The sequence below is a fragment of the Telopea speciosissima genome, chromosome 2 (assembly GCF_018873765.1).
Source record: "Telopea speciosissima isolate NSW1024214 ecotype Mountain lineage chromosome 2, Tspe_v1, whole genome shotgun sequence".
NCBI lineage: Eukaryota > Viridiplantae > Streptophyta > Magnoliopsida > Proteales > Proteaceae > Telopea > Telopea speciosissima.
In genome coordinates, this window is record NC_057917.1 from 19,422,092 (window position 1) to 19,494,180 (window position 72,089).

At 41.4% G+C, this 72,089-nt stretch overlaps 3 protein-coding genes across 4 annotated transcripts; all 3 read right to left on the minus strand.

The window, feature by feature from the left end:
- Positions 1-10,220: 10,220 nt before the first annotated feature.
- LOC122650529 lies at positions 10,221-11,539 on the minus strand. Its single transcript, XM_043843933.1, has 2 exons — positions 11,517-11,539; positions 10,221-10,902 (listed from the first exon to the last, which is right to left on the minus strand). Exons 1-2 carry the CDS (start codon positions 11,537-11,539, stop codon positions 10,221-10,223), a joined length of 705 nt encoding a protein of 234 aa, XP_043699868.1.
- Positions 11,533-34,689, minus strand: LOC122651786 (fructose-bisphosphate aldolase 1, cytoplasmic-like). Of its 2 annotated transcripts, XM_043845321.1 has the most exons (3): positions 34,679-34,689; positions 15,437-15,482; positions 11,533-12,643 (listed from the first exon to the last, which is right to left on the minus strand). In XM_043845321.1, exons 2-3 carry the CDS (start codon positions 15,462-15,464, stop codon positions 11,595-11,597), a joined length of 1,077 nt encoding a protein of 358 aa, XP_043701256.1. In that variant the 5' UTR covers positions 15,465-15,482; positions 34,679-34,689; the 3' UTR covers positions 11,533-11,594. The 2 variants fall into 2 exon arrangements, with proteins under 2 accessions (XP_043701256.1, XP_043701255.1); XM_043845320.1 differs by lacking the exon at positions 34,679-34,689 and having other exon boundaries at positions 15,437-15,546.
- Positions 34,690-57,782: 23,093 nt separating this feature from the next.
- Positions 57,783-58,964, minus strand: LOC122650042. The gene is made up of 2 exons (XM_043843339.1): positions 58,844-58,964; positions 57,783-58,706 (listed from the first exon to the last, which is right to left on the minus strand). Exon 2 carries the CDS (start codon positions 58,702-58,704, stop codon positions 57,811-57,813), a length of 894 nt encoding a protein of 297 aa, XP_043699274.1. The 5' UTR covers positions 58,705-58,706; positions 58,844-58,964; the 3' UTR covers positions 57,783-57,810.
- Positions 58,965-72,089: the final 13,125 nt, after the last annotated feature.

Here is a 72,089-nt window from a genome sequence, read left to right on the forward strand (position 1 = left end):
AAAGTCCGAAGGAGCAGATCATCTTCATTTGGCATTTCTAACCATTTACATCGTGCCGCAAAATTGCTATAGATCAGATCCAAGAATTAGGATGTAACCTTGTATAGGATCTGTTGTGTGTTGGTGGCGACATCCATTATGTCTACTACTTGGTAATAGACACTCATGCTCCATCAGTTGAAATCTCTTCCAGATACGGACCAATTTCCTCTAGGATCTTCTGGTGACCCCATTTCTTCATCATTTCCTTCTTCATTGTCGCTTTCTGAGAGGACAGGCTGGATGAGATCGGTGGGATCGATATGATCGTCATCGACCCCAATGCTATTTATCCACCCGTTCGCCTTTATGGGGAGCCCATCGCGAGAAGGCTCCAAGCAGATTTCTCCCTTAGCGAAATTCATCGACTCACCATATACTCTGATGCATTCAAATTCTTCTTTCTCTTATGTACCATCTTCTATGTCTCCTGCGATCTGAATGAGGAAGACTTCTTCGGGTAAGAATTGTCCAATGGCCAATACTGACACAACCTTAAGTAATTCAGGCATCACCTTCTTTATGTCTTCCTCGCTTTCCTCACTATCATCAAAAGACTTTTGCTTTGGTGCCAAATGATCAACTTCAAGTGCTGTGAATCCATACTTTTGCAAAGGTACGCCTGGGTCGATACCGTCCAGACCCTTTTCTAAGAAATGTAACTTTCGGAGCTGTCTATTAGACGTCATGCCTTTCCCTTGGACACACACTTGTCCTCCTTCCCGGATGCTACCGTTGCAGTTTATTCTAGCACAATGAGCATAGATTCGCATCCACTGGGCCCTTTTCTTTCGAGCTTTCTTACTCCTTGACAAATACCATTCTTCTTCTTGGAAATGCCTCCTCCTTTCCTGGGGTTGGATCAAAATGGTGGGATCCAATGAAAGTCTCTCTTCTTGAATCATGTTTACCGATCCTGTCGATGATTTCGGAGAGTAAGATCCCTTTAGTAAAGGTTGTGGCACTTTCTTTAATGAGAGAAAAGGTTCCACTTGCCTGCTGTCTGGAGACCTTGGGTGGTAAAATGGGGAGTCAGGTCGGAATACTTCTTGAGAGACCTCTTGCCTAATCTGACGCTCTCTCTTTCCTTTCTTTGATGCAAAAAGGGCCCTATAGATGCATGCATCCATCAACTTTGTTCTCCTTCCTACAGGCCTAATCAAGAGACTGGAATCCTCAGGCTCTGACTCTTCCTGTAACCTATTCACCCCATGAGCCGGTAATGGATTTGCAGTCACATTTAGCTGTGCCTTATTTGAAGCTCAATCTTCCCAGCATCTATCATGTCTTGGATGGCATGCTTGAGGTGTATGCACTTGTCCGTTTGATGCCCCTTTTGGTCATGATAGTGACAGTACAGATTAGGCTTGTACCATGTTGGTAGATTAGCCATGTCCACATGTCGAGGTGGGACCATGTTGATCATTCATTCTCTTTTAAGCTTGGTGAATAGCACAGTCGGTGTCATCCCCCCAAAATTGAAAACCCTTTTGGGAGGTTCTGGTTCTACCTGGATCATAAGTGTGGGGCAGTGGCAGAAACCATTTGTACTTCAGCTGCTTGGCGACTGGGTCTTGCTGCGTTTACCCCTTTTGGCTTTGAAACCTTTCTCCCGGAGTAAGACCCGTTCGTCTCCCTGGTTACCCCTTGCACTTGCTTTTCTTTGAAGATCTTATCCTCAATCTTCTTTCCAATGGGCATGAGGGCGTCAATAGTTTTTATGTGTTGATAATACAACTTATCATGATACTCCCCGTTCAAATTCTCGAGCAGAATCTCCACCTGTTCTTCTTCAGTAAGACAATTCCATATCTTTGCAACCTTTTCTCGAAACCTCGCGATGAAGTTCAAGAATTCCTCACTTGACTCTTGCCTCAGGGTTTTTAGCTTTCTTCTGGTAATGTCCATCTCAGTATTGTAAGAGTACTGTTTAGTAAAAGCTTTCATCTCAGAGTACCATTTTTTAGTCTGAGCTTGGTCTAACTGAATTAACCATCTCAGAGCGGATCCAGCCAAAGAATAAAGAAAGGCCTGTCCCATCTTGTTTTCTGTAAGTTCCCAAGATTTGGCTACCGTAGCAAAAATCTTGAGATGGGCTTTCGGATCTCCTGAACCATCAAACTTGTCTAGCTTCCACTTAAAGTCATCGGGTATTCTTCCTTCGGGAAAAAAAACCAGCTCCTCTTCGACTTTCTCTTTGCCGTTGTCTTTAACTACGACCTCCAGTTTCTCAACATTTTCTCTCAACTTCTTCTCCCTCACAGTTTTGGGAGGATCGGGTGATAAACTTGCCACAACATCGTCCAATATTTCTCGAACCAAGAATGACTTGCTAGGTGGACATGCAAAAAAGACAGCCCAATTCAAGATTCTTCCTGATATCTCCTGAGATAACACAAGATGCTCACTTTTTGAGGGACTAGTAGGATTCCAGTTCAGGGGAATATCCTTCCCCATGTTCTTTTCTTTTTCAAGGGACTATCGCGGGACTGCGGCGTTCCTATTTTGGTTAGCACCTTGTGTTAGAGCAAGATCAATCATTAATGACTCTTAAATTGGACCTCAAACACGCTAAACGAAAGTTAGTTTATGTCGCACCCCTATCATGTTTAGTCTATTTTCCTACATGATGCATGACATAGGTGGGCTTTTAGGACAGAAAAGGTCACTCATGACAGAATCTATATACCTGCCACTTACACAAGTCATGGGTACATGATCCTTTTAATATACCTGGAGAGTAGATCACATGATCCCAGAACAACCATGCTAGTGCCTTGTTTGAGTGGCTGAAGCACTCCACAGCACACTAGTGGTCCTCCTCGTCGGTGATTACTAATCTCGTAAAGTACATATCAAGAGCTATAATTTTGCCACAAATTACCCATGACTACACATGGGGTCCAACGGCTAACTAACATGGCTAATGTGTTCTCATGTTATGTGTGTGTGTGTGCAGGAAAGTAGTGTAGGAAGCAATTATCATCGAATCTTAGAGTACTTAATATGGTGTACCTCACCTCCCTGGGGGTAGAGGTACGACAGGGAGTACCCTCGCTATCTGATTTCACTTCAAATACTATGCATGATGCAGTTAGTACAATTCAGAAGTCAACCACACGTTTTCACACAGAAACAGAGAGAACATTCTTGCATTTATTGGTTGCATCTATTTTTCGAAAGCTTGACCACGGATGGGCATTTTATTGCCCACGTACCTCCCCAGCAGAGTTGCCACTGTAAGTACCACGGTCCTCGAGGGTCGAATTTTCACCACCCTGCCTTAGGCCGATAGGGATTTGCATCCGATTGTTGGTGATAGCTTAATGTGGGGATGGGGGTCATATGCTTCATAAGGATGGAGTCGCGACCAAGGATTAGGGTCTAGGACCCGATTAAGTAGCCCTATCCTGCGGGAGTGGACATGGGTTATGAGATTCCGTATGGTCTAGCCAGAGATCGGGTAAGGGGTCAGGTTACAAGTATGGGAAAGTGTTAGGCACCCATCTTGTTCGATCGAATCGGTCTTTCCATTCTAGATATTGAATATCGAATATTCTCTCCTCATAAAGTATGCTTAAAACGGTTATACTGGGAACATCTTAATGACAATATATATACTAAAACAGGAAAACACAAAAGACTACATTGCAACGATGAAAAATATAACGATTATACCTTCACGCGAGAATTCCTTGAGTATCAGAGGTCTCCTGGCTCAAGTGGAGACGGATGAGCGTATCGTTGCCAATTTTTCAGACAGAGTCCCGACTTGATGAGGATGCTCTTTGTTATCCATACATGAACAGACTAACGACTATGAAAAGGGATTCTCGTTACCCGTATGTAGACGGAGTAATGGCTAGGTTAGGATGGGGGCGCTCATCGCTCAAGTGGGATAATCGAAGGATCTATCCATTTGTTGGGAAAAATTGCTCACAATGACTCGAAATGGTCTAAAAAAGGGGAAGGGGGGTGGACAATCGACTTGGAAGGTCTCCTTTGTATATCTCTCCTCTTTTTAGAGGCATGCGGGGCCCTCCTATTTATAGGGGTGTCCCACAGATCACGGTGCCGTGGATGACAACCACGACGCCGTGTGATGTTCGTCCTTTTTCACAGTGCTGTGGTAAATCATCACAGCACCGTTGATCATCTTCCACGGCGCCATGGTGAATTACCATAGCGCCATACTTTGTGGGCCCTCAGAGTCTGGTTTGAGCCTACTTAAGTTTGGGCTGTTCAGGGGGGTATGGGCACGACGTTTTCCATCCGTATCCTGCCGTCATCATTGCCAAGGGCGGTGGCAAAATTTCAGTGTCTACACCCTTCTTTTTTATATATCATTAAACTTTGTTTCTCATAATTTCGGATTCTAATATCAAAACTGCAAAGTGAAGAATTGGCCTTGAATTCTGGTGTGTCTTATGATGATGCAAACTCGACAATTCGTGAACGTGATCGCAGTCAGGGAAGGGGGGCACCTTGCAACGCCCCTCTCCAACTTCTTAATGTTACTGAATGTAAACCAATTACTTTAATTTTTATATTAATATAAAGCTCCCCTTTAGTTTTATCCATAAAAAAAAAAAACTTAGGGGATTGAATAAATCTTTTCAAAATAAAAAATAATAGATGTAAAACAAAAACTTTTCTTTTACCAAAAAAAATAAAAAAAACAAAACCTTTTTTTTTTAATCAAATGTAAAACAAATTTTAAACCTACTTATCTTATCTTGTAATTTCTATTATTATCTACTGAATTTTAGAAATTTTCCCTTTTAAAAAGCATGTGCAGAGGGCAGAGGGAGTTTGCCCTGCACCCACAAATTCTATAAAAAAATGACGTCTGTGCCTCCATGGGTGTGACCCGAGGGCGAGCACCCATGCTTGTGAACTTCTCGGTGGCTAAAAACTGAGAGCGAGTCCCAACTGATGCGAGTCAATAACTGCTGGCTTTCTCTTTTACTTACTTCCCCTTCTACTATTTTTTTTTTTTTTTTTGGGTCAAAAGAAAATTCATTGATCTAAAATTCGTGTTACAACCGAGGATTCTTGATTACAAAGATCGTGGATCCAGGGAGTGGAATTGGGCCAGACCGTCTCACACGAACAAGACAGGGCCCTCCGGGCTAAGGAGTCAGCAAGGCTGTTAATCTCCTTAGGAATGTGGTTCATCGAACACCTTTCAAAAAGAGAAACCAGATAGTGGATGTCATGTATGACTGGGGACACTTCAATTGGGCTATTCTTTGATGGGTCATGGATAAGAAGAATCAGTTCTCTATTATCCAACTCAACAATGACTCTGTCGAAGCAATCTCCAAGGGCTAGGAGGATGGCTCTTCGCAAAGCTAAAGCTTCCCCAACCAAGATATTCTGGAAATGAGCTGGCGACGACACGGCTAGCACGCTTTCCCCCGGGTGATTACGAATGATGAAACCCAAACCGCCAATATTACCTCCAGGCTTCAACAACACATTGCAATTGATTTTAAACCAACCCTGCTGAGGGGGCTTCCAGCAGCCTGGGCTCTCGTTTCCTGCTCGAGGAGCAGGCGGGGCAGTAGGCTTCTGCACCACTTGGTTGAATTCAATAAAAGCTTTTTGTGCTGCTTCAATCACTTCCCCTGGGGACCAAGCTTTCCTTTTAAAAATGATGTCGTTTCTCGCAGCCCATATCTGCCAAGTTATGAACGAACACAAGCTAATAGTCTCTTGCGCCAATTTTTTGTTTCCCTGGTGGATGGCGTTCCACGCCTGAATCCATTGGTGGACTTTAGGTTCTTCCAACCGAGGCACACTATAGGGGAGGGAGGATCCAAACCAAACTGCACAAGAGACATCACAGTCTAGAAGAATGTGGTCAACAGTTTCCACTGCTGCTCCACATCACTGGCAAGATAAGTCCACAGGGATATGCCTTTGGTGAAGAGCCTCAGCCGATGCTATGCCTTGGGCGTAAGCCCTCCACAAGAAGTTTCTTATTTTCGGTAGAGTTGGGCATGCCCAGATGTTCTTCCAGACTGAGTCATGAGCTTGGTTCCAAGCTTGTCGAGTTGTAGACGATGAAGCTCTCTCCTGCTGTGATTGAAAATTCTCATCGGATAGCAAGCGATACGCCGATTTCACCGAGAAAGAGTCGTTCTTTGAAGCTGCCCAAAACTGAGAATCTTCTTGGGGAAATATATTGAGTTGAATTTTTAGAATTTCCTCCTTGTCCAAAGGGTAGAAAACTTCAGAGATTAATTCCCTCTTCCAAGTTCGGTTGTCATGGTCTATAAGGTCAAAAACAAAGCATAAATCACACCCATCTGATTTAGGATGTGTTACCTTATAACCTTTCATCGTGGGTATCCACCGGTCCTCCCAAATCCGAATGCTAGAGCCTGTTCCCACTTTCCAACATAGACCTGAACAGATAACTCTTCTCCCTTCCAATAGGCTTCTCCATGCCCAAGAGGGCTGATGCCCTACCTTAGCTTCCATAAAGCTAGTATCCTTGAAATAGATGCTCTTAATGAGTAAAGCCCACAGAGATTCCAATTGAGTCCATAGGCGCCATGCAACCTTAGAGAGGAGAGCAGAACTTTGAAGGGCGGGGTCGCGAAATCCTAATTTGCCTTTGTCTTTAGGGTGACAGAGCCGGGCCCAAGATATCCAATGAATTTTGGATTGTTGATCTTTCTTGCCCCAAAAGAAATCAGCAGCTTTCCTCCTTAACTCAGTATGTATGGACACTGGGATCTTAAAGTGAGAGCTCGAGAAATTTGGCATAGAGAAAGCCACCGCTTTTAGCATCACTTCACATCCAGCATGGGAAAGGAGTTGGTGTTTCCAACTTTGGAATTTCTTCCCAACGTTCTCTTTGAGCTCCTGGAAAGCTTGGGCATTTGAAACCCCAAATTCCGTTGGTAAACCAAAGTATTTGGCTGGGCCATCACCATAAGGTATTTTGAGGACTCGATAGAACCACCTCTTAAACTTTTGGTGGGTATTGGCACTGAAAGTGAGAGAGGGCTTTTTGAGATTGATCGCTTGCCCACTTGCCTTGCAGTACAGATCTAGGCAAGCTTTGAGGTGGCAGACTTTCTCCAATTTGAGCTCTGAGAATAATAGGCAATCATCGACGAACATCAAGTGGGAGATAGAAGGCCCTCAATTGCGAACTTTGATACCGTGGAGAAGGCCGAACCCTTCAGCCTTAATGATTAGGGAGGAGAGAGCTTGTGAGCATAGGATAAAAATCGCCGGTGAGAGGGGATCGCCTTGCCGGATTCCTCTTGTCAGGTTGATGGATCCTTTGACTGTGCCGTTGACAAGGAGGTTATATTTAGCTGACAAAATGCAAGCCATAACCATGGACACCCATCTGCCACTGAAGCCCAATTTAGTAAGCACATTTTCAATATAACACCACTCCAACCGATCATAGGCTTTCTTCATATCGAGTTTGAGAGCTACAAACTTTTTTCGCCCTTTTTTCCACTTCTTCAAGTAGTTGAAGATCTCATGTGCTATGAGAATATTATCTGATATGAGTCTTGAAGGAATGAACGCTGATTGGTTGGGAGCAATAATATGGTCCAACACCCCTTAAAGCCGAGACGCCATGATTTTAGTAACCACTTTAAAGGCCACATCATACAAACTTATAGGTCGCAGTTGATCAACCGAATCCGAGGATGGGACTTTAGGAATGAGGCAAATAAGGGTGTTGTTCAACTCTGCGGGCATATTGCCTGTTCTAAAAAACTCAGTCATAAAGTCAAACAAGTCAGCACTAACTGAGTCCCAGTGTTTTTGGTAAAAAACTAGGGGGAGCCCATCTAGGCCTGGGCTTTTCAACGGGCCCATTGAGAAGGCCGCTTTATGGACTTCATCAAGAGTTGGTTCAATGCAAAGGAGATTATTGAGGTTACTTGAGACCACTGGGTCCAATTGATTTATAACAAATTGAAAAGCGTCTTGATCAACTAACTCTGAGGAAAAAAGTTGACTAAAATGCTCTTTAATAAGGTCATAAACTTCAGAATCATAATTTGTCCACTCACCCTAGGCTCTCTTAAGCTTGAAGATTTTGTTTGAGATACGCCTTTGGATCGTCGTAGCATGGAAGAAACCCGTATTACGATCACCGCTCTTCAACCAATCAATCCGAGACTTCTGGCCCCACAGGTCTTCTTCTTTCTCAAATTCTTTAGCTAGTGCCTCTGAGACTTTGTTGATCTTATCTTGAGAGAAATCAGATTGACTTGAATCCTGCAAATAGTCCAGCTCCTTCTTGAGAGAACTTATGTTGTTTTGGACATGCCCGAACACTTCTCTATTCCACCTCTGAAAGACCTCCTTACAGTTCTTCGCTCTTCTGTGCACTTGTAAAGTAGCCGATCCACACGTTGGACTATGCTAGGCTTTAGTCACTGTAGCTTTGCATTGTGGATGTCTTAGCCACATCGCCTCAAACCGAAAGGGTTTAGGACCTTTGGCTCTCCCACCATTTGTATCGACTACGATTGGGTTGTGGTTAGAGCCTATGGCTGGTCTTACGAAGACAACTGCATTTTCAAATCTCCTCCACGATGCATTTGCTAGAGCTCGATCCAGGCGAATGCGAATATTGGCGTGGTTATATCTTCTGTTATTCCACGTGAATTTAGGGCCAACAAACTCCAAGTCTAGGAGATTACAGTTATCCATCATATTCTGAAAATTTCTGCAGTCGTATGAGGACTTAACACTTCCACCAACTTTTTCAAACCAACCAAGATGGGAGTTGAAGTCACCCACACAGAGCCAGGCCTCGGTTCTCGATGCTCCCAGATTGGTCACTTTATCCCAGACTGCTTGACGGTTCGCTCGGATCGGATCACCGTAAATACAAGTCAGCAAAAACGGTTCCTCTTGATTAGCAGAAACCATGCAATCCACCATACGGTTATCAAAGTATGAAACTTGAACATTTACACTTGAGTGCCAGCAGATGGCTAAACCCCCTGCGGTGCCCACGGGCTCGACAGTGAAGTTCGAATGTAACTTGAGACTTTTACAGATGCGGGAAAGCTTGGTGTTGTTGCAGCACGACTCCGTAAGAAAAATAATGTCCGGTCTATCATTCTTGGAGAGGTTCCGTAGAGAGCGAATTGTCAAGGAGCTCCCCAATCCTTGACAATTCCAGCTCAACACCTTCATATCTGCCCGTGGGGCTGATATCCCCCATCCGCCACGGGGTCCTGCAATAAAAAATGCTCACCATCTGGTTGTGCTGCTTCGATCTCCATATTAGTTTCAGCATTTTGTTTAGTCCTTCGTGCTCTCTTTGCTTTGGCTCTGGTTTGAAACGGCTCATCCAATGACACAGTAGGATTTGTTTTGGTTGGGACCTATCTTGGTTCATGGTTGGTAGGGGTGATCAGCTTCTTTGGTGCCTGGGTGATTTGTTTTGCTAGAGTCTGGGTGATTTGCTCAGGTTGTATACTGGGAAGGGCTGGTGGGGACACCTATTGCAGTTGGTTTGGGAATGCTTGTGGGGACAACTGTTGTTGGTGGGGGTTCAAAAAGGTGTTGATTTGCATTTTCTGGTTTGTCTGGTTTAGCAAAGGCTGCAAAGTGAGGTATGGGTCAATGGCAAGGTCCTGGTAAGGGTTAGAAATGGAGCACACTGAAAGTTGGGGTAAAAGGCTGAGGAGAGCTTGAGTGAGGTCAGGTCTCTTGGTAAGGTGGTCCTGGAGATAGGCTATTTGAGTAGCTGGAGTTGGGTTGTTGTTGTGATTTGGTAGGTATTGGGAAAAAGTTGGGTGTAGAAAGGCGTGCACAGGGAGATTTGGTATGATGGAAGGGAACAAGTTTTGGCCAAGTAATTGCGTGGGGTGTGATGGAGGGGCTATAATGGGGTCATTAGTGTTAGGCTGGGTGTCATTTATGGGTGTAGGATAAAGGTTCTGGCAATTCAGAAACTGCCAATCAACAGGGTAATCGCTGGCAGTGATACCTGGGCTGACAGCTCTGCTGATGGTGCTGACAGTACGGGGATTCTGTCTGGGGCACGCCTGATTTCCTGCTTCGCTTGGGGTCATGTTCCTGCTCTCTCTCTGCGGTCTATCATCTCTTCCGACGCCGGACGTCAGAGTTGCTCCAGTACCTTCCCCTGCCGGTGTCTGCTCCAACTCTTCAACACTCAATCACGCAGCCTGTTCTATCACTCGAGGTGGAGGAGTGATTCCTCTAATGTCAGTTCCAGCTCTGCCTCGTGGGAGTTGCTTACATCTTGAGCCCGCTAAGCAACCATGAACCTGACAGTGGTTTTGCTCTTCCGAGAACCATAAGATACACCTATTCTCCTCGTGTCCAATGGTACCGCAGTAGTAGCAGTACAATGGCATACGCTCATATTTGACTTGGATTTTGAACTGCGAACCATTTTTCCTTTGCAGAGTAAGGTGGTCTTTTAGAGGTTTCAAGATGTTGACACTCGTTCGGACACGAAGGAATCGGATTCTTTCACCAAACTGGTTACCATCGATAATCATTGCCTTGGATGAGTGGCCAATCTTGGAACCCAGTTGCAGTTCTAGCTTCAGGTCTTGTAGCTCCAGCGGGACTCCATGGATCTGAATCCAGAACGCCACCCTGTCGAAGTTCCACTTCTCCTCGTTATTCCATTGTTCCAAAACTATAAGGTCACCAGCCACCGCCCATGGTCCCTCCGTGAGGACGTTTACAATATCCAACTCATGTTGAAGTGGAATGTGAAGGTTCTTTCCTTGACGGGGAATGCCTCGACTTTTCCTTTCGTGTTCCAGGCACGCAGAAGTGCTTCGGTAACCGCTTGAGGCCGGAACCCCTTGCCTTTCAGGATATATCCTACAAGGGTTAGATCCCAAGAGTGGTTGAGACGGGTTTCTGTGTCATCGTCTAGAGCAAAGAAATCATCGTCTGAGTCACTATCTTGGTGGATGGTAGGTGTGGGTGTGGAGCCATTTGAGGTTGAAGCTGCTGTGTGCGGGGTGGCGGTTAGCGCAGGTGGTAGATTTGGGAGTAGATGAGTTGGGTGGAGTGGTGGGATATCGCTCATGATTGGGTTATGAAGACGGCAGATGCTTTCTAGAGGAAAAGACAGTGGGAATGAGGAGCAGTGGTACTGGGGAACGATGCTTGGGGAATAGGGAAGAGGGTCCCTTTAAAAGAAATCAGGGGGGTTTGCTCACCATGACGGTGGAAAGAACAAATCGAACTTCCTACTCCAATATCCCCCCCCTTCTGCTATTTGGGGACAGGTTCTTGGTGGAGATATTTTACCCGTATCACAACATATTACTTGCTATCAACAATTCTACTAAAGGCACACGCTATCAGAAGCCTAAAGGAAAAGAAAAACCCCAAAGAGTTCCAACTGAAGGGACAAACACAGATTCAAACTGGCAACACCCTACAGACTTGGTTCATCACTCTCCTAACTAGGGAATTAAGCAACTTACAAAGAGGAATTGATGCTCCCCATTTCCTCTTTCCTATTTTATAATATCATAAAAATAGCAAGACGACCCAAAACTTCATCAGTACTTGTAGTCCTTGACATGGAGACTCTCAGAGACACCTTCTCCATCACCAGCATCACCCTTGTAGACACCAAGGGTAGCTTCTGAGTTTGCCTTGCACCTCTTCAGGAAGGCAGCCCGTGCTTTGTCGACTTTCTCCTTTTTTCCTTGCCATGTCTTCAGTGTACTCTGCTGCAGAGCACGTCCAAAGGAGAATGATAGAGTCCATGGTTTCTTACCCGGAAGCTTATTCATGGCGTTGAGGTTCAAAGTTGCCTCTTCCTCACTCTGTCCACCAGACAAGAACACTACAGCAGGGACTGCAGGAGGCACAGTTCGCTGCAAGGCCCGCACTGTGTACTCTGCCACCACCTCTGAAGCTACCTTCTTGGCCTCTGATCCAGGGGTCACCATGTTGGGCTTCAACAGAGTCCCCTCTAGCAGGACATGGTGGTCATTCAGTGCCTTGTAGACCGCTGCAAGTACACGTTCAGTTACATCCGCACACTTGTCAATGTCATGAGCACCGTCGACGAGGATCTCTGGCTCAACAATTGGAACCAGGCCATTCTCTTGGCAGATAATAGCATAGCGTGCCAAACCATTGGCATTCTCATTGATGGCTAGTTGAGACGGTTCAGTAAGACCAATCTTGAGCACAGCACGCCATTTGGCAAACCGGGCACCGGCTTCATAGTACTGCTGGCAGCGCTGAGCAAGTCCATCAAGTCCCTGTGTGGTGGTCTCACCATTGGTGCCATAAAGCTCAACTGTACCCTTGTCAACCTTAATGCCAGGAAGAACTCCACCTTCCTTCAAGACTTCGACGAAAGGCTTACCATCAGCGGTTTTCTGGTAGAGGGTCTCCTCAAAGAGGATTACACCACTGAGATATTGTAGAGCACCAGGACAGCAGAAGAGAAGTTCACGAAGTGCCTGCCTGTTAGCCTCAACATTCTCAACGTTGATGCTAACTAGACGCTTGCCAATTGTCCCAGTGGATTCATCAGCAGCGAGGATACCTTTTCCAGGTGTGCCAATGTAGGCAGCATTGGCAATGAGATCATCTGCAACAAAGGAAAGGATGATCGTTAATTGTTTGGAAATATTTCATCAATTCACAGTGGCTACTACAATGACTCAGATCAGCAATATGGGGAATTAAACCCAAAAAACAGAGTAAACGTTTCTGTCAGAAGTCAGGTTGAAGGAAAGGAAAAATGAAGAGGAGAATTAGCAAACGGAGAACGAAGGCATGGCCCAAATTGCAAATTACATGAACAAATATGGATTTTGAGAGAAAATTTTATTTTTCTTAAAAGTAAAAGATTTGTATAACGTCAACTTAATTTCAAAATTGAATGCTGGCACCCCTCATAAGACTCAGATTACTGTAGCATCACCCATGTAAAATGTCTGATATGCCCCTTCCCCTCCTATTTTTATTGTTTTCCCATAATGCCCCTCCACCAAGGCATGAAATTGCACTGTCCATGTAGCAAACCCTCTCCTTTTTCTCAATTACTAGTTTGATTCATGGATTCCGGCTCAGCTCCTCGTACAAGGAGCAAGGAGTCCCTCCTTGGACTTTCCCTAGTGGACACATATCCTTCACAGAACCGAAAACCAATTTTTACTGTTTCTGAATTTTTTATTTTTTTTTTCAATAAAAAAAAAAGGGAAGTATGAGACCCACACCCTTCTTCTTCTTCTACCTCCTAAGGAAGGAACACCACCGCCCCAACCCCTCTTCTTCCTCCCAACCCATTTGCAATCCAGCCCACCCCAAAATGTCACTCTCATGCTCTGTTCCGCCTCTTAACCCCACACCCACCCCTCCTTGCATCCCTGCCCCCGAATCCCCACCCCTTGCAACCCCGCCACACCCACACCCGATTCGATGCCATATGGAGAAAGGGTTTTGCGGAAAAATGGTACATGGTAAAATGCCATGTTGAATAGTAATTGTGTAACTTGGTGCATTGACAAGGAACCTTGACCAGTCCTGCTACTATCAACTTAATGCTATTTCCCTCTATAAAACAGTGAAGCATTTCCCTCCAATGGAGGTTACCCTGGAGAACTCAGATTACCACATTTTTGTTTTCCCATGATGTGGTTAGTGGTTATTTAACAGCTTGGTCCATCATACTTTTTATTTTATGAAGACTAGTTCGTCATATTGCTTTCTAATATTTCTTCCCATAACCTTTTGAAACAGATAAATTTCCAACATGATAGATCTCCTGATTTAGAGAGATGTGGTTGATTTTTTAGCTTCAATTTGGTTAGGGGGTGGAACAAGGGGTGAGGGTGGGATTTAGGGGTGGAACAATGGGCGATGATAGGGATTCAGGAGCGCGTTGCTGGGAGGGGCGGGTGTGGGGTTAGGAGGTAGAACAGAGGGTGAGTATGGGATTCGGGAGCAAGTTGCAGGGAGGGGTGGGTGTGGGTTAGGGGGCAGAACAGAGGATTGGGGTGGGATTCAGGGGTAGAGTTGCCGGGGTGGGTGGGATGGGGTTGCAGATGTATTGGGACAAAGAAGAGAGGTTGGGGTGGTGGTGCACCTTCGTCCTTCTGCAAAGAAGAAGAAGATGGGTGTGGTCCCATTTGTTTTGTTAAAAAAAATAATAATAATCAGAAACCGTAAAAATCGATATTCGAAGCATGGATCGTGTCTTTGTACAAGTACCGTCCGAGTCCCTTCAGGGCCACTCAAATGGAATCCACTGTGGGACCCACAGGAGGAGTGGATTCCATATGAGTAGCCCAAGACCGGATGCTGTCCTTGTACACGTACCGTCCAAGGGCCTCCACGACCACACACAATGGAATCCACTCCTTCAGTCAATCCTGCAGTGGATTCCATGTGAAAGGCCCTGGAGGACCTTGGACGGTACTTGTACACCGACAGGATCCACGCTCCCCTAGAGGGCCTTAGACGGTATTGTACAAGGACACGATCCCATCTCCCCGTACGAGGAGCTGAGCCGGAGTGATTTATGTCAAGAGAAAGAAGACAGCTAATACTAGTTACCAATAAACACATAAACCCTTTTCCAGGCACTCATGGGGATTAATAAAGTGAGACTCAAATACCGGCTAAAACAAGGGAAGGACCTAGAAGGTTACCCTCAGCCCCAGAAAAAAAAAAAAATTCCAATTCATCATTTTCGACTTAGTAGGATATGAAATACTCCAGGACACCATCACTCTGTTTCTTTGATCTTCATTTCCTACAGAGACGAGTTCAGAAAATCGTATAGAGATTCGGACTTGCATGGTTAATTGGCTATCTCCTTCGTGCTTGGTTTTCAATAGCAGAAACCATACACCGAAGACAAACAGAAAGGAGAAAACTAAAACGATCGCTTCAAATTTCTCTCTAACTCATTCAAACAATCAATCGAACAATTGATAGATAAATACAAATAATATTATAAAGATAACTAGCCCACTCAGAACAAAGAAAATACAAATAGAAACCAAAGCATTTATCGAATAAATTAAAAAATAATGACAAATAAGAACCTACATAAGAGAATAACATGTTGGATAATAGATCTCAAACGATCAAGTATATACGAGTATTATAACATATCAGACCAGATCAGCTAAGAAGAACAAAATTGTCTGATCTAACAAGTACTAACCAGATGAATTCACGTAAGAAATAACTCACGAAACAACATCGATAAAAGATACCACAAACAAGTTCTTAGGGGCTAAAAGTAGAACAAAATCAGATCCAACACTAATACAGAGGCAGAATCAGAAGAAAAAAAATCCCAATCTAATCCAAAAGCAAAACTAGAAAACAAAAAAGAAGGAAAGACGAGTAGAGAAACGGAGCACATTACCATGGTACTTTCCCTTGTAGCAAGACATGTTTGAGATGTGTAAGCTAATAGAAAATTTCTTTTCCTGCAATAAAAGATGGCAGAGAGAAAGAGGAGAATAGGAATTAGTGGTAAATTTAAGTGTTCACAGGCAGAAAAGGTGTATTAAAAGAGGATTCGGCGCCGGTGGTAGCTAAGGAAATTTTTTTTTCAAAACTTCCATTTTAAAGCGCAGAAAAGACGAGAAGGATAGAGATAAGGCATCGTTATTATCGCTAAGGAAGATACCAGAACACGCGCCTTTAAGGAGTTTCCTTAACGTACGGTCAGGATTCTATTACTGAGGCAAGCTGTAGCATCTAGGGAAAAACTTCGTTGTACGGAAAACATCCAAGCCGTACGTTATGTGGAACGCTCTTCCTGCTGCTCCTCTCAGGTTCCTAAAAATGGCTTTCCGCGTTTGCGTCTCGCTGCGGCGACTATGACGGCGTTTATAATAAGGTGGTTTCGACCTTCTACACAGTATTCCGTACTGGTACGTAACTGGGCCAAATTTTTGGGCTGGATTTTAGTTCTATTAGCTCGTCTGGGCTCTGTTCTAAGAATAAATGGGCTACATCACTTATGAGTGCATATAAAAAAATCATAGACATGGAATTTTTCTAAATGAAAATTAACAAAAAGAACAGATGTTCAATTGTTCTGTGAATGGAAAGCTTTCGATAAATTGGAACACAAACAAGAGACATTGAATTTGAAAATTTTCAAATTCATATATTTAATTCTTGGGTGAAGCATTCTCTGTGGGGGAGTGCAGTGACCATGCGTATCAGATAGCTAATGAGAGTGTGTGTTGGTATCTCAGGGGAGGGATTTCTATCTTTCATGGGAGTGGACTGGTCTAGGTTTTGTACCAAATATGACCTCGGATGGAGCGTACTAGAGGGTAAGGATCAACGTACCTAATCCCATTTAGCTGATATTCTCTTGATTTGTTGGGTTGTGCTCTTTTCTATTATTTTCACCTTTCATTTTCTTTTTTATCTTCCATATTTCGTATGTCATTTTTCATTTTTCATTTCTCATCTCATCCCCCTTTCCTCTTTTTGGTTAGACCTCAAATTTTCCTTATCTTGTTTTGTTTGAATCCATGTAGATGTTGAGTTGTTGTTATTGTATGGGGGCGGGCAAGTCATTTTGCTCCCATTATGTTTGTCGTTCGGGCGTAGCCCCTGTATTCACAAGAAAGAACTTTTCTCCTTAATTATTTTTGATATATCATTAAACTTTGTTTCTCATAATCTAGATTTTAATATCAAAATAAGGGTTTCAATTTTGTTGTAAGCGATTATCGGATCAAGCGTATCGGCTGATTCATATCCGTATCGATCGTGTTCAATGCTGATACTTTCCAGATTCTATATCAATGGAACAATTCTAATTGAGATAAATCTATTCAAAAACTAATTTTTTTTAATTAAAATTGAAGGCAAAGCAATCCGATATTGTGATATCTTCGTATCAATGTCAATATTGATCAGAACTGATATTGATACCGATACCGATACGATACCCTTTTTAAAAAGCATGCTGCACAGGGAGTGGGTTGGGGAAGGTAAAAGCATAAGCAACACACACCCACGAGATGTTTTGCTTTGGGCAGAGCAATAATGAGATGAGTTTACCCAGCGCCCACAAGTTCTAGATAAACCACGTCTGTGGCCAGTGGGTCTGTGACCCGCGGGCGAGCGCCCATGGTTGTGAACTTCTCGCTGGCTAAAAACCGAGGGGGAGAGGGATAGGCTAGTTGGGCAGCTTCTCCGTCTCTCACTCCCGAGTCCCGACTGATGCGAGTCAGGGACCCGTGACTGATACCTACATGTTCCCGAGCTTTAATATTCAAAATCGGTGATGGAAACAATTAATGCGAATTTCAAATTGAATATGAATCAACCTAAAAACCTTAGGGCGTGTTTGGCTGCATAAATCAATAGAACGCGATTCTATCGAATCACAATTCTAAATTAATAAAACCGTTTGGTTGTCTAATTCCAATGGATTATAAGAATCACGTAATTCTGATTTTTATATTAAATTTGATCTATATCTGAGTTTACCTTCTTTAAGTGAACTAAGATATAAATTACAAATTCTAGACTTAGCATAAATAACATCATCCAACTTTGAATCATAAATTTCTTGCCCTAAATCGAAAAACGATCTGAAAATCGCGATTTTTGCTTCTACTAGGGAAAAACGATCGTCATCTTCCATGACTTGAACCTGCGTTCTTTCTCTCTCTTCCAGGGCCTGAACCTGTGTTCTCTCTCTCTCTCTCTCGCTCCCTCTCTGCTCTCTCACTCTACCGACCCTGTTTGACCCAGGCCATCTCTCGACCTTTCTCTAATGATGCCCTTCTCTCCATCTCCTTCTCTGAAGAAACGGATCTTGCAAGCGTTGGCTCTATGGATCATCCTCTATCACGCCCTTCTCTTCATCTCCTTCTTGGAAGATCTGAACAGTCTCTCAACCTATTGCTTGAAAAAATCCTAAGAAGAAATGAATCTCAGAAGGCAGTGGTCTCTTTCTGTGGGAGCTTGAGGGAGAAGAGAGAGAGAAATCGAACCAAGGAGAAGGAGGAAGAGTTGAGAGATCGTGGAATGGAAAAGAGGAAGATCTGGCTAGGATTGGGTTGAGATTAGAAGAAAAATCGAACCAAATAGGGTTATGATTCTTCAAGAGGTATTGTTCTTTTTCTCAAATGACGTTTGGATCATGTATTCTCTATTTTAGCTTTATTTTGGAGTTCATTTGAGATAGAAAGCACCAAGATGAAGGGATTTTATGGATTAGTATCTATTTGGGTTTGAGTTTTGGTTCTCTGTTTCTCTATTTGGGGTTTTTTATTCTTGTTTTCAAAACATAAAATCTGGAATGGTGACAGAAATAGTAGGAGGAGGAAGAGGATTTGAGGAGCAACAAGAAGGGTTGTTGCTGGCCTATAGCAGGCTCGACCAGGAGCTTGACTTGCTGCTACAGTGGCCGGATAGAAATGGTTCACAATCCCTTCTTTTTGGTTCTGTAGGATGAAACAACATTGTTAGTTATCGGACCTTGATCCATGGAGAGTACCTTATGATAGAGGCTAATAAAAAGCAATCTACAAGGTTGATTGTGAGTGAATTGGTTAATGTGTTGTTTCAAAAAGCCTTTCCTATGGAGCTTACTAGGGGGTGATTACTAATATAATTGCTAGATTATTGATGAGAGATTCCTTGGATATGGAAACGATCTGGAAACCTATGTGAACTGCATCATTCAATTTGAGTTTCTTGGGGAACCTAGAATGCAACTTGCATCTTTTGTGTTCATGTGATCTGGATTCCAAGGCTTTTGGGGCTATGGCTTGATAGGATGGAGATGAGTATTTATTTACAATGTGAATTCTTCTGCTTCCCTTTGTTTCCTTATCTTTTTTAATTGAATATATTGTGAGTTTTTCATCTCCCCTTTCAATGTGAAAACTGAATTATTTTTCCCAAATGTAGTAACAAGAAATGAATTCAACTATGCGAAAATTGCTTCAAATATGGTTTCTTGGGAATCAAGCATGATTCCAACTTGTTCCGGCTTATTCACAAACTATCAACCAAATGTAGCTGTGGCATATTGCTTCTTAATTTATACAATGTGTGTTTTAAGGCTTTTCGGGCTATGGATTGGTAGGATGGAAATGGGCATGTATTTAGAATTTGAGTTCTGGTGCTTGGTCTGTTTCTTTTCATCTTTACTTTTTTATCATATATTTTTTTTTTCAGCTTTTACCTATGGTACTTCAATATGCTTAACTCCTTCCAGTTATTCTGAATATTTTGTCCTATTATTCTCAACTTTCGAGGGCCTTTCTTGATTACTTGTTAGTTGCTGAAGATGGGTTTTGAAGACTGTTCTCATGCTTCTATAAAACCAGAAATCCCATCCAAAACCCAAATAATGGGATGTTGACAGTAGATTTTTCATTACACCGGTGACTTCACCATCTGGGGAATTGGCTGATTCATAGCAACCGCAATGTCAATCCTTCAGATTGGACTATTCCTGCTCCCATTTATGAACAATCATTTTCTTGAACTCAGCTTTTCCCCCCTCCTCTCTTTATCTTGCCTTTTTTTTTCTGCTATTCTTTGTAAGCGATCTTGTTTCTGTCATAACCTTACTTGTTTCCAGTTAGTCGTAGGTCAGAGCTTGCAGCATGGATTAACGATTAGAGCTTGTAGCATGGATTAATTGGACCATCTTTAAGCTTAGAATCCATATTAAATTAGAGTGTGTTCCCAGCTGAAAAACTCTCTTCTTTTCTAATGCAAGTTCAAGTGATGTTGCTAGAAAATTCCCTTCTTTTAGTTGATTGCTTTTAATAGTTCTGCTGTGGGTTGGCTTCAAATGTTTTTTTCGTTCTTGTTCAGTTGATATATGTTTTTGTGACATGGTTTATGTAGGTAAGTGAGTCTTTAGCTCAAAAGGAAGAGTACCTGGGTTTGTTCCCAGGAGATGATGGTTGGAATCCATCACGACTCTCATGTAGCAGTAGCTTCTTATTTAATTTTTTATCAGAATAGGGTGAGACTTGGGAAAATCTGAACTTTTGTTTTTCTTTAATTGGAAGTGTTGTGTTTCAACCTAAGTTCAACTTCAAATTTTGGTTAATTGAAAATCTCTTGTTTCTGAATTTTAAATTTCAGATGTGGAAGATAAATTGACGAGGATTCATTAACATAACAGAAATACTTATAGCAATGGTATATTAGTAATTTTAGGTTATATAAGGTTGGGTGGTAATTGGATTTAATCAATTATTTGGGAACATTAATATGGTAACCGTATTATTATTTCTTATTTTTTTGTTAATGTGTTTTTTACTTTTAAATATAAGGTTTAGTCACTGACAGACTCAGGATAACCAAACAATTTTTCAGATAGATTCAGGATAACTCCAACTGACAGACTCAGGGTAACCAAACAGTTTTTCAGGAAGAATCATGTCATAGAATCATGATAACCAAACAGTTTATTTTCTAGAATTACGATTCAATTGATGGTAACTCAAGTGGATGACCATCCACAATCAGACCACATCCAAAAGATTTACGCAACCAAACACGCCCTTAAGGCTCTGTTTGTATAGAGGGAACTTAGGTAGGGTGGGAGAATTGAGGTGAATGCTTTGTTGATGTGGAACTTCAAAATCCCATTTCAATCTTGTTTGGTTAACGTGGGGTGATGAACTGACAAGCTCAAGAACATCATTAAATGTTTTGTTTGCTGATGTGGTACTTCAAAATCTCACTCCCATCCTATGCAAAGTCTGAGATAGAATCCTGTCTTTATACAAGTATCGTCCAAGGCCCTCCAGTGCCACTCACATGGAATTCACTCCTCCTGTAGGCCCCACAGTGGATTCCATGTGAATGGCCCTAGAGCACCTTGACCAGTACTTGTACAAGGACAAGATCCGCGTTAGCAAAATCCTACCAAATTGATGAGACTTAGATTACTATTCATGGGAAAAGTAACTTTACGTCAATATTTTTACCCCAACAAAACCCCACCAACATGTGGGTCCCATCTTCCCACAATCCTACCCCACCTTCCCTTCTTAAGCAGACAGAGCCTTAGAGTATTCTAGGCCTCATTTGTTCAAGAGAGGGAGGTGGGGTAGGATTGTTGGGAAGATGGGACCCACATGTTGGTGGGTTATGTTGGGGTGGAAATGTTTAGGTAAAATTATTTTTCTTATGAACAGTGGCCAAAGTCCCACCAAATTGGTGGGACTTTGGATAGCAAAGGGGTGGGATTTTGAAGTGCCACACAAGTAAACAAAGCAATTAATAATGTCCCCTGGGCTTTTTTAAGATTACCACCCCAAATTATCCAAAAAAAGATTGGGGTGGGATTTTGAAGTGTCACGTTAGCATTTTCTCATCTCAATTCTCCCACCCCACCTACATACCCTCTAAACATATGGGGCCTAACGTTTCTGGAGTTTTGTTTTTGAAACCTTCCATATCAAATCTTTAAAAATCAGAACCTGATCAGATTCATCAATTTTTTTAAACTCTAACCTGGTTTCTGGTTTATATTTCTTCGATCAAATTTGGTATTGACCAATGGGTATATGTCTTTTATATAAATGAAGTAAAAAAAAAAATTGGGTGCTTGTCTAATGGCCATGCATCAAAACCAATTGTTTTTTTGAGTCAAAGAAAGGCCGTTCGACCATAAAATTTTATTAATGAAAGAAAGAAGAGAAGTTCCTGCTAGAAAGGATAGTAGGATTTACAATAAAAAGGAGGTGGTTTCATCCACCAAACAAAAGACAAGCTAAGTGATGAACCCAAAATAGAGCTGACCAATCAGAGGCTGCCATGTGGTGGAACCAGAGATGAGCCACACCAAGGACAGGAGAAGACTAGGCATGGACCACCCTCAGGTCAACACCCCTTAGGGAGAACACCAAACACCCCTTGGGTGAGCTCCCCTAGGGCGAACACCACACGGGTGAACTCCCCTCAGGCGAGCTCCCTTGGGGTGAGCACCCCTCGGGAGAACACCCCTTGGGGCGAACACCCCTTGGGCGATAACCCTTGGGCGTGGACCCCTAGGGCGAACACCCCCCTCTGGGCGCAGACCCATATGTGCGTGGACGGGTGCAGACAAAGGTCGGAGTACCACCGCTACCAACTGCAGGACACACACTGCCTCTAGGACTCTGGGCCACCGCCTACCAATCAACGTAGTCAGAACGGATTCATGCACCCGAAATCTATCTACAATCTATCCATCCAAGACACCAAGTCTATCAAGGACACCACCTCTCATGAGAAGACAACCTATCAAGGATAAGCCCTGCTATTCAGGGACTCTATCAACTACGAAGGCCACTCTACATCAACTGGGACTCTCTACACCGCCATATACTACTATAAAAGGGAAGGCAATCTACCCCCTCACCCATCCTGAATTCTAACTATTCACTCATCTGTTTGCCCAGAGAGATCTAACTTTGGCATTAGAGAGTCCTAGGCCGGAACCACACCAGTTCTCCTTTGTCACCTAGGGTCTTTTGTAGGTTACGACACTCGAAGGACCGCTGAGCGAAGTGGTGGTGGATGTAGTACCTAACCCCAATGCACCAACAACTATGGGTCAGATTAATGACCTGCAGCGTCAGATCCTCGATGACCAATGACTCTTTCGTGAATACCTAAGGCAGAGGGCGGTGACCCACCGTCGTAGGCGGAAGCAGAACCCCGAGAGGTCACCTCCCAGGGGTGACAAGTCCGAGAGGCACACCAGACAAGCAAGAGAGCCATCCCAACTCCCAAGGAGAATAGCAGACCTCTCAGTAAGGCCTGATCGTGGGAGAACACCATCACACCGAACTGTAGCACCAAGTCCAGATGGCTCGATCAGGAGATCAGTATTCCAAGGTCGGCTAGGGGGGAGTTATGTACCAAGGCAGAGCCACTCCAATGGGGATGATAGCCCCTCACGTTCACATCAAGGCTCATCGCGACGTGACCCTTCACCATCTCGCCAATACTCAAGATGGGAGGAGGCTTCAAGGAGAGGAAGAGAACGAGGTCACAGTAAGAGACCAGCCACACGTGACAGACCATTGTAGGACGAGGAGCTAGATAAGAGACTCCGGGAGTTGGATGAGAAGTTGGAAGGACTGAAGAACCAGACCAAGGGCGAGACACACTCGATCCCTGGACAACATCCATTCTCAAAGGAGAACATGTCAGCCACACTCCCATCCAGGTTCAGGTTACCCACCTTTGAACTCTACAGCGAAACCGTGGACCCCAATGACCATATCAACTACTTCAATGGGATGATGACCCTATATGGTGGATCGGACGTGGTATCCTGTCGAGCGTTCTCCGCATCCCTCAAGGGTGCAGCAACTTCATGGTTCCCCCGACTACGTCCGAGGTCGATAGGTTTATTCGCAGAGCTGTGCGAGCAATTAGTCACCCGCTTCCAGAGCAGTGTAAAGCAGAAGCAGACCACTGTCAACCTATTGAACGTGATACAAAACACTGGGGAGTCCCTCAGGGAGTATGTTAACAAGTTCACCAAGGAATCTCTGGAGGTCCAAGACCTAGATGATCAAACCCAACATGCAGCCCTGGCAGGGGGTATCAGGGACCTTGAATTGATCAAGGACCAGGCACATTATGAAACCAAGACCATAAAGGATCTCCTAGAGCGATGCAACCAATTTCCCAACATGGCAGAGATAGTGCAAGCTTGAAAGAAGGTGATCAAAGCCAAGCCCTAGGACAACAAGAGGTCGACGACGGATGATCGCAAAGAGAGTAAGAGGTCGAGGACCGAGCGTTGGCAAGACAAGGGAGACCGCACCTCGAGAAGGGGAGATCATCGCCCAGAAAGGGGTGAACGAGCAAGCCGTCAAGAGCTCACACCCCTAAACACTACCAGGTCACAAATCCTCATGCAGATCCAAGAACGTGACCTAATCCGATGGCCACGACCCATGCTAGCAGGACCTGAGAAGCGTAACCCCAATAAGTATTATCTCTTCCACAAAGACAATAGGCATGACACAAAAGATTGCTACCAACTAAAGAGGGAGATAGAAAACCTTATTAGAGCAGGAAGCTTGAACAAATACATAAAAGGAAGGCGTGACGGTCATTCGGGCCAAGGTGACCGAGGTCGTGATCGAGAAAGGGAAGAACCAAGGAGGGAAGAAAGGAGAGCACATCGAGATAGGGAGAGAGACCGCACAGAAGAGATGAGAGATGTACCAGAACCAAGCAGCACCAAGGGAGCCCCCATCCTCACCATACTCGGAGGACCGGGGCAAGAATCAACCAGGAAAGCCAAAGCCCATGCCAGGTTCATGGGAGTAATAGAGAAGCCAAGCAAGATGGCAAAGACCGAGACGGTGATTTCCTTCTCAGATGCAGACTTAGAAGGTGTAAGCTTTCCACATGAGGACGCCTTGGTAGTACAGGTGAAGATAGCTAACCGACCGGTGCATAGGGTGATGATAGATACAAGGGCGCCCATGGACGTACTCTCACTGGAATCCTATCGCCAGTTCAGATTTGGAGACGATCAACTCAAGTCGAAGCCCACATACCTCCATGGATTCTCGGGCGCCACGGCCTCCATCAGAGGCACCATAGAGCTACCTGTCACCTTTGGAGAGCACCCTCAACAGGTGTCCATCATGGTAAACTTCATGGTCATCAGGTTCGTGGTGTTATTCAACGGCCTCTTACGGTGACCATCTCTGATGGCCCTTAGAGGAGGCGTATCTCCACTCCACTTGAAGATGAAGTTCCCCACTGACAGTGGAGTGGGTGAAGTCCGAGGTGACCAGAAGAAGGCTAGAGAATGCTATGCCACCTTCGTAAAGAAGAACAATGGCAACACACAGGGGATGGCATTGAGCATACAGAACTTGGTCAATGACCAAAGGGATGAACTCACAAAGAAGAGAGGGAGGCCAGTAGAGGACCTTGTCCCATGGCCACTCAGCAAGGATGACCCCTCCAAAGTCATGCAGGTTGGCTCATTATTGAGCAAGGAGCAGAAAGAAGAGTTGGGGCACCTCCTCCAAAGCAACATGGATGTCTTTGCATGGTCGACTGCAGACATGCCAGGCATACCTAGGTCCATAGCAGAGCACAGACTGCACATAGACCCTACTAGGAAGCCCATCTAGCAGAAGAGATGGAATTTTACCCTCGACCGACAGGCGGCTAACAAGGAAGAGGTCGAGAAGTTGAGCCGAGCAGGGTTCATTCAAGAAGAGAAGTTTCTTACTTGGCTCGCAAACATGGTCATGGTACCCAAGCCGAATGGAAAGTGGAGAATGTATGTCGACTACACTGACTTGAATAAGGCATGCCCAAAGGACGAGTACCCACTACCCAGGATTGACTTATTGATCGACGCCATCGTAGGACATGAGATGCTGAGTTTCATGGATGCCTACTCAGGTTACAACTAGATCCTCATGCATGAGGATGATGAGTCTTACACCGCCTTTTGAATGGACAAGGAGAACTACTGCTATCGCGTCATACCGTTCAGGCTAAAGAACGCAGGGGCCACCTATCAAAGGATGGTCAACAGGATGTTCGAGGAATAGATCGGGCGCAACATGGAAGTGTACATGGATGACATGCTTGTGAAAAGCGTCCGAGCCCACCAACACCTGGCTAACCTGGAAGAAGCATTCACTGTACTGAGAAGAAACTAGATGAAGCTAAATCTTGCGAAGTGTGCATTCGGGGTAACGTCAGGAAAATTCCTGGGGTTCATGGTCTCAGTACGTGAAATAGAACCCATCCAAGATCAAAGTCATTCAAAAGATGGCACCACCTTGGACGGTCAGAGAAGTACAAAGGTTAAATGGAAGGATCGCTGCCCTTTCAAGGTTCATGTAACGGTCAGGAGACAAGTGTCTGCTGTTCTTCAAGAAATTGAAGAAATTCCGAAGTCCTAAAAACTTTACATGGATGGAGGAGTGCCAGAAGGCATTCGATGAGCTAAAGGAATACCTCAGGAGTCCACCACTGCTCGGATGACCAGAACTCAATGAAGAACTGTAGATCTACTTGGCTGCGACCTCCGTCGCAGTGAGCGTGGTACTGTTGAGGGAAGAGGGTAAGGTACAAAGACCTATCTACTATGTCAGTCATGTGTTGATTGATGCAGAGATCAGGTACACAAGGATTGAGAAGGTTGCCTAAGCATTGGTGATCGCGGCTAGGAAGCTAAGACCTTACTTCCAAGCCCATACCATCATGGTCATCACCGACCTACCATTAAAGAAGGTATTGCATAAGCCAGATGTCTCCGGACAATTGATCACCTGGGCCATTGAGTTGAGTGAGCAGGACATCAGGTTCTAGCCCAAGATGATAATTAAAGGCCAAGCCCTGGCAGACTTTGTAGCTAAATGTACCCTGCCAGGGATCGAACCCAGAGCAGAGGAGCCAGAGGAGAGTGATCGAGGATCCTGGGAGATGTATGTGGATGGTTTGAGTAACACCAGAGGAAGTGGGGCTGGCTTCATACTCACCTGCCCTGAAGCATTTCGAATCCAGTACGCTTTTCGATTCACCTTCCCAGCATCCAACAATGAAGCAGAGTATGAAGCACTACTGGCTGGACTCTGGGTGGCTAAAGCCATTCAAGTCACACACCTATCCATTTGGAGTGACTCCAAACTTGTAGTGAACCAGGTGAACGGAGAGTATGAAGCGAAGGTCGAGTGAATGGCATCATACCTAGCACTTGCTCGAGAATTGATCGGGGAGTTCATGAAGTTCGAGATGGTTCGGGTTCCCAGGGTTGAGAATGCCACTGCAGACGCACTATCCAGGCTAGCCAATGATAAACTCAAAAACCTGGCCAGTGCGATGTACGTTGAAATACTACATGAGCCAACATATCAAGAGAAGCAGGTTAATGAGATTGAGGAAGGGCCTAGTTGGGTGGACCCTATACTGAACTACCTACAAAATGATGTTTTACCAGAAGACAAGGTCGAGACAAAAAAGATAAGGATGAGAGCTGCAAAGTACACCGTCCTCAATGGAGTATTATACAAGAGGGGAGCCACAGCACCACTACTTCGGTGCCTAGTACCCAAGGGAGCCCAGTACACCCTGGCAAAGGTACAAGAAGGGATATGTGGAAGCCACATGGGGGGAAGAGCCCTAGCCTACAAGATCCTCCACAAGGGACTCTACTAGCCAAGAATGTAAGAGGAAGCGGTGCAGTATGCCAAGGCATGCGAGCAATGTCAATTGTTCACCCCTGTACCCCATCTACACGCCACTAAACTGACATCGATCCTCAACCCCATTCCCTTCGCCATGTGGGGGGTAGACATCCTAGGGGACTTCACAGCCGCATCAGGTAACCGCAAGTACTTGGTGGTCGCCATAGACTACTTTGCCAAGTGGGTGGAAGCCAAGCCATTAGCCAAGATCACAGAGAATGAAATGGAGAAGTTCATCCGGGACGACATCAACTACAGGTTCGGCGTGCCAAAGATCATAGTCTCTGACAATGGGAAGCAGTTCAACAACCCCAAGTTCAGAGCCTTCTGTCAGAGCTACAACATTGACTATTGGCCTGTATCGGTAGCCTACCCATAGGCCAATGGTCAGGTGGAGGTGATAAACAGAATGTTGCTAGATGGAATAAAGAAAGGGCTAGAAGGAGCCAAAGGGAAGTGGGTCGAGGAACTTCTGAGTGTTCTATGGGCATACCGTACTACAGTAAGAACACCCATAGGGGAAAGCCCATTCCGCCTGGCATATGGCATAGAAGCATTGGCACCAGTAGAGGTCCTCACTATGTCCCACAGAGTACTGCACTTCAATGAGAGAACCTACACAGATGGACTACGAGGAAACCAGGACTTCCTGGACGAGGTACATGAGAAGGCATTGCTGAGGAACGTGGCATATCAGCAACACACAGCCAAGTACTACAACGCCAGGGTGCGAGAATGATTATTCCACCAGGGGGACTTAGTCCTAAGAAGGACAAGTGCATCTCAGCCAAGGAAGGAAGGGAAGCTATCAGCCAACTGGGAAGGACCTTACATAGTTTCTAAGCAAATATGTCTAGGGACATACCGCTTGAAAACTCCGGGGGGCAAGAAGGTAGACCGTACCTGGAACTCGGAACACCTGAAGAAATACTATCAATAGAGTAACGACAGCAGCACCGCCAATAGTAGTGGTAGTGGTAGCAGTAGTAGTAGTAGTAGTAGATTGCATTACAGTTTTCAAGGATAATTTGAAAATTTTTATTTGAAGTAAATGGTTGGTTTCGGAAATACTTGTCTCCTTTTACTACTTGATTGAACCACTCCCACCACACACCAAGGTCCATAGACCATTAAGGCGCAATGCCACCAATGCCACCAAGGTCCGTAGACCACCGAGGCGCAATGCCATCAAGGCCCGTTGGCCACCAAGGTCCGTTGACCACTGAGACGTAATGCCACCAAGGTCCATTGACCACTGAGGCGCAATGCCACTAAGGCCCGTTGGCCACCAAGGTCTGTTGACCGCTGAGGCGCAATGCCATCAAGGCCCGTTGGCCACCAAGGTCCGTAGACCACCGAGGCACAATGCCATCAAGGCCTGTTAGCCACCAAGTTTCGTTGACCACTAAGACGTGACACCCCCAAGGACTACAGACCACTAGAGGTAGCAAAAATAAGGAAACTCATCGAAGCAACAAGGATCACATAAGTACTACATCCACATCAAAGGAAGAAAAGTCAAGTACTACAATCCGAGAAGAAAGTAAACATCACAATCCAAGAGTTCAAATCCAAAGGTTCAACATCTAAAAAACACATATAAGATTAGGGAGCATCTGATGGAGGAGCGGCATCCGACCCAGCAGGGGACATCATGTCGGCCTCAACAGGGCGAGCCACGCTCTCCTCTGGTAAGACCACACCCTCCTCTGTCTCCACAGCACCCTCCTCAGGAGAAGCGTGAACCCCAACAGCAGTCTTAGGGAGTAGCGTGGTGACCTCCGGGAACTCTGAGCAATCATAACCTAGGGTCTTCTCTAGAACGTGAACCACCAAGTCCCTGATGCCTGCGTCATTTATCTCCTGGTTGTACTTATAAAAATACGCAGTGATCTCAGGAGATTACTGATATGCCGCTACCGCTCGCTCCCCTGCCTCAGACAGCTCAACCTCATGACTCTGCCTCAAGGCACGAAGCTCCTCCACCAAAGCCCGGACTCTAGATGAACTCTGAGCCACCGCTGCAGTAGCCACCCTGAGCTCCTCCAAGACACTCCTCTCATGAGCCACAGTCTCCTCTCGGGCGGCCTTATGCCCTTGAAGCTCCCTCTCCATGCTATGCATCGCACACTTCGGCTGGACCTCACAAAAAGCATGACCCTCCAGACGGAGCACCGCCTCTGTAACCCGGTGCTGGACTTGCAACCAACATGGTTGTCAAGGGACATCTCAAGCACAAGAGAAGCAATGACACGAAAAGTAAAGACAGAGAAGAACAACTAACATAAGCCATATCCTGGTAGAGGCTCTGCGACAGGAAGGCATCACCAAATCCCTGAAAGATGAAACGCTCCACAGGAAGCCTCTCCATATCCAACCACTCCCGACATACTCCACAACTGGCCAACATCGCTCCCTCCTAAAGATCCCAAGAAAGCACCAAAGGGGAGGAGGTCGGCGGGGCTGCAACAGTGTCAACAGAAGAAGAGACCACCCCTTTTCCTTTAGAAGGGGGTGGAGTAGCAGATCCAGGGGAGGAGACGGAAGGAGACGTCCGTGGAAGAATCATGCGTGGCCCAGTCCTCACCGTACCAAAGGAATCAGGACCACCCTTCTGCTTGGTCCCAACCACCGCGGAAGGAGAAGAAGTAGGAGCGAACGGAGCCGCACCAGCAGAACCATCCCCAGGAGAGGAAGGCTGAGTACTCCTCTTCCGCAGGTTAGAGTAGAAGACATCAAGATCCGACCGTATGTCCACTGCACGATAACATCCAATCATAAGTACAAAGTAAGTCCGACAATGGGTACATGAAAGAAAAGTACATAAGCAAACATCAAAGGAGCCAAGCATCTTACTGGGACCCAACTTCCAGAGACATAGGAAAGCCTCGGAATCCAACTCACGGATGTTGAACGGGCTGCATCCCTAACACCGCCGAAGGGACTCACGCTCAAAGTCGCTCAACTCAAGGGGAGGTTCACACTCCTGACATCAATGGCCTCCCAAGCAGACCATAGTGCACATCGAGGGACCATGGAGAAAAAGAAGCGGTCCCTCTAGATCTTCACCGAGTTGGTGATCCCCACAAGAGGATCAACAGAAGCAAGGGACCCCTTAGGTAGTAGCACGCCCCAATTGGGCAAAGAACACATAAAAGCCCAGGACCACTCACCAAGAGTTGGGCAACACCTGCCTAGGGGTGAGATGATAGTGCTCCAACACCAACTCCATAAAGCGGGGGACAGGAAAACGAAGGCCATGGATGAAGAAAATGTAGTAAAGCCTGACCTCATCCGCTCGGTGGGAATAGGCATGGTCATCAGGCCCTGGGGCACGAAGCATGAGCTCAAAAGGTATATGGAACTTTTGACAAAGTGACACCAAGTTTGAGGGGGTCACAATGCTAGAAATGTGGGCCGACTTACTGCTAGGATCCCCAACAAAAGAGGAGGCCTTGGAGACCCTGCTACGACCCCCACAAGGGGTGGAATCCCTAGAAACCTCCTCATCATCATCACTAGCAACAAGGGGAGACAATGGAAGGGAAGTATCCGTAGAAGAGAATGACCTCGAAGAGGACTCCCTGGAGGGAGACCCAACCACAACTGTAGTCGGGTCGGAGTGGCTAGATGATGACATGGACATATAATAAGAGCAGGTTAGCTACTTACTTTAAGCGACGACCTCCCAAAGCTAAGCAACCGACCACAGGCGAATGGATGTCAACCTATAACCATCAACATGCACAGCCCGTCACATAAAAAATAATAATACCAAAAAAAAATAAAAATAAAATGTATGCTTACCGAGTACAAGTAGGAGTAGATCGAGGACACCCAAGTGGGAGTGGATCAAGGACACCCAAGTGGAAGTGAATCGAGGACACCCAGGAGGGAGCGGATTGAGATGAGGACGTACAAACAGGCGAGGACCAATGGACGGTCGCGAAGGGGCGAGGATGCCCGAAAAGGTGAGAAGCACCAGCGGACGCGAATGGGCGAGCATGCCCGAGCGGGCGAGGACCGCAAAGGACTCAAATGGGCGAGCACACCCAAACCGGCAAGGATGCGGGCAGACGCAAATGGGTGATGATGCACGAACGGGCAAGGACGTCAGACGGATAACCCATGGGTCATGTGCGGCGTCGGTCTAGGATGAGCACCGACGTGTGTCGATCAAGCACCAGGCGAAGTGTGGGTCAAGGCAAGCTAAGCACGACCCAAGGGCGAGCATATGAGCGAAGCAACGGCCAAGCACCAAGCCATATGTGCCGCAAAACCAACCAAGGCCCAAGGGCTAGAAGGAGTCAAGAGACAATGATTAACAAGCAAAAGGATGGCACGCTACTCTTTGCCACCAAAAGACAAACACCTTGTGGGCAACAAAAGGTGAAGGCCAAATGTAAAGCAAAGGAGAAAAGTAAAAAGCACGAGAGGAAGTGGAAAAGCAAGAGAGGGAAAAAGTGAAGAAAGAAGAGGACAAGAGTATATATCTATACAAAGAAGAAAAAAAAAAAAAGAGAAGACAAAAAGTTGGGAGAGGAGAGGCTTGAACCCACAACATCTCACTCACCAAGTAATTTTGCAGGGAAGACCCTAAAGAAGAAATTATTTATCGAGAACCCCTTGATGGGCACACAAGCATAAATGATACTCTCTTGAGCACTCCGCTCCAAGAGAGTGGGGGGCAAATGATGAACCCAAAATAGAGCTGACCAATCAGAGGCTGCCATGTGGCGGAACCAGAGAAGAGCCACACCAAGGATAGGAGAAGACCAGGCATGGACCACCCTCAGGTCAACACCCCTTAGGGGGAACACCGAACACCCCTTGGGGCAAATTCCCCTTGGGCGAACACCACACGGGCGAACTCCCCTCGGGCGAGCTCCCTTGGGGTGAACACCCCTTGGGAGAACACCCCCCTCTGGGCACAAACCCATATGCGCATGGACGGGTGCAGACAAAGGTCAAAGTACCACTGCCACCAACTGTAGGACACACACTGCCTCCAAGACTCTAGGCCACCGCCTACCAGTCAACGTAGTCAAAACGGACTCATGCACCTGGAATCTATCTACAGTCTATCCATCCAAGACACCAAGTCTATCAAGGATAAGCCCTGCTATTCAGGGACTCTATCAACTACGAAGGCCACTCTACATCAACTAGGACTCTCTACACCACCATACACTACTATAAAAGGGAAGGTAATCTACCCCCTTGCCCATCCTGAATTCTAACTATTCACTCATCTGTTTGCTCAAAGAGATCTAACTTTGGCATCGGAGAGTCCTAGGCCGGAACCACACCGGTTCTCATTTGTCACCCAGGGTCTTTTACTGAGCGATTTCTCAATGCAACACTAAGAATAGATGTTTGTTTGGCAAGAGTATAAGCATCCTTATTAAAAGATCTAGGAACATACAAAAATGTAACATATTAAAATGCACGCATAAGTGCTAAAATGTCCTCAACAATGGAGTTTTACTGTTCAATCAATAGAACTAATAGAGGACTTAAGAAGACCAACTAAAGCTTTACAATTGAGAAGACAGAGATGTGCTTTGTTAATCGGATCCGGGTCCTGGACCCGATCCATGGCACCCATGTGGGGCGGCTTGACCCAACCCATGAGCAAGGGGAGGGAGCTGTTCACTTTAAGTGAACGACTTCCTCTCCCCCTTTCCTATTTAGAGTGAAAGACTACAAAGGGGGGGACTTAGGGTTTTGACTATAAATAGATGCTTTAACCCTAAGTCTCATGCTAACATCAGCAACCAAGATTTGTTTTTGTCTCCCTACTCTCCAAGTAATTGTGTGCTCTTGGGATTCCATCTTTTCCCCAGGATAAGTGGTGTGGAGTTCTTTGTCGAGAAACCTTTCAAGATAGTCGAAGATTGTGAAAGAGATCGTTCGAATTCATGAAGCTAGTAACTAAACCCGTACACGATCCTCTTCCGTTGTGTTCCCATCTCCGTTTAGGTAACACCCTAACGTGTGACGATTTATTTACATGCTTAATCTGAATGCTTTGAGCAAGCAAGAAACCATCTCTCACAACCTCAGCTTCCATCATAGTTGCAGAGAATCCCCAACCATGCTTACACTTTGTTGCAAAGGACCCTTTAAAACCCCTAATCATTACTCCCCTGCAACCATGAGATGAGTTAGCAATCCAAGTACTATCAAAAGATATTAAAATATGATATAGATGATGATGTTTTATAAAGAATTAAAATATGATAGAAGAAGTGAGAGGTGCATCCAAAGTGTTGTATGATCGGCGTATTCCTTTAAAATTTAAAATAAAATTTATAGGATAGTCATACAACCAACTATGATGTATAATCCAAAATGTTGGGTAGTTAAGAAGCATCATATCGATAAACTCAATGTAACAGAAATGAGGATTTTGAGATGAATACGTGAAAAAACTAGGAAGGACAAAGGAATGATTATATTAGAGTTGGGTTGGGAGTAGCTTCAATACATGATAAACTACGAAAAAATTGTTTGAGATGGCATGTCATGTTCAACGTAGGCCTTTGGATGCTCTTGTACGAAGGAGTGATTTGATTCCTATTGAAGGAACTAAAAGAGTCATATGGCAGCCCTAAAATGGCTTTAGGAGAAATGGTGAGGAAAGACATGCATAGCTTAGGCCTTGTATCAAGTATGACCTCGAATAGAGTTGATTGAAGGACAAGGATCCATGTAGCTGTCATTTAGTTGGGATAAAACTAAGTTGTTGTTTTAAAAATAAAAACTAGTAGAACCGTAAGCAAATAATGATGTGATAATAAATAGAAGAGTAAATTACACGTCACCCCCTAGTTTTCAAACAAAACTCAAATCACCCCCTGGTTTTTGAAAATACTCATCTGTCCCCCTCTACACTAACGATGTCAACTTAAGTCAAACCTAAAAGTAAAATGACATTTAACCTAAACCCATCCCTTTGTATACCAACCCAACAAAACCCAACCCAACTCAACTCTAACCTACTCACTCTCCTCCCTCTCTCTCTCTCTCTCTCTGATGCAACTCTCAGAGACGGCAACCAGCGGGGCGGTGACCCAACCCTCCTCTCTCTCTCACTTCAATGTGGCAACCCTCTCCCTCCTCTCCTCTGTAACCCATCTCTCTCTCGCTGTCAATGTTCCATGTATATTAGTCTCTGCAATTTCTATCGCTTTACTGTGAGATCAAAATGGCAAGAACGAAGCAAACAAGAAGAAAATGCACTAGAGGAAAAGCTCCCCGTAAGCAGCTTGCAACCAAGGCAACTGGTAAGTCTGGCCCAGCAACCGAAGGAGAGAGAAAGGAGAGGAGGGAGAGGGTTCAAGTGCCAAAGTGAGAGAGAAAGGAGGGTTGCCTCTCCCCGTCGCGCTAGTTGCTGTCTCGAGGAGAGAGAGAGGGAGAGAGAGAGAGAGAGAGAGAGAGAGAGTTAGACGGAGGAGAGAGACGAGGGTTGGTCGGTTTCAACTCCAAAGAGATTCTCAGAATCAATCATGTCTTGCTAAACTCTGGTGCAACTCAGAAGATTGAGTTGCAGGTCATGTGAGGGAGAGAGTAGTGTGAGGAAGAAGATGGATTTTGGGGTTTTTAGATCCAAGGGTAAAAAAATAACTCTACACTGGTCAAGGGTAGTTTAAGGATTTAAAAATATTTAACTGGCTGACATCATAACTTAACAAGATAAAACTAACGGTAGGGACTAATTTGTCATATTGGGGTCTAATACAGGGGGTGATTTGAGTATTTTCAAAAACCAGGGGGTGATTTGAGTTTCATTTGAAAACTAGGGGGTGACGTGTAATTTACCCTAAATAGAATGGAAGGGAATGGAGGGAAAATATGGGTGAGAAAATCATAAGAGGGGGTCTCCCTTTTTCTATTTCTTAACTTGAATAGTTGTAATACAAAATAGAAACCTAGGCTACCAAGTAGTCTACCATAAAAAATAAAAACTTTTAATTACTTAAATCAAAGAGGAAAAAAATAGAATTTTTATCCTCTCTTGTTACAGCACGGTGATGTAGTGCATCGTGCGGTGCTGCAGAAGCCATATGGCACAGCAGGCCCCACATGGAGCACATGGCCTCTGCAGCCGCGGCACGATGCATTACAGCACCGTGCTGTAACAAGAGAGGATAACGATTCAAAAAAATAACATTGAAAATAGAAACTATAAAAGTAAATACTCTTAACAAGGGACCATAAGTTATGTTATCCAGTAACTCCACCTACCGTTTGTCAAAAAAAAAAAAAAAAGTAACTCCACCTACCAATGGTCCATTAAGAGACGAAATATGGGCCATAATGTAGTGTAACCGAATGACTTGTAATAGGCTTAAGTGATTGCTTATGATGGGCTTAAGTTATAACTTGAATATGGGCCCAAGTGTGGCTTAAATGTGTTGGTCATAAAACCACTAAGCCTCGAATAGGGCCTGTTTCTTCTTCCTATGTTGGAGCATCTTTAGTTCTACATCACCACCATTAAGTTTTTCTAGATGAATTTCTCTTTCCTTTAGATTCACTTAGAATTTTTTATACATTCTTAATATAAGTAACTATCTCATTTTACATCACATTAGTATCTTCAACGAAATTCTACCTTCCTTGTGTTACTATTTTTGAGTAAAATGTCTTCAAGTTTTCTCCTTTTAAGTTCGATCTTCTTATTCTTGGGAAAATAATCCCATATATTTCAATGATTCACTGTTTCAAAATACATATCTATGACCATTAATCTATGTTGGATGATTAAATTCACCCCTGGTATAACCTTATAATCATACATAATAATACGTCAACATTTCTACTTGAAAAGAAATCTATTTGGTTACTATTTTGTCCACTGTTCTTCCCTCTTTTCAAAGCTGATAATTCCTAAAAATGAAGTCCCCTCTTCATTTTTATCTCCAAAATCATATTTTTCATGAATTCTTTCATATCTTTTACTATTTCTTCCAACAAGTCAATTTAGATCTCTCCCATAATATATTTTTTTTCTTTGACTCGTTTCTAGAATTAAACAACTATCCACTTGTTATTGGGGTTTTTTTGTTGGCTTTTATCTAGACCGATTGATGGGTTGGTTCAATGATCTAATTTTTGGTCATCCATTTTATCTAATTTTTGGTCATCCATTTGAATGTGAGGTGAAGATACTTCAAGTGTTGGAGTTTCAAAAAGGTGAAGTCTTCAAGAGGTGGTATCTTCTAGTAAATGGAGGAGTTGAGTCTTCAACTATGTTGGAACTTCCAAGAAAGTGAAAGTGGTTTTGGTGGTTGAAGATATTATGCTTGATAGAATCTTCCAAGAGTCTCTTTGGAAGATGTTAGAAGGTAAGACCAGGACTTTGGAGCTAAATCAGCTTGACTTTCCATTGAATGAATGTGAAAATTTATATACAATGTAAAAGGATCAATCAAAGGATCAATCAATCTTAATCTACAGCTATGATTGAAGATACAGAATCAATCTTTACAAATATAGTTACATGGGTGAAATGGAAGGTTGGTGGAGTTAATGAGAAAGTTGGTGAAATGGATGAGGTGGAACGTGGGATGATAAGACCCCCCCTTAAGTTGGAGCGTGCAGACCGGTTTGTAATTTCTCACAAACCAGATGACAGTCTATTTCAATATGTTTTGTATGTTCGTGGAACACCGGATTAGCGGCAATGCGGAGGGCCGCTATGTTGTCATAGTAGAGCGAGATAGGGAGATTGTAGATGAGGCCAATGTCACGAAATAAGGAAGTGAGCCACGTGAGATCACAAGTACCATTGGCCATGACACGATACTCTGCTTCTACCGAGGAGCGGGAGATAGTCTGTTGTTTCTAGTCTTCCAAGAGACCAAGCTGGATCGCAGTAGTACACAATAACCGGTGGTGGAGCGACGTGTCATAGGACAACTGGCCTAATCCGAATCACAATAAGCTCGGGGCTGGAGATCGGAATCAGCTGAAAAATAAAGGCCCTATCCAGGAGTAAATTTCAAAAAATGAAGTAGCCGGTGAGCAACATCGAGGTGCGGTTGACAGGGTTGGTGCATAAATTGGCTTAGAATATTCACTACCTGAACAATATCCAAATAGGTAATAGTGAGATAAATGAGTCGACCCTCTAAACGGCGATAGAGTGAAAGATCAGATAACAAAGCACCCATATTGTCAGTGAGCTTCAAATTCTGTTCAATAGGAGTGCAAGCTGGTCAAACCCTATTATATCCACTGTCTTTGAGAATGTCAAGAACATAGCGCCGTTGACAAAGATAAAGGCCTTTGGAAGAATGGGAAACCTCAACGCCTAAGAAGAACTTTAGTGGCCCAAGATCCTTGATGTGGAATTGAGCACGAAGCATATCTTATATTTGATGAATAAGAGAGGAATCTGAACCGGTGATGACAATATCATCAACATACAAGAGTACGAATGCGACTTGACCATCCTGTCGTAATATAAATAATGAATGATCAGCCGTAGAATGAGTGAACCCATAATTACATAGAGAGGCTGAAAACTTGGAAAACAACTACCGTGATGCCTGCTTAAGGCCATATAAAGATTTACGTAGGTGACATACCAAGGTCTCCCCCTTTTGACGAAAACCAGGGGGAGGCAACATGTATACCTCTTCATCGAGATCACCATGTAAGAAGCCATTATTTACATCCATTTGATGAAGAGGCCATCGCCATCCTTTAGCGACAACAAGGGCAAGCAAAACACAGACAATGACGAGTTTCGCCACTGGAGCATATGTGTCATGGTAATCGACACCTTCAAATTAGGTGTAACCTTTGGCCATGAGGCACGCTTTGTAGCGCTCAATGGAACCATCTGATTTCTGCTTGATCTTCTAGACCCACTTGGAGCCAATGGATTTCTTTCTTGGTGGAAGGGGGCAAGAGACCAAGTCTTATTGGTAGTTAATGCTTCAATTTTGGCTTGCATGGCGGCACACCATTGGTAGGCTCATTAAGAGAAGAAACAGAGGTGAGAAAAGCCAAATAGGAATCTTTAAAGTAATCATAAGTGAGAAAATTGCAAAGGGGGTGGGGTGTAACCGAACCTGTAACCAAGGAAGATGACAGCGATGGAGTAAAAGAACATTCATAATCGTTGAAATGGGCAGGGCGCTGCCGATTGTGTTGGGGGTGGGTGGAAGGTGGCAGGCGGATTAGGTGGCGTGGCTAGGGAAGCAGCAGGCATGGTGGGTGGGTTGGGTAAAGGGGCTGGTTCGATGGGAGCAATAAGATTTGGTGAAGGTTGGAATGGGAGGGTTAATCTGAGCAGGTTTGGGTAGTGGTAACACCGAAGTGGCAAGGGGTATGTGGGTTAATGAAATGGCGTATAGAAAAATGGATTCATGGAAGGTAACGTCACGACTAGCATAGATTTTCTTCATAAGTAGATCTAGTATACGGTATCCTTTTTTACCATGAGGATAACCAATAAAGACACCTGGGGAGGCCCGTGTGTCAAATTTTTTATGGCTAATAGGGTTACGTCAAAGAACAAGACATCCAGAAACACATATGTGATTGAAGCAGGGTGGTTTGTGGTGAAGTATCTCAAAAGGGGATTTCCCATGAAGAACCCGAATGGGTAACAGATTTATCAAGTATGTGGCAGTTAAAACGCACTCACCCCAAAACTCTATGGGAGGGTTAGATTCAAAATGCAAAGCCCAGACAACATTGAGAGGGTGCTGGTATTTCCATTCAACCACCCCATTTTGTTGGGTATGGACACAACTGGATTGTTGAATAACACCCCGTGATTGGAAAAACTATTTTGTAGTAGTGTTAAAAAATTCTAGTGCATTATCAGATCTAATACACTTTATGAGGCCCTGAAATTGGGTGTGTATCATGGTAAAAAAAAAAAGGGTAGTAATTGGTTAACCTCAGATTTGACAATCATAAAAAATACCCATGTGCAATGGGAAAAATCGTCAACTATTGTCAAGAAATAATGAGCACCAAATAATGATGGGGTGCAGTAAGGGCCCCAAATATCCACATGTAATAATTCAAAACAACATGTACTAGTTATCATACTTGAAGAAAATGAAACTCGTGATTGTTTAGCCAAAGGACAAACAGTGCAAATGTACTTATTAGAAATTGAAATAGTAGAGTCAATATTACGAAGATGGAGTTGGGGAAAGGAACCAGGGTGTCCCAAACACCAGTGCCATAAATCAAAATGGGCCCCGAGAGAGGTGGCAGAAACAAATGGGGAAGCAGAAACAGTTTCAAGAAAATATAGGCTGCCCTTTCTCTTACCCGTCGCTATAGTCTTCTTCGATTAAGGGTCCTAGAAAACACAAGCATTAGAAGTGAAAGAAATCAGAATATTGGAAGTGGCAGTCAATTGACTAATAGAGATGAGATTATAATAGCATGAAGGAACAAGCAAAACATTATCCAAAGAAATATGAGGGGTAAGAGATATAGTCCCAATGTGAGTCACAAGGGCTTGAGAGCCATCCGATAAGGTAATAGGAAAGGAGGTCGCATGAGCTTTGATGGTGGTAAATAATGAAGCATTAAATGTGATATGGTGAGAAAATGAAACTCGTGATTGTTTAGCCAAAGGACAAATGGTGCAAATATACTTATTAGAAATTGAAATAGTAGAGTCAATATTATGAAGATGGGGTTGGGAAAGGAACCAGGGTGTCCCAAACACCAGTGTATAAATCAAAATGGGCCCCGGGAGAGGCGGCAGAAACAAATGGGGAAGCAGAAACAGCTTTAAGAAAATATAGGCTGCCCTTTCTCTTACCCGTCGCTATAGTCTTCTTCGATTGAGGGTCCTGGAAAACACAAGCATTAGAAGTGAAAGAAATCAGAATATTGGAACTGACAGTCAATTGACGAATAGAAATGAGATTATAATGGAATGAAGGTACAAGCAAAACATTATCCAAAGAAATATGAGGGGCAAGAGATATAGTCCCAATGTGAGTCACAGGGGCTTGAGAGCCATCCGATAGGTAATAGGGAAGGAGGTCGCATGAGCTTTGTTGGTGGTAAATAATGAATCATTAAATGTGATATGATGAGTAGCACAAAGTCCAATATCTAGTTAGAGGAGGAAGCAAAAGAAACGGGTTTACCTGCCATGTTCACAAGAGGATTGGTACCCGAAGGAATCAAAGTAAGGAGATGCTGGAGTTGGGCAGTCGTCAGAAATGGGACAAAAATCAGGTCAGAACCCATGGTTGCAGCGGCCACAAGAGGTTGAGAAGTAGTCGGCCGTGCACCCTTCATGGGTGTCTCATGACCAGGGCGCTTAGAACCGCCACGCTCCTTCCACCAATCGGGGTACCCATTCTTTTAAAACAGTAAGACTCTAAATGCCCATCTTTGCCACAATGATTACAGTGATACAATGGTTTGGAACATGTAGAATATGTGGGCAAACGAGCAGCAGCCATTGCAGTAGAATCGGGTAAACTGATTGAGCATTAGTAATGGAATGTTGGCGTTCCTCTTGAAGAAGCAAAGAGTATGATTTAGTGACTGTAGGCAAAGAATCCATCAATAAATGTTGATTGCGGACAGCAACATAAACATCATTTGTAAAAAGTCCATGAGATAGTCCTCATCAAGAACGGTTTGTAAGGTAGACATGGCGCTACAAGAACAGGGAGGAAGCATGCGATAAGAAAGCAATTCATTGCGATAGCCTTTCAGCTTGGTGTAATAAGCGGATATGGAGTCAGTGCCTTGGGTATGTGTAGAGATGGCCTGATGAATTTCAAAATCCATAGGGCGTTCTTCTGTGAAAAACGATCATATGAAGGTCAGCCCACACGTCTTTGGCTGAGTCAATCCAGAGGATACTATGAATGATTGAAGGTATGGTCAAATGGACAATCCAAGAATGTAACATACTGTTGTAACGTAACCAATGAGGAAGATCTGGTGAGTCAGAACCAGGTTTGGCAAGAGAGCCATCAAGGAATGGCATTTTGTTCTTCGCTTCCAAGGCCATGAGTATTAACCGATGCCAGGTGGGATAATTATCCCCATCAAGTAGAGGGGGGACTAAGGAGGAACCTGGTTGATCGGATGAATGAAGAAAATATGGTGAAGAAATGGGAACCATGGAAGCCGTGGAAGTGTTGAAAACCATGGGAACCGTGGAAGATGTGGGAAGAGTAGGATCAACCATGGACGATGGAGAATCCTTAAGACTTAGGCTGATACCATGTTCGAAGGTAAGATCAGGATTTTGGAGCTAAATCAGCTTGACTTTTCATTGCATTAATGAGAAAATTTACATACAATGTGCAAGGATCAATCAAAGGGTCAGTCAAGCCTAATCTACAGCTATGATTGAAGATACACAATCAATCAATCCTAAACTACAGCTATGATTGAAGATACAGAATCAATCTTTACAAATATAGTTACATGGGTGAAATGGAAGGTTGATGAGAAAGTTGGTGAAATGGATGAGATGGAACGTGGGATGATAAGAGAAGATGTGTGAGTGAGCTTTCTTTAAGGAGAGAGAAAGTTAAATCTTCTCCAATAAGTTAGAGGAGAGAGAATTAGTGGATTTTTTTTAAGAAGAGAGAAAATACCAAGAATAAAGTGAAAAGGGAAAAAGAGTAAGGAGAGAAAGAGGAGGTGAGTGAGTGTCCAAGTGAGATGAGGGAAGAGAGAAAGGCTATACAAGGGACTTGGGTTTGGGTATCAAATCGCAAGGGTTGTACTATTATTTTTCTTCTCTTGCTCTTAGTAGAAGATCGATCACTCCGAGGATGTAGGCGATATTGCCGAACCACGTAAATCTCTTGTCTCTTATGTGATTGTTTTCTTATTCTTTTCTTTTGTTTGTTCTTGTTGATCTTGTGCATACCAATTTCGTGCATTGCTCACATCGTAAAGAGAAGGTTGTTTCACAACTCCAACAAATGGTATCAGAGCCGACGGTTGGTGACTAAGTTTGAGGTTAGCAATCTTGGTAGGCGATGAGCACATACAGTATTTTGAGAAAGTTGATTTGAGATCAACAAGATGGCAGGATCAACAAAGTTTGAGGTGGAGAAATTTGATGGAAGAAACAATTTTGGTTTGTGGCAGAGTACAGTCAAGGACATCTTGGTGCAACAAGGCTTAATCAGACTGTTAATTGGAGAGAAGCCGAAAAATATCTCTAACTGAGGACTGGAAAGAGATGAAGATGAAAACGGTAAGTGTCATTCGCTTGTTTTGCAAATGAGATAAAATATAGTGTTTGAATGAAACTTCTGCTACTAAGTTGGGAAAAATTTTAGAGCAAAGGTATATGTCGAAGTCCCTCATAAATAAGTTATTTCTTAAGAAGAAATTGTATCAACTGAGAATGGATCAAATATTGTTGATCATATTAATGAGTTTGACAAGATTGTCACTCAGTTGATGAATTTAGAGGTAAAAATAGAAGAGGAAGACAAGGCCTTGCTACTATTGTCTTCTCTTCCAATTGTTTATGATATTCTTGTCACTACACTTCTTGTTGGAAAGGACACATTAAAGATTGATGAAGTTATTGTAGCTCTTCTGGATACAGAGACATTCAAGAGACCCAATAATAGTTTAGAATCACAAGCATTAGCGATGAATGGTGATGAAAACCAACAGAGGGGAAGGAATAATGATAGAAGATTTACAAGAAAATGATACTTGCGGTCCAAGTCAAAAGATAAAAATACTGATGAGATTATATGTTTTTGGAGTGACAAGATAGGAGTATAGGACACATAAAAATGGATTGTCCGAAGAGAAAAAAATATTTGGAAGAGAAAGGAAAAGAGGAAAGGACTCATGATGGTACAAATCGAATAAGTGTGACTGAAACTTGTTCCTATTTTAATAGTGATGAGATCCTTGTCACAGTTGGTGGTAAGCACAATTCGAGAATAAAGGTGAATAAGAAGCATATGCGTTGCTACAAGTGCATAAAATTTGGGCACATGAAGAGGGAGTGCCTAAAACAAGAAGAGAAGAAAGTGCATTCTTCTAAAGGTATGAACATTATTTCTTGTGATGAATGGATTTTAGATTCTGGAAGTACTTTTAATGTTTGTTCTAATAGAGAATTTTATGACAAGTTCCAAGAGACCAAAGGTAGTGTGTTTCTTGGTGATAGATCTACTTGTGATATCAAGGGTGTGGGAATAGTGAAGATAAAAAAGTTTGATAGAGTAATCCACACTCTTGGTGATGTGAAGTATGTTCCTAAAATGCGTAGTAATCTAATTTCAATTAGTCGATTGGAATCTAAAGGTTTTAAGACTTCATTTGCAAGTGGAGCAATGAAAGTCTCACGTGGAGGTCTAGTCATGATAAAAGGTGAAGAATGTAAAGGGTTGTATCAATTGTTGGGGAGTACAATGATTGATGGTATTTTCGAGACCCCAATGAGTGATTGGAAACGGAGTGCACAAGTTGGAAGGAACATGTGCAAAGTTTTATTTATTGATAATATTGAGAAATGAGTTCATATTCAACAAATCTCTTAGTGGCTATGATAAAAGCCAAGCTAGAGATTGTTGGGTTTTTTGGGTTGACTTTTATCTAGACCGATTGATGGGTTGGTTCAATGGTCTAGTTTTTTTGCCATTCATTTGAATGTGAGAGTTTTCAAAAAGGTGAAGCCTTCAAGAGGTGGTATCTTCTAGTAAATGGAAGAGTTGAGTCTTCAACTATGTTGAAACTTCTAAGAAAGTGAAAGTGGTTTTGGTGGTTGAAGCTATTATGCTTGGTGGAGTCTTCCAAAAATCTCTTTGGAAGATGTGTGAGTGAGCTTTCTCTAAGGAGAGAGAGTCAAATCTTCTCCAACAAGTTAGAGGAGAGAGAAGTAGTGGATTTTCTTTAAGAAGAAAAAAAATGTCAAGAAGAACAAAGTGAAAAGGGAAAAAGAGTAAGGAGAGAAAGAGGAGGTGAGTGAGTGTCCGAGTGAGAAAAGGGAAGAGAGAAAGGGTGTACAAGGGACTTGGGCTTGGGTATCAAATCGCAAGGGTTGTCCTATTATTTTTCTTCTCTTATTTATAATAGAAGATCGATCACTCTATGGATGTAGACGGTATTGCCGAACCACGTAAATCTCTTGTTTCTTATGTGATTGTTTTCTTTTGTTTGTTATTGTTGATCTTGTGCATACCGATTTTGTGCGTTGCTCGCATCGCAAAGAGAAGGTTGTTTTTCAATCTTAACACTTGTTTCCAAAATTGTTTCTTATTATTTTCATCTAATTTAACTTGTGGTGCATAAGTACTAGTTATATTAACTACCTCTATTCCTAATGCATGTTTGATGGATATGATCTTATCACCAATTCTTTTAACATCTACCATATCATTTTTTTTAAAATCTTTTTTCTATTACTATTCTCACTCTGCTTCTATTACTTTTGTTCCTAATATACCAAAATATAGTCATATCATTCCTCAACTTTTTGTTACCTTTCCATATAGTCTCTTGTATACAGATTATATTAATTCTCATTTTTATCATTATATTTATCAATTATAAACTCTTTCCTGTTAAAGTTCATATGTTCTAAGATTCCGATCTAATCCGTTTTTGGACTAACTTCTTTACATGCACTCGTCCATGGTGCAAGGATCATTGCCCACTTGTCACCACAACCAGGGGTCAGAGCAGTGCCTCGCTTGCAAAGGACGCCCTAACCAACCTTTGGTCACTATCCGCCACACCCCGGGTAATAGTGCAATGTGCCAAAAAGCAATTGGTTTAATTAGAGTTTTTAGTAGAATTGAGCTCTGCCCCAAATTGGCTTAGGAGTCGCCAAAGTGTTACTTCTTCAAATGCTCAATCCTAAAATTATTCTACAAGTTGTGTTTGGGACCAGGAAAATACCATTCTAGTTTATGTCACTATCATTGGGTCAAGTCCAATCTTATGTTGGACTACGTAATTAGGAAAGTTAGCTATAAAAGTATGGTTCATATTACCAAAAGAAAAACAAATAAAAGAAGGCCCAAGCAAAATTCAAAGATGGCGTTTCACAATCAAGTGAAGCAATTCAAGTATCTAACCAAAAAATGAAAAACTAAAAACAAAAGCCTTTTCTCTGGTGCAACTTAGTAATTTTCCAAGGTGGTGGTTTGATCCAAGGGTGTCAATCGGTTTGATTTCAGTTTTGGTTTGGTTGAAGACACAACATGTGGAACTGAAACCAAATACAAGCCTCTTTTTCAAACTAAAACTGAACTGACATGGTTTGATTCAGTTTTTATTTGTTTCCATATTTGGTTTTGATCCAATTTGTATTCAATTTGAAGCTCTATTTTAGGTGTTTGGGCAAACACGAAAAAAAAAAAACATCCCTTGTTTTGTTAGGGTATTTTTTTTAAATATTAAAAATGAATAAAATTTATCTGATCCCTGAAACCAAAACCAAACCAAATAGAGAAAAGATTCTATATTCTGAAACAAAAAAACCAAACCAATTTGTTTTTGTTTCGGTTGGATTTGGTTTGAGCGACGGATTTCAATTTCGGTTTCAATTCTAAATTAACACCCTTAATTAGTTTGACATAATCACTCATGGAACTGGTCCACCTAATCACCCTCTAAAAGTCGAGGCAAAAATTACTCAGACCCTCTAGAATGCCTAATCACTCCTTACCAAAAAAACAAAAAAAAGAATGCCTAATCACTGTCAAACTAATAAATTCTCAATGCAGTTGAATTCTTGCAAAAATCATGGATTTCCCACCTAAACCAGTTTAATTTTTCAATATAACTGTACACTGGATGGGCACCCAATTAATTTTATAATATGTCTAATCAAACACATGAGAAATTAAAATTATCATACAGATGACAGATCCTCCTCCATTATGATCCACCTCTACCGTGTTTTCCTGTTTATGGAGTGTGACATTAAAAGTACTTACTTGGGTCACACAGTTCAAACACAACGGCCGTGTTTGGTATGCATTATTGGAATACATTCTAGGTTGATTTTGCATTCATGAGCTATAAAACATTAAAAATGAATAGAATCTATTCGATTCGATTTGAATGAACATCTCATTCCATGCTTGTTCCATAGTTAGATGCCTCATTAGGCATTCATTAGGTAAGCTCCTCAATGGAGAGGAGCTTGACTCTTGGAGAGGGAGGGAAAATGAGAACCAGGAGGCTTGAACCCCCAAGACCCTCCATATAGGGTGGGCTTTTACTGTTCACATTCATTCTACCAACTGCACTAAGCAGTTGTTCCTGTTAAGGGCTCTGTTGATTGTATTTACGCAATTAAAAACCAAAACTTCGGACTACGTCAAGGATTGAGATATTGGTATCGGTACTGATCCGGATCAGCTAGTATCAGCCTGGATCAGTCCATTTTAACCCTACTTTTCATTAAAAATCAAAATTTCAACGATTTTCTCTTTGATCCGATACCGATACCTGATCCAAGATTAGCCAGGTTTCAGTATTGGCCTCAACCGATACCGATACGTTCCAACCGATCCGATACCAATACCCATACCTCAATCCATAGACCGCACTCACACAAACAAAGGCACACGAATTTGTTAAAATTAAAAATAGTGAATTTAACGAGCATTATCAGATGATGATGTAGATTGGCATAGGTGGAAGAGAGGAAAGGTCCAGCCAGCCAGCCCCATCGAACCCAGTCTAACCAGCCAGCTAGCCAGGTCTTTAGGTCCATATTATGGTCCAATATCGTGGGCCTGGTTAGGCCCATTACTACGTCAATTCATACCTTGCGTGGGGGAATTATTAGAAGATTTTATATTATTTGTTACTATTTATTTATTTATTTATTTCTTGATAAATTTTGGTTCTATTTTAAATATCACCAGTTTAGTAGTAAGATGATTTTATATGTTATTACTTGCCTTACTACTTTCTATTTTTAAGGGGTTTATATTTTGAAATGTATCTAAAAATTAGGTTTTATATTAGGTTAGTTTCTATTGTAAATTTGTACCACTTTGTAGAGGATTCTTTCTCCACACAAAGGGCTTGCTACTTACTACTACACCCCACGATTTTAAGTTGAGAAAAAAAGATTGGCTTTGCTTGCCTTTGCTATAAGAGACAATGGTAGTCAGAGCTGTGATGCCCTATCATTTTGGTCAGCGGCAATAGGTGAGAGGCTTCTTCTTCTTCTTCTTCTTCTTCTTCTTCTTCATTCTTTTATTACTTGTTTCTGTTCTCTACTTCAATCCTACGCAAGTCATTACTTGGGTGATTTCTATTACATTCCAAGGGAAGAAGTAAGTCATCCCCGAAATCCTTGAGCCTAGGGTTTTGGACTTTGGACCCCCCAAGTACGAGCAGACGGCAACCACTTCTCTGCCTAAGGCATAGTATGTAGAGGTCTAAGTCACAGCTGTGTGACTGCAATTTCGCAAAGTCTTCAAAGCCCATCTCCCTAATCCATTCATGAATGGCGGGATAAAGCCAATTGTACCACTCGAGTCACTTGACCCATGCTTCTTCAAGTGGGTAATCTCCTACAAAAGGACAAAAAAGATAAAATGCACAAATTCAATCGCCACAAATAAGTGATAAAAAACGATGCAAATCATTCTAGAATGGTACATCAAAAGGAAAGACATGGAAAAAAATCAAATCATCTACATACATATCAAATCAAAGAAAGGACATGGAAAATGAAAAGGAAAAGACAAAATTGGGGTTTACCGCACCCTTGGTCTACAGGCGGTCACAAATTTGTGTAGCCGTGTTCTTCAAGTGCTTCCCCTGGTACCAAGAAGTTTGAGAATCAGGTTTGTACTCGTCATTGCTCCAACGAGTCTCTCCAAAAAGTATTTCAGATTTAGAAGAGGAGGAAGAATCTTGAGCACCTACGTTCTCCCAGACAACTGGGATTTCTCGAGTTCACTCTAGGATGGTAATACCACCCCCACATGTCCTAGGCCTCTTAGGAGGGGCCTCATCCTCTATCATTGGGTGTTTGCCCTTATCTTTGGGCACCATTGTTTCAAGAAGAACACTTAAACCCTATGTTATCAAGGATTTTACAACCAAAAGCTCAAATGAAAGCGTGAAAGGTGAAATAAAGGAAGAAGTCAAGAGAGAAGACTTGGGATGGTTTTTGATACCCAAACCAAGTAGCTTTCTCCCCAAGATCAAAACCCTAGAAGTCCTAGGAGTTCCAACAAGCAAAACCGTGCATAGGGTTTAAAATGAAGGAATAGAAGAGAAAGAGATGGAACCCTAGATTTCAAAGATAAATCTCCAAAATTTTGGGAGGTTTTGAGAGCACAAGGACCTAGCAAGACAAGAGAAGAAAGAAGAATGGCGCGAAATGAGGTTTTGGTCCACTTTAAAACTCAAAAGGACGAGTTGCATGCAGCTCAAAAGTTGCCGCTAAAACGATATTGGTTGCACATTGAATGACGCCCATGTCATCAATTGGCGCTGTTCAGGCCTTCTTTGTGCCGTTTCAAGAGAGAGAGAGAGAGAGAGAGAGAGAGAGAGAGGAAAGAAAGGAAATGTGTCTGCATTCATCGTAGGTGGAGAGCATAAAATAATTCTCATCGATCCTCCTTTAAGACAAGATTTTCCTACCACTTGAAGGAAGCCTGATCAAATAATTATGTTCAAGATCAGTGAGTCACAGTTCAACCAAATTTTGAATGAGACATACAAGTTCCTTGATGAGGCATGGGAATTTCACATTCTCTGTCTCATGTGGAGTGTTATTGTCACCTAGCAGCCACTCAGGTGTCTCAATTTATGAAGTTTGATGACACATCAGAGGCAACAAAACTTAGCTTGTAGGTGTTGGTTAATGCATCGAGACCAAGAGTCGGACTATACATGCCGGTTAATGCATCGAGACACAAGACCCAACCATCAAGCACCAAGACTCAGACCGTACGTTCTAGTTAATGTGTCAAGGACAATAAGACATTAGAACAAGACATCATAACTGTGTTGTCGGTTAATGCATCACACACGACAAGCCCTGACCTGACCAAAATACAGCTAGAGTCATTCCCTCCATTAACTTCTCATCCCTAGTGGATCAGTAGAGCTTAGCATCCCTAGTGGAGTAAAAATTAAGACACAACAATCCCATATTCCCCAGTGGATTTGCGACAACTCACAACTAAGTAACATCCTACTTTTCCCGATTTTTCTTCCACATGGAGTCAAAGAGATTTCCTTAGTGATTTCCCTCAATCTTTTGAGAGTTCAGGCAAAGGGTCTGGCTTTCGCATTCTTTTCCGATTTTGATTTCGATGACAATTTAGTCAACAAAGTGCCATTTTCGATCTATTCACCATGTTTTTACATCAGTACCCCTAAGCCAGGTGCTACAGAGTTTGCCTTGATGATTTGTAGTGTTTAAAATCACTTCTTTGACTTTTAACTGTTGCACAGTCTCAGTCAAAGAGGGGCATTCTGTAGACACTTCATTTTGTCACCCTAGAGTAGCACAGACGATGATGAGTTCAAAATTTCCTTGAAATGTGAAGTGATCCTTTAATTATATCTAACAAATGTTTCCCCTTGCCTTGGGTAGTGTTCTTAGTTCTCGTAATGGTATTGGTTTTTAAAATTTGATCAATTAATTTTTCAAAATTATGATAAAGGTTTTGACATACTTAAACAGATCAAGACCGATCCTAGAGACCAAGACCATAACTTGCTTAGGTTTAAACCTCAACTGAGACCCTCTCCTTAGTGTTATTTCTGACCAATTAATACTGCCCAGAAATGATGCCAAATGCTCAGAGAACGACTCAGCCTACATTTAAAATGGTGTCATTTGTTTCCAAATGACGTCATTTTCTTTCACTCTATGTCGTTAAGAGTTCATCCCATGTCGTTTTAGCGACATAATCGGGATTTTATTAATCTCAATGCAAGATTCAACTTGGCTTCGTGTTTTATGACCTTAGCTTCCCCCTAGACACATTTTAGGATCCAAAATACATCCAAGAAGACCCTATAAATCTTATTTTGGTAGGTGGATGTGGTTTTAGTCCATACATGGCCAAAATTGATCCCTCTTCTTAAAGAACGAAGATCCCTTGAGAATGGAAATTAAGAACACCTCCTTTACACGGTTTTGGGACCTCAAGGCTATAAATAGAGGACCCCTTACACCTTTTTAGGGGATTTCGACGATCTGATGTGTAAGAGAGACACATTATTGCGCTTTGGAGCAATTATGGAGCTTGAGTTGTTGGTCTGTTATGCTATGTCCGGTTTGAGCATGCTATAACCAGAATCTAAGCCACTCCAACCGTTTTACCTTCTTCACGAAAGTTGTATACAGGTAAGTCTATGTTCTTTTAGTTTTTATTCATTCAATTTTGATACTCTAGTGATTTTTAATCAATCTTCTATTGGGCACGAGTCATTGCTGGCCTTAGTGGAGGTAACGATGTTGTACACAACTATATGAATCTTCAGTACGGTTGTATGAGAAAACCTTCACACTGTGTTTTCTCTTATGTCTTAGCTCCCTACCTCATTTTTCTTATATTTTTTACCGCAAGTTTTTTATTTATCCTTGATTTTTCTCTTTGCCTAGGACAGACATTGTTTCTATTTTTCACTATTTTGAATCACAGTTTTGCTCCCTCTTTTGAGTATTTTGATTTGAATTTTCTATTTGTCTAGGATTATTTAAGATATCTTCATCACTATTTTATCAATTTTTTGTCTCTTTTTAGGTCTTAGATTCATTCCCTCCCCCCCTCCCCCTCATTTTTCATTATTTTTCTCCTTCTATGTAGTGTCTAGAGCTTAGGGGCATTTTTGTCATTTTTGTGCATGAATTTCTACTTTATTTCTAATTTTCTGGAACAATATATCCTTGTTCGTCATGCTTAGATTGCTTGAGATGAATGTATGCCATAAATGCATACTTATACCAAGCTTGAATCCTATATGTGATGATATGAATGTGAGTAGTAATTCTATAATTTCCAGCATGTATGTAAAGTATTCCAAGCATGTTAGTTTAGCATTCTTCTCTTTTCTACGCAATATTTTAATCGTATATGCTTTAAGTTCCAGTATACTAAACATGCAGTCAAAGCGCTAGATCATGGTATGTCGTCATCCACCTTCTTGCCATTTTATAAGTTTATAATGCATTGCATGCTTTTTTTCCTTCATAATTTGGCACTTGCATAATGCAACAACCTTGGTTGGAACTCTAACTTATACTGAGTGGATCAAGGTTGCTAATGCCTTCCATGGACCGCAACCTAACATGGACCCTAACCTTTGGATTAATAAGTTTTGATTGGAGTCATTTTGTTTTTTTTTTTTTTTTTTAGTTTGGGTCCTAGACCCTAATCTAGGTTACGACATCTAGGTTGCGACTCTTTGTCAATTAGAGATCCCATCACGCCTTTCAATCAAGAGGAGGGAGGCCTTCCCAGTCAATGGAAACCCTTTGTCCCCACAGTGGGGGTGAGGTAGGGGAGAGAGAGGATTGGGCCTAGGAAGAGGAGAGATGGTTGCATAAGGTTGGGGGCGACGGAGGGACGAGGATGGGGTAGGTCACAAAGGGGTAGGGGAGTAGGGTTGGATGATGGTGGGGGGAATGAATTATAACAACTATGGAATTAAACGGTTCAAAAGGAGAGACGGAGATCCAATGATAAAAAAGATGCTAACATATAAGATTCCAATATACAGTACTAATGTGTCCATCTCTCTCCCTAAATTTTTGTTTTGCTCCTTCTCATAATCATAACCAATCTATGAAACATGTTGAAACAAAGGGAGAGTGGCATGGCTTCTCATAATCATAACTGTTAGTAGATTGGGTTTTTACCCGATTGATACGCCCACCTGGGGTAACCATGGATTCCAAGGGGGCACTTCAAGTCCCCTACTTGTACTTAAACACGCAAAAGGGGGAGGGGGAGAGCAGGTTGCAGATATAAGGGACCGACAACCGTTTCCCGTAAGTGTGTGAACTCTCCTTCTCTCAAATCTCTCGCAAGTCTCCTTCTTCCTCTTCCATACTCTTTGTGTGCATCTCAAGAGCATCCATCACTGCTCTGGGACTTGAACTGTGGAAGATCACATCTATTGCGATCACCTACCGATTAGACTAATAAGTGTTATCTCCGTTCGCAACGCGTTCGCTTGCCTGTTGATCAAGAACATCTCGATCCTTCTCTGATGCGTTTGCGACACCATTAAGGTAATCCTAAACGATGTCCATTAATTAAGATTAACCAATCTATGAAAGATATTGAAACAAAGGGAGGGGGAAGCATGGTTTTAGGTATCAATGTCTATATCGATCGTATTTGACGGTTTTGTGCTCAAAGATACTAATACCATATTGTCAGTGATCCATATCAGCCAGGAATCAATATTGACGTTGGCCGATACCGAAATGGATCGACCAATATGTCCAATATGAAACCGATTCCTAAAACCATTGGGGGGAAGGGAGGAAAAGGGAGAAAATGCCAATAATGAATTAGTAACAGATGATTCCTGTGTTCTTAGTTCTTACAGGTGAAATCTTTCGGGATCCTCAAAAGCTCATTTGGGTACTTTTCTTTTCTTTTGTTCGTGTTTGCTACTATTGAGTTCATCTGTTTATTTAATTTTTTTTTTTTTATTATTTGGGTGGAAGTTTGGTCCTTTAATACAAGGACCGAGTTTCCCTCCATCCATATTGAATGGGATCCCATTCACCGAGGGGCTGGAGAGTGCGGGAATGGGTATCGGGAGGGTATTTTGGAATATACTAAAACCTTAGGAGGGGTTTGCGAACCCTAGGATAGTAGGTGAACCATCTATGGGTGGAGGAAAAATTTGTCCTTAATACAATAATACATATCCAAAAATAAAATGTTTGGTCCTTCAATTTAACATCGATTAAGAGCATCATTAAAGTGAATAATTATTACCTCCAATTCGTGGGCACCTCCAGTTGCTCCAATTGCTATAATAGGGGGGAGTGGACCCCACCTTGGGCAGTGTTTTTGGGAAGGGGGTAAGGTGGTCATTTCTGCCCCCATGTGAGGAATTGGAGGAATTGGAGGGGCAACGAAGAATCCTGAGCACCTACGTTTTCCCAGACAGCTGGGATTTCTCGAGCTCACTCTAGGATGCTAATACCATCCCCATGTGTCCTAGGTCTCTTAGGAGGGGCCTCGTCCTCTGTCATTGGGTGTTTGCCCTTATCTTTGGGAACCATTTTTCAAGAAGAACACCGGCCTAAACCCTATGTTATCAAGGGTTTTACAACCAAAAGCTCAAATGAAAGAGTAAAAGGTGAAATAAAAGGAAGAAGTCAAGAGAGAAGACTTGGGATGGTTTTTGATACCCAAACCAAGTAGATTTCTCCCCAAGATAAAAACCCTTGAGGTCCTAGGAGTTCCAACCAACCGAAACCGCGCATAGGGTTTCAAAACGAAGGAATAGAAGAGAAGGAGATGGGAACCCCAAATTTTAAAGACAAATCTCCAAGATTTTGGGAGGTTTTGAGAGCAAAAGGACCTAGCAAGACAAGAGAAGAAAGAAGAATGGCGCGAAATGAGGTTTTGGTCCACTTTAAAACTCAAAAGGATGAGTTGTAGGGAGCCCAAAAGTTGTCGCTAAAATGATAGTGGTTGCGCACTGAATGACGCCTATGTCATCAAAAGGCATTGTTCAGGCCTCCTTTGTGTCATTTCAAGAAAGAGAAAGAGAAGAAAGAGAAGAAATGCATCTGCATTCATCATAGGTGGAGAGCAGAAAAAAATTCTTATCGACCTTCCTTTAAGACAAGATTTTCCTACCACTTGAAGGAAGCCTGATCAGATAATTATGTTCAAGATCAGCAAGTCATAGTTCAACCAAGTCTTGAATGAGACATACAAGATCCTTGATGAGTCATGGGAATTGCACATTCCCTATCTCATGTGGAGTGTTATTGTCACCTAGCTGCAACTACTCAAGTGTCTCAATTCATGAAGTTTGATAACACATCAAAGACAACAAAACCTAGCTTGTAGGTTCCGGTTAATGCATCGAGACCAAGACTCAGATTGTACATGTCGGTTAATACCAAGCACCAAGACTCAGACCGTACATTCTAGTTAATGTGTTAAGACATCATGACAATAAGACATTAGAATAAGACATCATAATCGTGTTGTCGATTAAGGCATCACCCACGACAAGCCCCGACCTGGCCAAAAATAGAGCTAGAGTCATTCCCTCCTGTTATTGGTGAAGCTTGATTGAGCTAGAACAAGACATCATATTCGTGTTGTATTGGGCTAGTCAAGATCTTCGAAATTGTATATTTTGGGATATATGTTATGTTTTGGTCTGACCCTGTCTAGTTTGGCAATTTCTGGGTCTAGGGGTATTTTTGTACTTCCTCAGGTTAGGGCTTCTCTATATAATGTTCTTATCTTTGAGAGGGTTGTAAGAGTGATTTTGTAACATTTCCATAGAATAGTGAACTTCGTTCTATTTCTCGGCCGTGGATGTAACTTCTCATCTTGGGGGTGAATCATGTCAATTTCTAGTGTTATGTGTTGCTTGATCTTCTCTATTTTTCATTTTTCTTCTCCAAATCGCTATTCTGGGCGTTGTTTTCTTAATACCTCCATCAACTACTCATCCCCAGTGGATCAGTACAGCTTAGCATCCCTAGTGGAGTAAAAACTAAGACACAACCAAGACACAATCATCCTATATTCCCCATCGGATTTGCGACAGCTCACAGGTAAGTAGCATCCTACTTTTCCCGGTTTTTCTTCCACATGGAGTCAAAGAGATTTCCTTAGTGATTTCCCTCAATCCTGTGAGAGTTTAGGAAAGGGGTATGGCTTTCGCATTCTTTTCCGATTTTGATTTCGACAACAATTTAGTCAACAGAGTGCCATTTTCAATCTCTTTACCATGTTTTTACATCAGTACCCCTGAGCCAGGTGCTACAGAGTTTTCTCCTGATGATTTGAAGTGTATAAAATCACTTCTTTGACTTTCAACCGTTGCACAGACTTAGTCAAAGAGGGGCATTCTGTAGACACCTCATTTTGTCACCCTGAAATAGCACAGACAATGATAAGTTCAAAATTTCCTTTAAATGTGAAGTGATCCTTTAATTATATCTAATAGATGTTTCCCCTTGCCTTGGGTAGTGTTCTTAGTTCCCATAGTGGTATTGGCTTTTAAAATTTAATCAATTAATTTTTCAAAATTATGATAAAGGCTTTCATATACTTAGACAAACCAAGAGTGATCCAAGAGACCAAGATCATAGCTAGCTTAGGCTTAACCCCCTGATCCTAGAGACCAAGACCATAGCTGGCTTAGGCTTAAACCCCTGATCCTAGAGACCAAGACCAGAGCTGGCTTAGGCTTAAACCCCTGCTGAGACCCTCCCCTTAGTGTTATTCCTGGCCAGTACATACTACCCAGAAACGACACCAAATGCTCAGAGAACGACTCCACCTACATTTAAAACGGTGTCATTTATTTCCAAACAACATCATTTTCTTTCACTCTATGTCGTTAAGAGTTCATCCCATGTTGTTTTAGCGACATAATCGGGATTTTGTCAATCTCAATGCAAGATTCAACTTGGCTTTGTGTTTTATGACCTTAGCTTCCCCCTAGACACATTTTAGGACCCAAAATATATCCAAGAAGACCTTATAAATCTTCTTTTGGTAGGTGGATGTGGTTTTCTTCCATACATGGCCAAAATTGATCCCTCTTCTTAAAGAACCAAGATCCTTTGAGAATGGAAAGAACACCTCCTTCACACGGCTTTGGGACCTTAAGACTCTAAATAGAGGACCCCGTACACCTTTTTAGGGGATTCCGACGATCTGACATGTAAGAGAGACACATTATTGTGCTTTGGAGCACTTATGGAGCTTGAGTTGTTGGTCTGTTGTTCTATGTTCAGTTTGAGCTCGCTATAATCTGAGTCTAAGCCACTCCAACCGTCTTACCTTCTTCATGAAAGTTGTATACGAGTAAGTCTATGTTCTTTTAGTTTTTATTCATAGAGTGATGAAGACATCTTAAATAATCCCAGAAACGTGTTGAAACAAAGTGACGGTGAAGCATGGCTTCTCATAATCATAACTGTTAGCAAATTGGGTTTCTACCCAATCCATGCGCCCACCTGGGGCAACCATGGATTCAATAGAGACGTTTAGAGTTAGTTGGAGAAGGGGGCACTTCAAGTCCCCTACTTGTACTTAAACACGCAAAAGAGGGAGGGGGAGAGCAAGTTGCGAATATAAGGGACCAACAACCGGTTCCCCTAAGTGTGTGAAGTCTCCCTCTCTCTTAAATCTCTCGCAAGTCTCCTTCTTCCTCTTCCATAGTCTATGTGTGCATCTCAAGAGCATCCATCACTGCTCTGGGATTTGGACTGTGGAAGATCGCATCTGTTTGATCACCTATCGGGTTAGACTATACGTGTTCTCTTCGTTCGTGATGCGTTCACTTGGCTATTGATCAAGAACGTCTCAATCCTTCTCCGATGCGTTCACAACACTTATAAGATAATCCTAAACGATGTCCATTAATTAAGATTGACCAATCTATGAAAGATATTGAAGCAAAGGGAGGGGGAAACATGGTTTTAGGTATCAATGTTTGTATTGATTATATTTGATAGTTTTTCCCTTAAAGATACCGTTACCATATTGTCAGTGATCCATATCACCTAGGAATCAATATTGGCATTGGCCGATACCGAAATGGATCGACCAATATGTCCGATACCAAACCGATTACTAAAACCATTGGGGAGAGGGGAGAAAAAGGGAGGAAATGCCAATAATGAATCAGTAACAGATGATTCCAGTGTTCTTATTTCTTACATGTGGAAATCTTTAAGGATCCTCAAAAGCTCATTTGGGTACTTATCTTTTCTTTTGTTGGTGTTTGCTATTATTGAATTCATCTGTTTATTTAATTTTTTTTTTTTTATTTTGGTGGAAGTTTGGTCCTTTAATACAAGGACCGAGTTTCCCTCCACCCACAGTGAATGGGATCCCATTCACCGAGGGGCTGGAGAGTGCGGGAATGGGTATTGGGAGGGTATTTTGGAACATACACTAACCCTAGGAGGGGTTTGTGAACCGTAGGATAGCAGGTTTACCATCTATGGGTGGAGGAAAACTTTATCCTTTATACAATAATACCTATCTGAAAACAAAAAAATGCTTGGTCCTTCAATTTAATATCGATGAGGAGCATCATTAAAGTAGACATCCTTTACCAAAACCAAAAAAAATTAGACATCCTTAATTAATATGTATGCGTGCCACAGAGAGAGAGAGAGACGCAAAGAAGACAACTCAGAGAAAGAAGAGGTATGAACAAAATATCCAGATCAGTTCTTGTTATATCTACAATTTAAATATCAACAACTCAAAATTCAGCTTCTTTCCAACCCAATTTTTTGTCCCTCCCCTCTTAATTAGAACAAATAAATGAAAAAAACAAAAAAAACAAATAAAGAAAAAAATTAATAAATTAGCAGAGTTAAAAGTTTTGTTTATGCATCCTTACAGGCATAGATGAGCAAAGAGAACTCAACTTTTTCCTGTTCCTTCTGTATCAACTTCTCCTCCAACCACAACCTACTGTCAAATCCACTCCTTGTCCTAAACATAAAAACAGCATAACCAGATGCAGGATTAAAGAACCAGTCATGAACATCCCACATCATATCCACTAGCAATCCATCCAGAAAAATCGTCTGATTTCCCCTGAAATTCCATTGTAATCTCTTCACACGAATCACTTTCTTCTTATCGATACAAACAGACAGAACCGGATATTTCAATCCTTCATCTTCACAACAACACCTGATGAGAATGTCATGAGCCATTCCAGTTTCACAGAATTGAGCCTTAGTCGAATAAACGGTATTTCCAGAAAAATGTTCTCTTCGACAAACAAGAGAGAATTGGGCGAGAGGGATTCCATTTTTGAACTTCTTGGCGATCACTTCTTCGCTCATATCTCCAAGGAGAAGACCGAGCTCCGAATCAACCACCACCACCACATAAAACCCACTAATGGGTTCAGGCCCTGAATCGTATTTAGCAGTAGAGAGATCCCAGAAAGCTTCAATCTTGAAATTGCAGGATTCAAATGAACGATTACCTTTCTTTTTCCTGAAAAATCGAGGGTTTGTGTTGACTTTGAGAGCAGATGATGATGGGTCATCGCCGACATTGATGCTGAGGCCTTGACCCATGAGATTGGTACACCAAGTGACTGTGATCAGAAGCTGTTTTTGTGTGGAAAGCTTGGTTTTGTAGTGGCAGGTTACTGCATTTTGGATCGAAGGAATTAGGCTTTGGGGACGACAAGCCTGGCTCGCCGAGGAAGAACAAGATGAATCAGCAACTTTAATGGCGTATTCACTGAAACAAGCGGCCATATCTGTTGTTGCAGAGATTAAATCAGTTAGAAAAAAAAAGAAATTAGAGATGGAACTGAAACAGAAGGCTTAGACAGAGAAAGAGAAAGAACAGAAACAGAGATTTGGAGGGCTAAAGACTAGGTCTTTTTCCCCTTACCCTCAATTCCACTTCTCACATACAGATCGGCTGGACCAGAATGCTTTTTCCAATCCAAACTGTATTGTGTTCTTCTTTGTGTACTTTTTTAGAGACATAACCACCAAGGAAGAGATAAATGAAAGAAGGGAAGAAACCCAGGTTCTAGGGCATCTTCTTTTTATTAAATGCGATTCTCCTTAGAGAGATCAAAAAAATTGCAGATTCTGAAGTGAGAATGAAATTAAAGCTTTTCTAGTTTGGTTAGTTTCTTTTCGTTCTTTACTTTCCTTTGCCAGTTCATGGAGGATCTTAAGAAACAAAATTTTAAAACTCTATTAAAAAAAAGTATAAATTGGATTTGGACCCGGTCTGATCGGTACCAATACTGTAATATGCTCACGCTTCTTTAAAAAAAATAAATGGGAGAGGGTTTCCCTCGACGGCAATGTGGGGAGAATCTACACGTCACAGCAATGATAGTGAAGAGAACGGTATCATCCACATTTGAAAAGGAAATAGTATTCTAACCTGGTGGTGATTCGTCTGCTTAGCCTATCAGACATGATCAAGAGCAATAGACCGTCAAAACCCTCCACCCAATCCCCAACCATTGTTTTTCATGGAGAAGACTTCAATATTATTCGGGCCAAGTTACCATCAAGATAGGTAGTCATCCTAAGTTTGTTAGAACGGTTCAAATTTATTTACACGGCAGATCATATCAAGCCCAAAATTTATGGACAGGTAGACCTCAGAGGTTGCACCCTATGCATCAAGTTTTAGTCCAAATAGTGATAAAATAAAGCTCTAAAAATTTAGGAATTTACAAGTTTGAATGGGCATACATGAACGGTTGAAAAATAGAAGGATGTATGTTAATACATGAATGGTATTTTATTGAATTAGATCGTAATCAAAATTTTCTTAGCATTGCCACATCATGTCACCATGTAACTAAAATTAGTAAGCCACTTTCGTAACTTTATTGGGTAGAATTGTCTAAAGCAACTTTTCTGTGCGTCTGTCTCTCTCTTCCTCCATTAAAATGGCTCCTTTACCATTCAAAAGGAGGAAGAGAGAGATATACAAATAAGGTGTTAGCATACGATATATTGTTAGCATACCCAGTCTTTTCTCTTTCTTTCTTTTTATATTAAATATAATATTGTGCACTATATTTTATGGTTAACCCTATAAAGGCAAATCTAAGAGCAGCCAAGTTAAGAGATCTTGGAAGAGATTTTTCATTCACAAGAGATTGATAATGATCTATCATGAGTTCATGACATAATGTGGTCTCAGGCTCCTATCTTTGATGATGATGATGACGATGACGATGATGATGCTCTATCGTGAGTTCATGACATGATGTAGTTTCAAGCTCTCCTGCCTTTATTGATGATGATGATGATGATGATGATGATGATGATGCTAAATGTTTGGCCCACAAATTAAAACTAACGAAGTCTCTAGACTATGGAGACCCATCACCTCCAACCCGACTGATGCGATGCACATGACGGTGATGTTAATAAAAAAAAGGAACAATGAGAGGTTCAAACCTTCAATCTATACCATGAATTTATTATCCCTATTCAATGTAGATGGTTTAAAAGGGTGTGAATAATCAAACCATCCATGATCTAGTTACTCCTACATCCTTAAATACAAACCATGAAGTTGCAGATGGGAAAAGGAACATTAAATTCATTATTATCAACTTCATAAACCTTAGGAACAATTAATAGAGGTCAAGGGGTCCCCTTCCCCTTCACCAACCCCACCTATACTCTAGGAATTAAAACAGGATATATGTACCCCAAAAGAAATGCTACAAACTTCGATGTTACACAAAGAGGCAAAAGTAAAACCCACAACTAAAAAGATAAAAAACAAAAAAATAGGCACAATTTCTGTCTAGGAGGAGGGGAAAGAGAATGTAGACATGTGTCCTCACATCATAGGTATACATAAAAGCATTAGTTACCATTAGGCATGCTAATGAGTTTAAAAAAATGAGAACTTAAAATAATATAAAAAATAATGGAAATCGCAAATAAACAATCACACACAATACACACAAGAATTTACGTACGTGGATCAACAAGATCGCTTATGTCCATGGTGAGATGAGATATGAGATTTGTTTCACTATCAATGGAGAATAGGGTTACATTTGTTCGTCCTCACACCTCAATCAAATTGATTACACATAGAGAAAGAAGCTTCGCTACAAATTTAGAGTGAAACCCAATATAGGATATTTACCAAAATACCCACTTATTTAAGCAACCGAGTACAAGACATTGTACCTCAACAATCAGATCTATCTATCTATCTACGGCATTGGCCATTGAGAGATTCAAAAAGTGGAACATGGATTCTGGATTGAATGGGTAAAGAGGAATCCTGTCATTAGAAACTAGAAAGAAAAAAGGCCAACTCTTCAAAAAGAGCATTTTTTTTTTTCTTCTTCCAATTAAGCTTGAATAGACCTCCAAAGGTCTTTTAGACTTGGACCATTTCTCAAACATAACATAAAACAAAGATGGTCCCCGGAACCATTGGAAACCAAATGAGGGAGAGGAAGATTCATGTTGGACAGAACAGAAAATGGAGGCACAAAGAATCATCTGAGTCTCTAAGATAAATTTCAATATTGGTGTGATTTTAAATGTTCTGAGGTCGACCCACCCATACCCAGTGGATAACTTTTACTAACTTCAAGTACCAGAGGCACATGCACACAATTTATGATCTTTATCAAGTGCTTAACAAGATTGGACTCTAATCATTATATTAATCAAATATAACAGAGCAGTTATTTGGGTGTGAGTGTTCAAGTGCAACCTCAAAAGAACATTCTTATAAGCATTTTATTTAATTAATAGGCAGGTGTCAGCCTGTCACGTACCTAAACATCCATACACAACGTGAGGGCCGGCGGCAATCAAATGAAATGGGAACCCACTAGCTTTGAAGAAGAAAATTCTTCTTCTTTGGCTTCATATAACAAAGAAGTTCTTAACAACCCATGACAGTCAGTGAAATCTTTCTTTATGGTCATGTGTATATATCTTTTTAAATTAAAAGACTTAGCTAGCTAGCATGAATAAAGGAGCTCGATCATAAGAAACCCTCACCTGGTCACTAAAGTAACTGTTTTAATAATTATATCCTCCACCTGCATATAACCATTAATTCTTCTAATCTTCAACAAGCCAGCTCAAGCTCTTGGGCCATCTTGATTCCTTTGAGTATGGGATTGGTTTCTTAGGTGGGGCAAAGTTTTGTCATATTTGCACCAACTTAACAATATAGGAAATAACTTCTTGTCATCAAAGTGGTGAATTAAGAAGTTGTAACCTTCTTTTAAGGGTTTTCTTTCTCGTTGCTATGCCTAGTGAAGTATAACGCATCACTATTTGTTATACGACAATACATGGATTAGTCCATGTGATTAAGGGTGTCAATCGATTTGATTTCGGTCATTTGATTCGGTTTTGGTTTGGTTTCATGCCTTGATGGTGTTATCCAAAATTAAACCGAGTCAGTTCTGGAATTGAAAACCGAATCCAAACCTACTCGGTTCAGTTCGATTATGATTCTGATTCGGTTCTAAAATACGGTTACAACTCGAGTCTAATTCGATTGTACCGTTGCAGTAAGCCTTGCAGGTTGGGAGATATGGAGGTTGCACAGTTGCAGAATGCTGAGTAGACTTGAGGAGACGAAGATTTGAAGTAAAAGTAATATTATAAAATAGTAAAGGTGAAAGGGAAATAGTGGAATGCGAAAAGAAATAGTCATAGAGTGAATAGTGATATAAGGTTTTCGGTTTTGCGGTTTTTGCCATTTTGGATTGTTATAAAAAAAAGATGGGAAGCAGTTTTCTGTCCGGGAGTGTGGCCTACGCCAGCACTCCCATGTGTCTATCTCTCTTCTCCTTAAAACAAGGGGCAGAGGTGTCTTTTCACATGGGAAGGAGAGAGATAGACTCATGGGACTGCTGGGGTAGGCCACACTCCCAGACAGAGATCTTTTTCCCAAAAAAGATATAGAGTTTCGAATACAAGTGTGGTATTCAATTCGGTTCAAACCGATGGGCTTTTACATAAAACCGTAACTGAATCGAACCGAATTAAATACACATATAGCAGACTCGAAACCAACCGAATTTATTCGATTCTGCTCGGTTTCGAGTTCGGTATTTGTTTTCAGTTTGGTTTTGACCCCCTTACAAGTGATAGAGGACCAAACAAGCATCTCATTGGTACAATTTCAGCTTATAATGAGCATAGGAAGTAGCCAAAATTACAAAAGATGACATTTTGTATTTGAAATTCATATCATTTGATGGCATTTTGGTAATTTTATTAAAACTTTGAGTCAGAGTTCGAACAACTTTCCTTACTTACTTTAGACTAAAATTTGAACATTAAGATGGATGTGGAATCCTCTATCACATAAACTAACTTATGTACTGACAATAGTGAAACCCCTATTCAATTTACTACTATCATCTGCGCTTCTTTGGCTCATGTTGGTTTACCGCCTTGAGCGTCCCCTTGGTTATCACCTTAAGTTCTACAGCCAACCCCTAAGATCTCGGTACGTAGGTTGACGATAACGTATTTTCTTGCTGGTTGTGTGCGTGACTATCAATAGGTTGACGAGAGTCACGCTAGTTACTATATTTTTATTTTCCCATATTACCCTCGCCTTGCTTTATTCTTCCTCTTAATCCTTATTTTTATTTTGCTTACAAGCTTAACTTTGCCAAAAAATTACTAATTCCTCTTTGTGTTCTTGAGTTTTACTTTATTCCAAGATTACTCCCATTATGTCCTCCTATCCTTTGTTTTTCTAACAACCACTTAAGATTTCATATATTTACAATTCTGCCCCCACCCCTCTTTGGTACACTTAGAATAATTTATGAAATTACCATTTCTTCATTATAATTGTGGTTCTATTGCCATCTTGTTGACCCATAGCACCCAATTTAGGGTCTTGGACCCTTAGATCACATCAACTTGTGGTTGCAATTTTTTTTTAAGATTAGTACTTCCATAGAGTTGTTATTGCTATTATTGGAGATTATTTGCTTCAAATTTGTTTAAATATAATCTATTTGATATTTTAGTTGCCACTGGGAGACTGGATATTATTTTATTGAGACCTTATTTTCAGTTGCTCTTGATTAGAGGATTTATGTGATGCTTATCCTTCATGAAGCTGCTTGTTGCAATCATGTGATGGTGGCTTATTCTCTATTGCACCCTCTGCATTATTGGCCCATGTATAATGCTACATGTAAACACATGGAATAGTAAGTTGCAATTTTGGGAACACATGGATGGATCAGTGAAATATTTTAGTCAAAGAAAAAAGATTATTATAAGGGGTGACCTGAATGGACATGTTGGGAAAGATCGTAGAAGCTATGAAGGTGTACATGGAGTATATGATTTTAAAAAGAGGAATGAGGAGGAGATCTCAGTTTTAGATTTTATTGTGGCTTCTGATTTATCCAATGTAAACACTTCCTTTGAAATAGGGGAGGAGTATTTAATTACCTTTAAAAGTGGAAATCATAGTAGCCAAATAGATTTCTTCCTAATTAACTAGAAGGTCCCGATAGATTGTCATATATGGACTGTAAAGTTATATCAAGGGAGAGCTTAACCACACAACATAGATTAGTGGTTATGGCTATGTGTATCACTATATAGAATCGTAAGAAATGTGAGCTTATTTGTCCTAGGATAAGGTGATGGAGCTTAAAAGGAAATACTTTGAAATCATTTACTAATGAAGTGGTCAAACAAGGAAAATTGCACTTTGAGGGAGACACTAATAGGATGTTAAATAAAATGACTACTTACAATAAGAAGGTTGTAAAGATGTCTTAGGTGAATTGAAAGGAAAACGTCATTACACTAGGGAGACTTGGTGGTTGGATGTTGAGGTTTAATCAACCATTAGGACTAAGAAAGCTAGTTTTAAGACATAGCGAAAGACTAAGGATGCAAAGGATCTACAAAGATATAAATTTGTCAGAAATGAAGCTAAGAGGACTGTGGGAAAAAGCAATGGCAAAGAAATACAAATATCTTTACAACAATCTGAATATAAAGGAAGAGAAAAAACTATCTATAAGATAGTTAAAGTGAGGGAAAAGAAGACTAGAGATCTCGTCCATGTTAGTTGTATTAAATGTGAAGACACTAATGTACTAATATGGGATGAGGACATTAAGAAGAGACAGGAATGTTATTTCTACAACCTATTAAATGAAAACACTTCGAGTAATAGTATTCTGGAAGACTGCATTACCCATCAATACACTCCATATCATAGATATAGACAAAAAATTAGGGTGTCTGAAATAAAAGAAGCTTTAAGGAGGATGAAAGTAGGCAAGGCACAAGGCCCAGATTAGGCCCTAATAGTAGTTTGGAACAGCATAGGAATATGTGGTCTATCTTAGTTAACCAAGTTCTTTAATAAGATTATGAGTACAAGGAAAATGCCAAATGAATGAAAGTGAAGCATCATGGTTCTGATTTACAAAATAAAGTGATATTCAAAGATGCAATATCTATAGCGACATATTACTAATGAATTATGGGAGAGGGTTATTGAAACCTATCAGCGACAACTATTACAGATAACCAATTTGATTTTATGCTAGGAAGATCCATGACAGAAGCTATTTACTTACTTAGGAGACTCATGGAAACATTTAGATTGCAAGAAGGATCTTCATATGGTCTTTATTGACCTAAAAAATCCTATGATAGAATCCCTAGAGAGTTAATTTGACAATTACTAGAGAAGAGAAGTGTTTCAAGTAAATATACAGACATAATTATAGATATGGATGATGCTATGATGACAAGTGTAAATTGTGGGATCCAAAGTAGTGAATTCCCAATTACAATTGGGTTACATCAAGGATCAGCTTTAAGTTCTTATTTATTTGCGTTTATCATGGATGATTTAACCAGAGACATTCAAGATGAGGTTTCCTTGGTGTATGCTTTTTTCTAATGATATTGCTTTGGTGGATGAGACAAAAGCAGAGATTAACACCAAGTTGGAGTTATGGAGATCAACTGTGAAATCAAAAGGTTTTAAGATAAGTAGAACGAAAAGAAAATATTGTACGTAACTTTGGTTAAACTAGGATGGTAATGAGGTGATAAAAAATGATGAGAGAGATTCTATAAAGTAATTATTTTAGGTATTTGGGCTCAATCATAAATAAAGAAGGTGATATAGAGAATGATGTTTCATAGAGAATTAAAATAGGATGGATGAAGTAAGATGCATCTGGAGTATAGTATGATCCACGTATTCCTTTAAAACTTAAAGAAAATTTTTTATAGGACAGTCATACAACCAGCTATGATGTATAGTGCAGAATGTAATTGGGCAGTTAAAAAGAATCATATAGATAAATTCAATGTAGCGGAGACGAGGATATTGAGATGGAAGAGTGACAAAATAAGGAAAGATAAAGTAAGGAATGATCATGTTAGAGCTGATTTGGGAGTAGCTCTGATGCATGATAAGCTACGAGAAAGTCATTTAAGGTTTCATGGTCATGTTCAAAAGAGGTATTTGGATGCTCTGGTACAGGGAGTGATTTGATTCAGATTGAAAGAACTAAAAGAGCAAGGGGCAGACCTAAAATGATCTTAGAAGAAGTGGTGAGGAAAGACAAACATAGCTTAGGCCTTGTATTAAGTATGACCTCAAACAGAACTGATTGGAGAGCAAGGATCCATGTAGCCGACCCTATTTAGTTGGGATAAGGTTGAGTTGTTGTTGTTTTGTAATGCCACATGTTTGGGGGAGATTGAAGATTATTGTTATTATCTGCTCAAGTCATACGTAGAAGATTACTATTATTTTATTCTTATCTACTCGTGTCCTCAATAACAATACTATCTATGAAGATAGTTATTTGTGGTATTCAGCAACAATGCAATTTCTTAGTGGTCCACAACAACCTTATATTGTCTGATTCCTAGCAACCCTATGCTGAGTTATTTGACCTCCAACAACCTGATGTTGCTACTTAGTTCATAGTAACCTATACTGAACTTTTACCGATTCGTAGCTACTTATCCTTTAATTTTATCTATGACCTCTATTTGGGACTCATAAGTGCATCGATATTTGCACTTTTGTTTGTCTTCTTTGAGAAGATAGTTATATGTCTTCTTTGAGAAGAGTTATGACGTAGTTGTTACATACTGCACTTTTGTTTGCCTTTTTTGATAAAGTTACTACTTACTACTTGCTTTCGTTGACAAGAGCTTGTTGTTACTGCTATTGTGTTTTGGATTACGGTTGGTGTTCTCTATCGCATATTTTATTCGTTACTAGCTAGATTTATTTGACATGAAATTTTTCTATACTATTGTTGTTAATGATAGGTGTGCTTGAGTTTATATTGTTACCAAAATGAAGTTCTCTCTGTTCTAACAGGTGTCTACGATTGATCTATTTATGTTCAAGGTTGGTGCTGCTTTTAATATTTATCCTTGTTGCTCCAAGCTAGAGTTTTACACACACAGACACTCTCTCTCTCTCTCTCTCTCTCTCTCTCTCTCTCTCTCTCTCTCTCTCTCTCTCTCTCCAACTTGAGGGGGAGTGTAACTAGGCCTATAAACGGATAGGATTCGGCTCGGATACGGATCGGATGTGATTGGATCCGGATATTCTCGGCCGAATACGGATACCTCTAAACAGATTCGGATGGATTTGGATGTGGATCGCATTCGGATTTTCGACCATCCGTTTACATCTCTGCCTTGTGTACCCCGACCTTCCTTCCCCTAGCGGATACAATTCACTCTCAATCCATATCTCTTAGATCATGAGTATCTTTTCCTCCTATTTGAGAACCTGTTGAATCTTCAAAAACCGTCAAGATCATTATTTACTTAATTTTTTATTATTAAATATTCAGATTTTTTTCTGGACAAATTTTTATCGAATTATACGGATTTCTTTCCTGATATCTCTAAACAATACGGATGTCCCTAAACGGATATGGATGTGGTTCAAATTAGGATTTTGGGTTATCCATTTACGGCCCTACTTGTAACCTACTTAAAGTACTCTGATTTTACTTATTATTATAAATAATTCATTGACAGACCACAATGGGCATAGGTATGCTGACCCTATCGTGGGTTTAGCTCTCTCTCTTCTACTTTACAGGTTTCGGTTACAGATCTTGTTTTATTACAGTGTCCAACCTCGGTTACAAAAAGATTTTCTCATATATATTTATATAATTTCTTTTTTCTTGTTTAGATTATATATTTCTCAGTATTTATAGTATGAAATAGTAAGTACGAAGAAAATTATTTAAATGATCTGAATAAGAGAGAATTATAATCATTTGTCGGCAATCTATTGTGTTCTAGATAAATTAAATTATTAAATCAATGGATTAAACTCATTAAATGCATAAGATAGTACCTACCCATTGCCTTGAGATTCTACTATTTTTCAACTTAAGACTCTAATTGCGTGCATGGATAAAAGATTATGAGAACCTTAAATTGATATAGAGCTTCAGCAAGGCACTCAAACCTAATAAATTATTTATGTAAATTCTATTGGTGGTCCACCTATATTTCTAGTAAAGAAATAGTTTTAGTTAGAGTGTAAAGTCTACGCTTTTTGTTTTGGTAGAATACGCTTATCTATGTTAACCAATCACGATTAAGGAGTACCGACATCTATTTTTCAAATCCTTTTTTTGTATTCCACTTTATCTCTTCCTTGTCTCCCCTACATTTATATTCTTCTCTTTTTTTAATAAATAAAAAATAGATTTTTGATTATATAATTCATCTAGAGTATTAGATTGGTTTTGACTAATTATTAACACCAAAAACATAATTAGAAAAACTTGCTAACAATATATGCATCTTGCTCACTAATTATGGGCTTTGAACTAGGGACAGAATCTGTTTTATGCATCAGTTTTGATTCATCTCAAAGGGTTTTGTATTGAGTCAATAAGCTCCTCATGATCTTACCAACCGACAGCCTTAGAAGAAATCAATTTATTGAAAATTTGAATGTGTAAACGTTTCCTCTAGATCCATGTGCAATATATAACTAACTAAAAGGTTTTTCAACACCTAAAGATAAAACTAAAAAAATGAAATCAGATGTAGAAAACGAAACCTATAATGATGTACAAAGGAATGGAAATTGCAAACAGCAATTACACAATCGAACATAAGGATTTATGTGATTCGGTGAAATTGTCTATGTAAATTGTAAGATGAGATCTTCTTCATTCAATGGAGGATAAAGTTATAGTTGTTTGTCCTCACACCTCTCTCAGATCGTATTACAAAGAAAGAATCTCCGTTACAAATTTATAGTAAAACCCTATACAGGAATTTTATCGAAATACCCATATAATCCATAAAAAAAATTCCATGGGGGCTACTGCCCCCGAACCCCCGCATGGACCCGCCAATTCGTCAAGGCCGTGCCAGTACAATAGATTTACATGAAGGTGGGCCGATTCCTTCGAGTCCCGAGGCCTACGGCTTCTCACCGGCCCTTCAAAATCAACCCATAAATCCAAGCGACCAAATACAAGACACACAACGGAGACACTGTTAAAAAGAGATCCTAATCTTTTCTTTTTTACCTAAAACATTTGTGGGGGAAGTTTTCCTTTACAACACAGTGAAGGTCGTTGTGAAGGAACCGTATAGCCATCAATGGCTACCTATGGAGAGCAATCAAAGATCTCAATCTCCCTTGACCGTGGCTGAAGGAAATTCGGTCCAACTTTTCTTAATATCAAGATCCAACTTTGCTGTCTCATGGTTGCTGGATACTTCCATTGTAGTATCAATGTCTGACATATCAATCTGGTGATTGTGCAATGGTCAGGTCGCTCGCTGCAAGTGTAGAGGAGCTTGGGTGCTTCTGCACCATGTATCATATTGCTGTAGGGGTGTCAATTGGTCCAGTTCTGGGCTATTGGTCCGATTCCTTAATGGTTCCAATCCTAAGGGGGTCAGGATTAGAACCAGACCAATAAGCTAATTGGTTCCAAACTTGACTTCCAGGACCAGTAACTAATGGGTGGGCTGGTTCCGGTTCCAAGCAGTCCAAAATTTAAAAATAAAAGTTCCCTAACACACATACTACATATATTTAATAATATTATAATAAAACACTAATTTCAATCACATGAGATATGCTTCATTTTTTTTCTTTCCCAAATCACATAACTAGTCTATATTACCTCTTGTTTTGTATTAATTTATAAGTAGGAACATCACCACCCTCATAAGCTAGGATTATTATGTTCTTAATTGAGCATTCTCAAATGGACCTTAAAAATTTACAGTCAAAAAATTGGTAAAATAATATATGGGACGAGTGGTACTAGCCAAAATTGAAAGACAACATAAATAAAGGGTTTGACTTTAGCTCTCATGACTTTGAGTCTTAAGAATTAAGGTTAGGATGTGAATTCATTCCGATTCCACCGGTTCCTAATTGGTAGATTCGGATCCGGACCAATAACTTATCAGTAGATCTGGAACCAGACCAATAAATTATTGGGTGGGTCAGTTCCAATTCCTAGAGGGTCGGTCCCAGTCCGATTCTCGATTTTGATCCAAAATTGGCACCCCTATATTATTGTAAACGATTAAGGGGAGGGACTATACTCCTCTTGCATGTATTGACATCTCTCACGCCAAGCTAATGGATGCATTAGAGGAACACCTCACAACTCGTATACAAGAAGACCCACATAATTGAGAGAAGAGAAGGTGTCAAGGAGGTAAGCGCATAAGAGGGTATATAATATTGGCAATTTATACCTTATTCCCTCTATTTTTCAAATCCTTTTGTATTCCACTTTATCTCTTCCTTGTCTCCCCTACATTTATATTCTTCTCTTTTTTTATAAAAAAAAAATCGCTTTTTCATTATATAATTCATGTAGAGTATTAGATTGGTTTTGACTAATCATTAACCAAAAACATAATTAGAAAAAACTTGCTAACAATAAATGCATTTTGCTCACTAATTCTAATTATGGGCTTTGGACTAGGGACAAAATCTGTTTTATGCATCATTTTTGCTTCATCTCCTAGGGCTTCGTATTGTCAATAAGGTCCTCATGATCTTACCAACCGACAGCCTTAGAAGAAATCAATTATTGAAATTTAGAATGTGTAAACGTTTCCTCTGGATCCATGTGCAATATATAACTAATTAAAAGGTTTTTCAACACCTAAAGATAAAACTAAAAAAATGAAACCAGATGTTGAAAACGAGACCTATAATGATGTAGAAAGGAATGGAAATTGCAAACAGCAATCACACAATTGAACATAAGGATTTACGTGGTTCGGTAAAATTGTCTATGTCCATGGTAAGATGAGATCTTCTTCACTCAATGGAGAATAAAGTTACGGTTGTTTGTCCTCACACCTCTCACGAATTTTATCGAAATACCTATATAATCCATAAAAAAAATTTCCATGGGGACTACCGCCCCCGAACCCCCGTATAGACTCACCAATTCGTCAAGGCCTCGCCAGTACAATAGATTTACGTGAAGGTGGACCAATTTCTTCGAGCCTCGAGGCCTACGGCTTCTTACCGGCCCTTCATAATCAACCCATAAATCCAAGCAACCAAATACAAGACACACAACAGAGACATTGTTAAAAAGAGATCCTAATCTTTTCTTTTTTAGCTAAAACATTTGTGGGGGAAGTTTTCCTTTACAACGCAGTGAAGGTCGTTGTGAAGGAACCGTATAGCCATCAATGGCTACCTATGGACAGACCTCAGTCTCCCTTGATCGTGGCTGAAGGAAAACTTGGTCCAACTTTTTTTAATATCAAAATCCAACTTTGCTGTCTCATGGTTGCTGGATACTTCCATTGTAGTATCATAGTCCGACATAACAATCTGGGTGAGAGCGCAATGACCAGGTCGCTCACTGCAAGTGTAGAGGAGCTTGGGTGCTTCTGTACCATGTATATTATTGCTGTAGGGGTGTCAATTGGTCCAATTCTGGGCTATCAGTCCGATTCCTTAATGGTTCCAGTCCTAAGGGGGTCAGGACCACAACTAGACCAATAAGCTAATTGGTTCCAAACTTGAGTTCCATGACCATTAACTAATGGGTGGGCCGGTTCCAATCAGTCCAAAACAATACCCTAAGATATGCTACATATAT

What these genes read in the sequence shown, in the direction of transcription:
- LOC122650529 (XM_043843933.1), bottom strand. Translation starts at nt 11,539, where the DNA reads ATGGGGAGCATCAATTCCTCTTT. An exon ending in GGGAGCATCAATTCCTCTTT is followed by an intron (nt 10,903 to 11,516) that starts GTAAGTTGCTTA and finishes TAACCCTTGTAG; the next exon opens with GATATATCCTGAAAGGCAAG.
- LOC122651786 (XM_043845321.1), bottom strand. Translation starts at nt 15,464, where the DNA reads ATGTCTTGCTACAAGGGAAAGTACCATG. An exon ending in CTACAAGGGAAAGTACCATG is followed by an intron (nt 12,644 to 15,436) that starts GTAATGTGCTCC and finishes CCTTTGTTGCAG; the next exon opens with ATGATCTCATTGCCAATGCT.
- LOC122650042 (XM_043843339.1), bottom strand. Translation starts at nt 58,704, where the DNA reads ATGGCCGCTTGTTTCAGTGAATACGCCATTAAAGTTGCTGATTCATCT.